Source organism: Miscanthus floridulus, chromosome 12 (genome assembly GCF_019320115.1).
Source record: "Miscanthus floridulus cultivar M001 chromosome 12, ASM1932011v1, whole genome shotgun sequence".
In the NCBI taxonomy this organism is placed as follows: domain Eukaryota; kingdom Viridiplantae; phylum Streptophyta; class Magnoliopsida; order Poales; family Poaceae; genus Miscanthus; species Miscanthus floridulus.
In genome coordinates this window covers 72,353,989-72,414,936 of record NC_089591.1, presented here as the reverse complement: position 1 = coordinate 72,414,936, position 60,948 = coordinate 72,353,989, and the positions used below count along the sequence as shown (strand labels likewise).

The 60,948-nt window shown below is 41.8% G+C and overlaps 3 protein-coding genes across 4 annotated transcripts; all 3 read left to right on the top strand.

Moving 5' to 3' along the window:
• The first annotated feature begins 749 nt into the window (after nt 1-749).
• On the top strand, nt 750-31,427 carry LOC136497466 (probable LRR receptor-like serine/threonine-protein kinase At1g56140). Its single transcript, XM_066493274.1, has 24 exons — nt 750-825; nt 1,130-1,316; nt 1,470-1,541; nt 1,817-1,888; nt 1,972-2,043; nt 2,400-2,471; nt 2,592-2,663; nt 2,743-2,814; nt 3,105-3,176; nt 3,263-3,334; nt 3,440-3,514; nt 3,650-3,721; nt 3,811-3,876; nt 3,961-4,023; nt 4,361-4,393; nt 4,504-4,568; nt 4,666-5,051; nt 5,144-5,336; nt 5,545-5,694; nt 5,778-5,902; nt 6,262-6,472; nt 6,551-6,782; nt 22,038-22,188; nt 30,415-31,427. Exons 1-24 carry the CDS (start codon nt 750-752, stop codon nt 30,730-30,732), a joined length of 2,979 nt encoding a protein of 992 aa, XP_066349371.1. The 3' UTR covers nt 30,733-31,427.
• LOC136498257 (probable LRR receptor-like serine/threonine-protein kinase At1g56130) lies at nt 8,806-12,242 on the top strand. Its single transcript, XM_066494200.1, has 8 exons — nt 8,806-8,851; nt 10,448-10,628; nt 10,838-10,909; nt 11,292-11,363; nt 11,444-11,515; nt 11,837-11,908; nt 12,017-12,088; nt 12,167-12,242. The coding sequence occupies exons 1-8, from the start codon at nt 8,806-8,808 to the stop codon at nt 12,240-12,242; spliced, it is 663 nt and encodes a 220-aa protein (XP_066350297.1).
• LOC136497467 (probable LRR receptor-like serine/threonine-protein kinase At1g56140) lies at nt 15,966-21,852 on the top strand. 2 transcript variants are annotated; one of them, XM_066493275.1, is made up of 12 exons: nt 15,966-18,198; nt 18,329-18,400; nt 18,508-18,582; nt 18,708-18,779; nt 19,435-19,479; nt 19,590-19,654; nt 19,810-20,189; nt 20,284-20,482; nt 20,700-20,831; nt 20,924-21,048; nt 21,419-21,629; nt 21,715-21,852. In XM_066493275.1, the coding sequence occupies exons 2-11, from the start codon at nt 18,381-18,383 to the stop codon at nt 21,518-21,520; spliced, it is 1,215 nt and encodes a 404-aa protein (XP_066349372.1). In that variant the 5' UTR covers nt 15,966-18,198; nt 18,329-18,380; the 3' UTR covers nt 21,521-21,629; nt 21,715-21,852. The 2 variants fall into 2 exon arrangements, with proteins under 2 accessions (XP_066349372.1, XP_066349373.1); XM_066493276.1 differs by lacking the exons at nt 20,700-20,831; nt 20,924-21,048; nt 21,715-21,852 and having other exon boundaries at nt 21,419-21,551.
• Nucleotides 31,428-60,948: the final 29,521 nt, after the last annotated feature.

The following is a 60,948-nucleotide window of genomic DNA, read 5'->3' as shown; positions in this document are numbered from 1 at the left end:
ACCTGAGTGAGCGTACTTTCTTGACCGGTGGCCCGGTGCTTTTCCAATTGCACGCAAGTACTATGCAACCACGCATGCATTGTGAAACTGAGAGGAAGTTGGGCCACTAGTGGGCGTTTTGGATCGGAACTAATATGATATGGTTCATGGTTGGTTACTGCTACTGGTTAGATGTCAGGATGTATATATACTACTCCTTGCAAGATGCAATAATTGACTTGGAACGTGCCCACGACCGATCGCTCCAGAGTCAATTGATTTTTTTTTTTACTAGACGAATTTTTTGATTCTGATCTCTAAATAAGTCATGCAATTAACCATCCCTTATTACAAGTGCAGTCTCTGACTAATAACAACAAGTTCTCAAAGAGCAAACAAAGTAACAAGAAAAAACATTCATGGACCAAACTAACCGCTTCATGTTTAGTGAAAGTCCCCATTTATGTAGTGAGACTACATACGACATGTCCACTTTAGAGTTGTCCCGTCGTTTTCAAAAGCGTGTTCAGTATGTGGCACTGAAAATAACATGCAAGTATGAATAAATCAAGGATGCTGATCATCACCGTTCATCTCCCACCTTCCAATATACAATCCCACTTGGAATAGAGATGTTGCATCGAGTATAAGACGGCACTCCACAACGCGGAGTGACGCCAGAACACAATCTCGTTGGAGGCGTCCTCAGAAGGGCGACGAGGGAGATGAGCTCAAAATGGGTCACTTGCCTCCGTTCCCCTGTGCTCTCCATGCTGCTGCTGGTTCTTCTAAACGCATCGACCGGAGCTCAGCAAACACCAACCACAAGGACAGATCCAATTGAAGGTACGTAAGTCTATTTCCACTTATACAAGGACAAACAACCTCATTGCCTCATCCTACATGGAGGAATAATTTCGGAGTATTTTTTTCTTTTTTCTCTGCGAAGAAATTTGGGTGTAAATAATTAAAGAAGAAAAAGCACCGAGCTAGGCACTTTCAGAATCTTGATTGATACATTACCCATTAGGACGGAGGTAGCGTATTGATACGGCCGGGGAATGATAAATATACTTTGCCTTTTGCTGGCAATGCAACGGTTTGTGACGTGATCGCATATCCATGTTTTCGGTGTGTCGTTTGCTTGCAGCGAGCGCGTTGAAGGCGGTCTTCGTCAAGCTCCGGCAGACGGCGTCGCCCGCATGGAACATCAGTGGCGACCCTTGCACCGGCGCTGCCACGAACGGCACTGACATGGACAGCATCCCAAACTTGAACCCGGGCATCAGGTGCGACTGCGCGGACCAGAACAACACTGTCTGCCACGTCACCAGCTTGTAAGTGTCTGACTCGATCTTCCTGTCGGTACGCGCGCCGCCACCGCGGCACTAGCTAGTCGCATGCTTGTTCAAGTGCGTGCTTATTCCTGCGAATTTTGCCTATTTCTCGTTGGTGGGAAATTGATGGGTGCTTCACTCTTGTTGCTGCAGGAAAATGTACGCATTAGATGTTGTTGGTCATATACCAGAAGAGCTGAGGAACCTGACGCACTTGACGTATTTGTATGAACTCTCGACTATCTAGCCATAATCTGAACCAAACAATAAGATTGTTTATTTAGTTGCAATAATTTATTGCTATCGTTTGTTCTTTTCTTTCCTGCCATTTCTCACTGTATATGCTGCTGCAAGAGGCAAGACCTCGCTCTCCATTCATATGCTCTCATACTTAATATATAGTCCAATGTTATATCTAATAAGGTTTAAATTTTCTTTGAACAACACCTACTGATGCCACAATCCATTTTCGCTGGTACATGATCTGATGTTTGTTTCAGGAATTTACAACAAAATTACTTAACAGGGCCGATACCATCGTTCCTAGGCGAATTGACTTCTTTGCGGTACATGTGAGATTTAGAACCTAACATTAGCCCATCGCATGTTTTGACTAACATTGAATCTTTTAAACTTTCTCCCTTCAATATACAAGGTCTCTTTGTGGCAATGCATTATCTGGACCTGTTCCAAAGGAGCTTGGGAACCTTGTGAATCTCACATTCCTGTAAGAAATGTCTTTCATAGTGGCATGACGCTTTTTCATGTTTTTAGTAAAGGTCTCTACTAAATTCCTAATTGCAAAATTTATAAATCTCAATTTAGCTTTTGTCCACATGCCTGAATTTATTCAAGTGTTTAATCATCAACTAATTATCTAAACAACAGTTTAGTTTGAGAATCCATGCGAGAAAGATCTCACGTTTATACTATTCAAGAGAAAAAATGCATCTTCATTCCTTCCAGTGAACCCACTATTAATTGGGAATAGTAGTTGTGCTGCTAGTACGTATAGCCTCATGCTTTAGGGAAATTCTAGTCACAAATTTTGTTCTATACTGACATTTTTTTGTGGGATTTCAGGTGTTTAGCCACGAACAGCTTAAATGGCTCCCTTCCTTCTGAATTAGGGAACCTGGTTAAACTTGAGGAACTGTGCGTATTTTGACTAGTTATGGACACCCTTTAATCTGTACCTTTTCTCTCTCTTTTTCTTGCATGATTATGCTGCATGTTTAATGTGTTCTCTAATTCTTTTATCTCTTAAAATTGCAGGTATATTGATAGTGCTGGCTTAAGTGGTCCTATACCATCATCATATTCTAAGCTTACAAGAATGAGGAAAATGTATGCCTATAAAGTTGATTGTGTCATTGATATTATTCTTTGCTACTCAATCTTATATTTTACCCCTCTTTGTGTTCAGGCGCGCATCGGACAATGACTTTACTGGACAAATACCAGATTACATTGGGAGCTGGAGTAATTTAGAAGAGATGCAAGAATTTTTTTCGTTAACCTTTACTATCTGTAGTTATTTCTTAACTAGAAATAGTAAACACATTTTGTACATGTTATTACAATTTTTTATAAATTAATAATGTTATTAGTAATCTATGAAGTGGTTATTTAAAAAAATATATCATAGCTACATAAATGTTTTTCACACTTTTTCATAGAAAATAAATGTAATCTTCATTGTTTCTATACTAGGTAGTAGTCGGCAAGTCAATCCACTTGCAAGCAAATGGTGCTTCAAAAATAGTAACGGGAGTTATAATTTTGTAGAGGGTTTCAAGGAAATTCTTTTCAAGGTCCAATTCCAACCTCTCTATCTAATCTTGTCCAACTGAGAAGCTTGTAAGTGATTTCTGATGACAACAGTAGCTAAATATTAAGGGTCGCAAGCTAGTGGGAAGACTGAATTATCTATTTCTATGGTGCAGGCAAATTGGTGAAATAGTAAATGGAAGTTCTTCGCTAGCATTCATCAATGACATGACATCTTTGACCACCTTGTATGCATAATTTGTCATTCATTTAATGACTCAAACTACATCTTGGTGTTTAATGTTGTGCGACCCAGATGGTAAACCCTAAAAGTATGAGATGTTCCATTGCAGAATTTTGAGGAATTGCAAGATATCTGATAGCCTGACATCAGTAAACTTTTCACAGCTTACAAAATTAAACATACTGTAAGGGTTTCTTTTGCTTCCAAACTCCAGTCAAGTGCATTTTTAGCGTGCAAGATACTTTAATGAACTACTATGGATTATGAATTGTATATGACTCCTTTCCCTTGCTCATGCTCATTTATGTCAATGTAACAGGGATTTGAGCTTCAACAACATCACAGGGGAAGTACCACAAGCACTGCTGAATCTAAATTCGCTCAACTCCTTGTATGGTTCTTATTGCCTTCCAATACTTATTTCTAGGCTCTAGACATTAATTAGTTATCTTTCTAATGCCAAAAATTTGTTCTTATCAGATTTCTTGGGAATAACAGCCTTTCGGGGAGCCTTCCAAGCTCTATAAGATCTTCTGTTACAAACATGTATGCCATTGTGGTTCAATTTCATTTGTGAAATAAAAGTGTGATGGTGTTTATTTATAACCTTGCCCCTATCTTTTCATCTAGAGACTTTTCTTACAACCAGCTCTCAGGAAGCTTTCCTTCTTGGGCTAGTCAGAACTTGCAAGTGTAAGTGCTAGGTTATGTAACTCTATTGATGACTCGACCAAAATAAGTCCAGTCCAATTATTGTTATGTTTGAATGAGAATCTAAGTTTAGCCTAGCTTATTAGGCTTAGCATTTTGATTTGTGATACATCTGAAAAAAGCTTCTTCTGGTGCATGTGACTTATATAAGGTGTCGCATTTCTAGGCCACCTATGTTTCAATATCATCGAAGAAGTAGAATTAATTGACATCAGTTTTTTTTTTCTAGTGCACCTTTATTTTTCTAAATGGAAAAAATAATTTTTGCTATAGAAGTATGAACAATGCCTTCATTTGTTTAATGTTTCATTCTACGCAGGAATTTGGTGGCAAACAATTTCATAACCAACAAATCTAATAATAGGTTAGTTCATTTTCCAATAGAACCTAGAACTCCTCAAACACATCTATTTTGTTCTTAGAGCTCACATTTTGGATTCGAACTGTCAATTGCTACAGTACCACCTTGCCTTTTGGGGTGGAGTGCCTTCAGAGAAACACAACTTGCTTTCTTGGCTCTCCACAACGTAAGTTTTCTTTGCAATTTGAAGCATGAACCTACATGAGTAACACTAGACAAATTTAATGAGTTAACACTAATACTAAATAATTTAACTTTTCTAGTTTCCTCCTTTGCGGTGGATTGTGGGAGTAGAAGATCTATATTGGGCTCAGATAACTCCATGTATCAGCCTGATGATGCTAGTCTTGGAGCAGCATCCTATTATGTTACAGGAGCACAAACATGGGGTGTTAGTAATGTTGGGACATTTGTGAATGGATCATCAAATAGTGGGTACATAATCAACAACAACGTATATCCATTCCATAATACTCAAGATTCAGAACTGTTCCAAACAGCAAGGATGTCCCCATCGTCTTTAAGATACTATGGTATTGGACTTGAGAATGGAAACTATACAATCACACTTCAATTTGCAGAATTTGACTTTGAAGACTCACCAACTTGGAAGAGTTTAGGTAGAAGGGTTTTTGATATCTATCTCCAGGTAGGTTCCAAAGCAATTATCATGCACATCATTAACAACTTTGGATTTTAGCCTATAAGTTAGTCGTGATTTTCCTCTTGGTATTGGTGTAGGGTGAGAGGAAGGAGCAGAACTTTGACATAAGGAAGGCAGCAGGCGGGAAATCTAACACTGTTGTTAAGAAGCAGTATATAGTTCCTATCACTAGAAACTTCCTTGAGATTCATCTCTTTTGGGCTGGCAAGGGCACTTGTTGCATCCCTAATCAAGGCTACTATGGGCCAGCAATATCAGCTTTGAGTGCAAGTATTTCCTTAAACTTAAATCATAATTTTAATGATATCTAGATAATTTCCTTTTGGATCAACAACTGCATATATGATTTCTTCTATGAGAACTAGTAATGATTCAAAAATTGAGTGAAAATTCATAAAACGCTTAACATAGAAGCCAAATATCAGTTATTTTGATTGGTTATTAGCAAATATTTTCAACAAATGGGCTTTTTTGACAGGTTTGTCTCCTGTAGCTACACCGAAGAAGGGTAGTGAAATAGTTCTAATTGTCGGAATTGTCGTTGGTGCAACAGTTTTAGCATCGGTATTTGCTGCACTCTATGTGTGGTGGCACAAAAGAAAAAAAGTACCATCAAAGCAGCAAGCAGGTAGATGATACACTAGGTTGTCATAATTACTAAACCCATAAAAGATTGAACTTACATTAACTTATTTTCTATGGTGTTTGCAGAGCTCCACAACATTGTTGGACGACCTAATGTATTCAATTACAGCTATTGTGAACTAAGGACCGCTGTTGAAAATTTTAGTTCTTGTAACCTTCTTGGTGAAGGAGGATACGGGACAGTTTATAAGGTTAGTTAAACTATAGTGCGCATGGATGTCAGTTTTTTGCAATTTTTTTTGACACGACAGATAAGTCCAACTTTGTTTTCATTATGTAAAAATGCTAGACTTGTTTTACCTCAACTATAGTTTGGGTAATATGTAAATTCCATTTTCTTCCTATTACATACTTCTCCAATTTTAGTTCTGATATCAACACATACAAATCACGAACATTTACTTCTATTTCCATTTTTTGTTTTCTATGTTTTACACATGGTCAATAAAATAAAAGTGGGTAGTCTAGTTCATTTTGTCCATTACATGATATTATTCTATAATGTGGATCCTAGAACTCGCCTTCTAAAAAAAATGCTACCTTCTGGTAGGGTCAGTTTACTGATGGCAGCATGGTGGCAGTGAAACAACTATCTGAAACATCTCGCCAAGGGAAGAGGCAATTTGTAGCTGAAGTAGAAACTATTTCCCAAGTGCAACACCGTAATCTTGTGAAGTTGTATGGTTGCTGCCTTGAGGGCAATAAACCACTATTGGTTTATGAGTACATGGAGAATGGAAGCCTTGATAAAGCATTGTTCGGTAAACCATTTCATTTAATTTGATGTGGCTATGGCTAGTCCATGCATGTTTGTTATATAAATAAACCTTCATTTACAGGAAGTGGAAGAATGACACTAGATTGGTCAACACGCTACAAAATATGCTTGGGCATTGCAAGAGGGCTAGCTTATCTGCACCAGGAGTCTAGCATCCGTGTTGTGCATAGGGACATAAAGGCAAGCAATGTCTTACTTGACACCAATCTCAACCCTAAGATCTCGGATTTCGGGCTCGCCAAACTTTATGATGACAAAAAAACACATGTTAGCACAAAAGTTGCTGGTACATTGTAAGCACCCATCTTGCCCATTTTGTGCTTTCATTACTTTTCACTAACCTGTGAGCAAATGATAGTCTTTTTTCTCTTCAATTCCATGAAGTGGCTATCTTGCCCCTGAGTACGCCATGAGGGGCCATATGACTGAGAAAGTTGATGTCTTTGCTTTTGGCGTGGTAATGTTGGAGATTATATCTGGAAGGCCAAACCATGATGACAGGCTTGATGAAGACATGGCTTATCTTTTAGAATGGGTAAGCGCACTATAACATATAGAGCTATGTTCTTATGTGCTATTGGGAAAATCTACATTAAATTTATGGCTTGGATTTAAATTATTAAAGTTTACGTGCACTCGAAAGATATTCAATCCAACACACACCATTTTGACACTCAATTAATTATGAAAAAAACATGCTCCCTAATGACAAGATCTCTATAAAGAATTCTAGTTGCAGCCAAGGGTGGATGCAACATGGGATTAGGTGGCCGAAGCCCCTACCAAGTTTGAGCCCCATGGAAAGAACAAAGTGGGAGGAGGGTGAGAAAAAATGGAGAGGGTCTGGGAAAGGAGATGTGAACCCAACTATAGTTGTTTCCTACAGTGCTCTTCCCTAGTGGTATACTTTCACATTCACATGTGCACATAATTATTGAGACCATTCATTTACACTAAGATTCGTGCTGATAGGTATTCCCTCCGTCCAAAAAAGAATGAAATTCTCACTTCTCGATGAGACAAATAATTTTAAGTTTGACCAAATTTGTACAAAAAATACTAACACTTATTATTCTGAATAAGTATCATTGCATTGCTTATGGAATATATTTTTTTAGTATACCTAATTAGAAACATAAATATTGATAATTTTTCTATAAACTTAGTAAAATTTACAAAAGTTTGTCTTTCCTAAAACCTAAAATTACATTTTTTCGGGGGCGGAGGGAGTAAGCGGAAAGAACGAAGGGACAGGTGGGGAAAACCACGAGGTGGATCAATGAATATCATGTGCGGAAGATGTTGGGTCATGTGTGCAAACATTCTAGAATCCATGTTGCTGAAATATATAAAAGATTTTTGTAACATAAAATGGATGCTATACATCCATCATCACGTAGAACACGTACGTTCATAATATGCATGTAGCATGAAACATTTTTTTCGTCAGCACCTTGATATTATCCAAAAAGGCTAACATAAAGCATTAAACTTTAGCATGAGGGCCTTTTGTTGATCTTATTCTTGCAAAATAAGTATCCTTACTTATTTTCATTGTATTCGGACCTTAATTATCCAAAGAAATAAGAGTTACTTTCGTAACTATAACTATTTGTACCTAACTACCAAAGAAATATAATTTTACAGATCAATTTCACATAATTATAGTTACTTATACACCCTCAGTTCGCATGCTTATGATTTTTTTTCCCTGTAACTTTTGTGCACTTTTCATCAGACGTGACTTCGTGCAAATAGGTCTAAAAAATTAAAGGGAGCCAACCCTTTTTTTATCAAAAGTTATGTAAAAGAATAGTTACTTGATTTTGTTACGCAGAGATCGTTGTAGCTTCGTGAAATTAAATTAAAATATGTGATTGTTTCTTTTTTTCTGCTATATAGCAGAACAAGTTATCCTTTGGACGACGTTTAGTGAAGTTAAATTAAAACATCAGTGAAGTTATTATAATCCCACTCGTCCACTTTCAGGTTTGGCAACATTACGAGGAAGATCATCCCTTGGACGTTGTGGACGCCAGGCTCATGGAATTCAACAGCGACGAGGTGCTCCGCGCCATCCGCGTTGGCCTCCTCTGCATCCAGAGCTCGCCCCGCCAGCGGCCGTCCATGTCGAGGGTGGTGTTGATGCTCACGGGAGACAGAGAGGTGGCGGAGGCAGTGACGAAACCCAGCTACATCACCGAGTGGCAGATGAACACCAGAGGGCAATCGAGCTCGGGCCCCGGGGTGGAGACCATGTCATCGGTCATCCACGCCGACGAGGTCGTTCCTGAGCTCTGTCATCGATGAAGGCCGATGACGGCCATGCAGCAGATTCTTGTTCAGATCAGTATCTGTGATTGTGAGTGAAGCCAAGCCACGGGTTGTTTACTTGAAATGCTCTTTGATTTGGAAACGGTGCAGTTTTTTTTTTATTCTGGATGTGTATGAGAGATTTTTCAAATTTATGCGATTGGATGGACAGACACGCACAGTGCCTCTTGGTTCTAGCTAACTTACAGTTCATTACTACTTTCTTTCTTGCTAGTCAATTCAAAGAAAGTTGAAAAGCCGTCGGGAAAGTTATGTTTCACGTGAGAATGCAGGTTACCAAGGGTCCATGGACCATGGAAGGGATTCTCAGTTCCTTCCTGCACATATTTTTAGGCTGTGCCGCGTCTGATGATTTTTCGAAGCCGTACGTGGATCTCAACGTATGCAGTGCGAGTTTCGCATGCGAATCAAATAATGGTTAGTTACGTAGGTCGATGTATGTGTAAGGTCTGCAACATGCGACTTGTTACTTGCAAGCTGGATCAGGGTCAAGGCCTGCATGGCCGCGTGCGTGCTTGGAGTTGGAGGCTTGGATCTCTGACAGCTTCTCCACTTCTCCAGTTCTCCTACTCCTACAGTACAAGTGAAGTCTCTGACTGACTGACTGAAAATCAGATCATTTGACGGCCGAGCTAAGTGAGAGGAGAGCAGATAGAGGGAGATGGTGATGAGTTCAAAATGGAGCTCTTGCTGCGTCCCTGGCCCTGTTCTCTCCATGCTGCTGCTGTTTCTTCTAGTCGCATCGGCCGGAGCTCAGCAAGTAGCAACCAAGAGGACAGATCCAACTGAAGGTAATCGATGAGTCCATTTCCTAGGAGTATTCGTTTTCTTTTTTGCAATAAAAAGGGATCTCCTATCTCGAGCCGATGGTTTGCCTTTCGCTTTTTTTTTTCTACTCTTTTTCTTTTTGCTGGGAAGCCTCTCAACTCGCTTCCTCGAAAAATCAGCTCGATGGAGTCTCTGTTATTCATAACGACATCAGCAGCTACCTTTGATTTGCTTTTGGAGTCTCATCTCTGTTTTAATCTGCTGTGTTTGGTTTCTCCTGCTCTCTGCCTGAGACTAGGGCAGGGGTGAGGGTGAGATGGCCAACCAAATAGGTGTCCCATCAAAATATTCAGAACCAAACACCAGCCTGTTCGGTTGGTTGGTTCGTATCGTTGCTGGTTCGTGAAGAAGTATTGCTGGCTGGTTTGTGTGAGAGAAAAATACTATTCCGGCTGAAAATTTACGATCGTTTACGACGAGCCACAGCCAAACGAACAGGCTGACAGTGGATTAAAAAAAACGTAGGAACTATAAACTAGAAAGTTTTCCGACGTTCCTAACAAGCCCTTGTAGTCGAAGTTGAAAGGATAACTCGAGATTAAACCAAAACGTCACTTATTTGTGACTGGAGCAGGTATATAGTTTTCTCGGCGCTATGTGGGAGTGGGACCAATAATAAGAGAGCACCAGGCTAGGCGGCACTCCTCTCAAAGTCCTGACACATTACCATTGAGCCACTAGTAGCAATCTAATTTTGCAAAAAAGATTACAAATAAACATGGTCTAGATCGAAAACTTGCTTACCATAATACATATAATATTCGTCGTTGTGTTTCTGGTGTACTGTCATTTGTAGCGAAGGCGCTGAACGTGGTGTTTTCCAAGCTCGGGCTGCAGGTGTGGCCGCCATGGTTCACCGGCGACCCGTGCGTCGGCGCGGCCACGGACGGCACATCCATCTACGCCGCCAACATGAACCCGGGCATCAAGTGCGACTGCTCCGACCAGAACAACACCATCTGCCACATCATCGAGCTGTAAGTGTCTCACTAGCTCTTTTCCGATCCTATCTATACAAGTTCCACGGAACTGAGTATTCGATGGTTTCCCCTCCTGAGGTTGGGTGTTCCTGCTGAGCAAAATTGTGGTGTCCATGCTGACCTCATGGTGTTTGTCTGACAAACAACATTAAAAGGCAAAATCGTGAGGGTACGAGCTAATGGTTGCTTCACTCTTGTTACTGCAGAAAAATGTTCAAATTGAATGTGGTTGGTCCTATACCTGAAGAGCTGAGGAACCTCACGCACTTGACAACTTTGTATGAACTCTCAACTTTATTTCTCCCCAAGGTCATGTTTGTTTGACATTAAGAAGTTTCTGCGTCCTATATTTGCCATTACGCTGTCATATTTCTCTAGCAGTGCTTTTAGGCTTTTATCGGATGGTACCAGTTTCAATTTGGCTATTATGGTTATCTACTTATCTGTTACAGTGGCGCGACTATCATTTCACGTATGCTTTGCAATTAACTGAAAAATGTGTCCTTAAGTATTTCCCACATGCTTTGCAATGCAAGTAACTGAAAAATGTGTTCTTAAGCTCATAATGGTCCATTGTCATACCCAACTTAAAATTAGCTTTATTTTTCTACTAAGCCAATCTATTTTATTATTATTTGATCGGTTTTGATGTTGTTTCAGGAATTTACAGCACAATTACTTAACAGGGCCTGTGCCGCCGTTCCTTGGGGAATTGACGGCTATGCAGCAGATGTGAGATAGATTTAGAACTTAAAATTACACCATGTTTTGAGTAACATCGAAATCTAAACTTTCTCCGTTCAACATACAAGGTCTCTTTCTAGCAATGCACTATGGGGAACTATTCCAAAGGAGCTGGGAAATCTTGTGAATCTCGTAATCCTGTAAGAATTGTACTATGTAGTGTCATGACCAATTTGATTAGAAATATGTTTCTACTAGATTCGAAAGTACAAAATTTACATGTCCTCAGTTTAACTTATGTTCATGTACATACCAGAACATATTCAAGTGTGTAATCATCAACAAATTAAATGCAGGACAATTTAACTTGGCCTCAAACTACCTCAAGTTTTATCTATTCAAGAGGAAACAAAATTACATCTTCATTTATTCTACTAGTTATCGTCATGCTTCCAAGATAAGAAAATTTGAACCACAAATTTAATGCTACTAACCTGGTGTTATTATTTGTGTGATTTCAGAAGTTTAAGCACGAACAACTTAACTGGTTCCCTACCTTCTGAATTGGGTAACCTGGTTAAACTGGAGCAACTGTGCGTATTATGACCATTACTTCTGGCGAACCATGTTTATGTTTTTTCATGGATGATTATGCTCCATGTTAATGTGTGACATTTAATTTGTTCCCCTCTTAATTGCAGGTATATTGACAGTGCTGGCTTAGGTGGTCCAATACCATCATCGTTTTCCAAACTTACAAGAATGAAAATATTGTATGACTATTATACACATTTTGCCAATAGTATTGTTCTATGCCACTCAATGTTATTTGTTATCCACATTGTGTTCAGGTGCGCATCGGATAATGATTTTACTGGACGAATACCAAATTATATTGGGAGATGGAGTAATTTAACAGATTTGTAAGATGTCTTATTAACCTTCATCATTTGAAATTATCTCCTAACTGAGACTAGTAAACATAATTTGGTTGTGTTGTTACAAGTTATAGTAGTTTTCATATAATTTTGATACTTCTCTAAAAGTAGCATCATCTACATGTATTACAATTAAATAACTCAAGCCATCCATTTAGCAAAACTTTGGTGTGGCTAAAGTATGGACTTTATTTTGAACCCCGTGGCTCAACGTGATCTCTAAAAGAGATGGCATGAAGTTTATTTTTCTATGATTGCAAATTCTATTTATATTTATTTAAGGTCATCTTTTAGGAAATAATACTTTTTTTTAGTATTCCTACCGATGTGGTGCTAATTCTTGATAAATTACTAGTATAATCAATTAATTGTCTTGTCGGTGCGAAAAGTGACCAAACGTAAATATTTGTAGTTTTATCGTACGTTGTGATCGGATGTGGCCTAGCACTCAATGACACAGGGTTTATACTGGTTCAGGCAACGTGCCCTACGTCCAGTTTGAATCGGTCGGTGACTTTATTCCTGAGCCCAGGTGCTCGAAGTTTGCTGTGGGGTTACAAATGAGAGGGAGTAAGATGGGGGTATCAGAGGTCCGGTCGGACTCCGGACCGAAGGGCAAAGAGTGACGGGAGCTCCGATGTGCGCTAAGTGTTCGAACGTATGCTTTGTTTGGCTTTGGAGTTCTAGAGCCAAGCAGAGAGAATCGGAGTGATCCGTCTATTGTTCGTTGGAATCGTCATCTTTTTAGAGAGAGCCCATCCCCTTTTATAGATGAAGGTGGCGGCTTTACAAGAGAGAGTGTGCGCTACCTAGTCTTGTTGCCCACGCCATTGGGTACGAGACGGTTCGTTGGTGCCTACAATATTGTTGATGCCCTGATGCATGTGGTTGGTTCCATCGTGTTCTTCTGGTATGGCCAATGTCGGCGCCTACCATACTGTAAGACAAATGTCGGCGCCCATAACACTGTTCGTGTTCTGACACATCTGGAAGGTTGCGGAGCACCCTTCTTACATGACCTGACAGTATTGTCCTGCAGGTGTGCAGGGTACGGTCCTTGGTATTACGGTTTGACTTCAGCGTCCTGCCTTACTTGCTCCGCCTGACTCTTTGGGTCCTTACCGAGCGGGCGTCCCCGTTCGGTTGTTTCCCAGTCGGCTCCGACTGCGACGGTCGGAGAAGAGCTGTAAGCAGAGGTTCGGTGTCCTTCCGGTCGGAGAGACGAGTCGAAGTCGGAAGCGAGCATCGTCCCTCCTTGGACAGGCCTTCCAGTCGGAGAGGCGGGCCGGAGTCCGAGGCGAGCGTCGTCCCTCCTTGGCCAGACCTTCCGGTCGGAGAGGCGGGCCAGAGTCGGAAGCTTGCGTCGTTCCTCCTTGGCCAGGCCTTCCGGTCGGAGAGGCAGGTCGGAGTCAGAAGCGAGCGTCGTTCCTCCTTAGCCAGGCCTTCCGGTCGGAGACTGGATCGCCCTTCCAGTCCTCCATCGCCTCTACTTGACTTGCCCATCCACCGTCTTGACTTGGTCAACACGGTCCACTTCTCATGTACTCTTGCACTTGTCGATGACCCTAGGTGTCAGCCACTCACGGTCAGTCCCTTGGCCTCTCCGGTCCCTCGGTCCAAGCCTCGGTATCTATCCTTCGCCGCTCCTGGTCCATTGGCACGAAACCGCTTGACCTTCACCTTCGTCGTCGACCACTGTCTCCGAGCTCCACACCACAAGTAAGAGACATCTTGCACAACCTAAACTCCACGCCTCGGTTAGTTCAACAACTCAACCCAAAGCGCTATTCACGTTGACAATCATTCATCACAAACGAAACCACATGGGTATATATCGACCATGCATTCGCAGTTTCTTTTGTTTCTTTTATTTTGTTCTTGTTGTTTTGTTGTTTGGCCCTTTCGGATTGTTGTATTTTTTGTGTGTCCATCTAGGTTTGATTCTTCTTTTTAATATATAACTGGCAAGTCTCGTGCCTGTTTCGTTTTAAAAAATGCATCTAGTTTTTTCTTCTAATTTTAATTCATTTATTACATATATATATATATGTATATATATATATGTATATATATATATATATGTATATATATATATATGTAATAAACGAATTAATGTGTGTGTGTGTATAGTTCTATATATAGGGAGAGTATATTTAGTAGCTAGCTACAAAATAAGTTATTCTGTAGCTATCTTCATTTACGATAATTTTATATACTAATTTATGATAGTGTCAATACATATTTACGATAGTTAGGTTACTATAACATATGACGATATTTATCGTAACCTTATAGTAAACCACTTAGCAAGGAGTTACTATAACCTCAGTAAATTAACATAGTAATTATCGTAACTCAAAAAGTGGCTACAGAATAAGTTATTTCGTAGCCAACTACAGGGTAGTAGTTCTCTCTCTCTCTCTCTCTCTCTATATATATATATATATATATATATATATATATATATATATATATATATATATATATACACACACACACACACACACACACACACACACACACACACACACACACACACACACACCTTGAATCACAAGCATGAGGACAAATGTTAAAAATGCAAAATCTTAACCGAGGCGGGCACCCTAAGTCACCCGCCTCGGTTAATATTAACCGTGGCGGTCATCCTAAGTTGATCGCCTCGGTTAATGATTAACCGTGGCAGGCACCCTAAAGCGACCACCTCGGTAACTATTAACCATGGCGGGCAAATCGACCCCGAAGGGCTGCCCGATTTTTCTAAGTCCTTCACCGGTTTCAAATCGTTGTCTATATATACCCCCTCCTCTCCCCCGAATTTTTCTAAGTCCTTCGCCGGTTTCAAATCGACCCCGAAGGGCTGCCTAATTTTTCCGCCGCCGCCGCCATCGCCGTCGCCGAGCTCCTCCACCCCCGCCCCCGCCCCCGACCTCGTGCGCTCCGGCAACCGCCCCCGCCATCAAGAGCCCGGAGCTCTGCCGCAGCCCCAGCCTCGAGAGCTCCATCTCACCATCCGCCAGGGTGCCACGAACCCTAGATCCGTTGCGCCGTCTTCCTCTCCGGCCAGCCGCCCAACGCCCCCCGTCGTCATCCCGCGTCGAGGAGATTCGCCCCGCGCCCCCGTCATCGTCCCGCGTGCTGAGGAGATCCGCCCTGCACCGAGGAGATCAGCCCGAGTCTCCACCGAACCATAGCACCGCCGCCGTCCAGTGCCGACGTGTGCTCCCTCCTCTGCGCCGAGAATCTCCGCTGGCTCCGTCTTCCTCGGCTTCTCCCTCGACTCCATCTTCCGTGGCTACACCTTCCCTGGTACACTGCCTGTGATGTTCTTGTCCCCGTGCCTATGATGCCTGTGATGCGTTTTTTGTTTCAATTTGCCAGTTTTGATTAAATGCTGCCTGTGATGCTTTTTTTGTCACAATGCAAATGCCATTGCCTATGATGCCTAATGTATTGGTTAACTGAGCATTTAAATTCAAATTCAAATTCAAATCTAAAAAAAAGCATTTTTTAATCTGGAAATTATTAACGGAGGCGGGCACTTAATAACAGCCGCCTCGGTTAATGTTTTAACCGAGGCGGGAGGCTTTAGCCAATCGCCTCGGTTAAAATCTTAACTGAGGCGGACAAAGTAAGACAACCGCCTTGGTTGCGTAAAGCTGCCTGCCTCAGATTAACCGTGACCTTTGCACCGAGACGGTTGGCTTTGCCCGCTTCGGTTAACCTCTTTTACCCGCCACGGTTAAGATTCCTGTAGTAGTGTTCTCTGCATGTGTTGTGTACATGTAGCATATATTCCGTTGCTACCACTTAGGGTACCGTCAGAACAATCCAATGTCAGTCCAAACAGCCCGCCAAACTTGATTTTTCAAAGCCTTTTCAAATATGCTCAACTTCACCAAGTGTTCCAACATTTCATGTGTGTGAGTTAGCATTTTCCAAGCATTTTGAAAGACTTTTCACTTGCACCTCACCACATCACTAAGTGTTATGCATATTCAGTTGAATAACACCTAGTGGCACTAGATAACCATATCAACTTGAGAGCTCCCCTCTTAATAGTATAGTTATCTATCCTAAACCGATCATATACTCTATTGCGTCTTGACCGGCAAAACAAACACCCTATCTTATATCTTCACCTTCAATCCATAGGGTTTTGTTTCTCTTTCTTCTTTTCCAAATGTTGAGCACTTGATCAACTTGTGGCCTCCTTCATCACCTCCATGTATGCCTTGCTCAACCCTTGGTGTGGACATCACCTAGCTCAATCATTACTCATGACAAAGGTTAGTCCACTAGTTGCCACTCAATTACCAAAACCAAACATAGGGCATTCAAATAGTTGAAGGGAACTTATGTCCGAAGAAAGGGAGGGTCAACTGGACCCCTTAAAACTAACCTTGGGTCCAGTAAAAGCTTTGCTCAAGGTAAACCTAAATAATTTTATCTAGGTATGCATTTGTAGCTTATCTAATGATTTTAACCACCACAAAAAAGTATGTAACATAGAGCCAATCCTATCAACTAGCTTGTCAAGCTACTCAAGGAATGTAAAGGCACACCACATGCTTCGGCGCTTGTGTATTTATATCTTCAATGGACTACCCAATTCTCCTGCTTTATTTTTCCCTCCTCATTGTCCTCCTCCTTCTCTTCCTCCTTAGGACCTATAAACCATGTGAATGATAAGAATGTATTAGTCCTAATAATCACCAAAATTACAAAGCACGTAGCTTAAGGTCCATGTTCGCTATAATAGTTAATAAATGAACAAAAAGTTCTACTGAGACCCATTGGATAGGCATAATCATGGAGGGAGGGAGGAAGAAACAAGAGAGGTAATGTAGGAGCACCAAATTATGGACCCGCAAACCAGTATCCATGATGGCCGCACACATGGTCAGTATTGCCAGATAAAGGGATTAGATTTTGGTCGCTAATGAAACACTTCATAAGTTTAGGGACATAAACAAAAAGTCCTCCTAAATATTTGTTATAGTCTTGTGTGTCCATGCATGTGACCAGGTTCATTGTGTCTAGGTGCAGTCTTTATAGTACTAGCAGATTTCCAGGTAGTAGTAAAGGAGAATAATAGGCAATCATAGGATTTATGACTGCAGTGATTAGGAGGATATCATGAGCTCGTATATCAGCTATATATATGAGAAAATGATGAGGGCTGAAAGATTTGCATCAACCAAAAAAGAGAGAGACAACGGGAGTGATTTCCTAGTGTGTGTTTGTGATAAACACTGAAAAGAGACGGAGTGATTTCCTAGTGTGTATTTGTGACAAACATTGAAGAAAGAGAGGGAGTGATTTCCAACACTAAACAAGTAAAGGGGATGTCCATGTACTTTACCCAAATTTATTTTAAGGTCAGATATGAGGTTGTCTATCATTTAATAAAACATTGCAACTTATTCCTTTCACTATTCATGATATTATGATGATATTCCTAGATAAATTACAAGTACTATTAGTTATCTTTGAAATAGTATTTTCTAATATTATCATTTCTTTATGCCACAAATCATATTTCTAGCTACATACTCCCTCCATCCCAAAAAGAATGCAATTCTCAGTTCCCGAGTAAAACAATTTTAAGTTGACCAAGTCTATACAAAAAAATACTAATATTTACGATACCAAGTAAGTATCATTAGATTAATTATGGAATATATTTTCATAGTAAACCTAATTGGAGACATAAATTTTGATGTTTTTTCCTATGAACTTGGTCAAACTTAGGAAAGTTTCACTTGTCTGAAATCTAGAATTGCATTATTGTTGGGATGGATGGAGTAAATCTTTTTTCTAATGACGTGTCCCTTCTTTATTTACTAGTCATGACAATTATAGTTTTGCAGACGGTTTCAAGGCAATTCATTTCAAGGTCCACTTCCATCCACTCTTTCTAATCTTGTCCAACTGACAAATTTGTAAGTGACTACTGATGGTTTTACTAGCTTTCATCGATAACATGATTGCAGAAGGAAAAAACTATATAAGTATCCTTCTTAAATATGAAGGTTGTAAAACAGAAAATAATTATTTATTTATGTACTGCAGGAGAATCGGTGACATCATAAATGGGAGTTCTGCATTGGCTTTCATCAATAACATGACATCTTTGAATACCTTGTATAAATAATTTGCCAATTCGTTTAATAACTCAAACTACAAATCGAAATCTGATGTAGTGCATAAGTTGTTGACTCTTAAGATTGTCACATGTTTTATTATTGTAGAGTTTTGAGGAATTGCAGGATATCTGATAGTCTAGCATCAGTAAATTTTTCACGGTTTGAAGCACTACAATTACTGTAAGGCTTATGTTTCTTCCTAGCTCCAGTCAAGTGTGATTTATCAAGATGGTTTAATAACTTGTTGTAGATCATGCATTGTTTAATGAAATGTTTTCCTCATGTTGTTTTCTTTACTACTTCAGAGATTTGAGTTTCAATGATATGACAGGCCAGGTACCACAGGCTCTGCTGAATCTGAATTTTCTGAACATCATGTATGGTTTTTCTTGCCTTTCCGGTGACTATTTCTAGGAATTGAAATCATCCATAAGTTATCTAGCTAATGTTGGCAAATTTGTTCTGACCAGATTTCTTGGAAATAATAGCCTTTCAGGAAGCCTTCCAAGCTCTATAGGACCTTCTCTTAGAATCTTGTATGTCAATAATGTGGCCCAATTTCATTGTGAAACAAATCAGGAGGACCTGTATCTATAATGTTTCCCTATTTTTGCATAGGGACTTCTCTACAACCAGCTCTCAGGAGACTTACCTTCTTGGGCTAGTCCAAGTTTGCAATTGTAAGTGTTTAGTTCTGAGACGACTGAACCAAATCCAAACCCAACATAGATCAATAGGCTTATATATCATATAAATACATTAACAAACTGACATTTTGAATTCCTATACATATGAAAATCTACTTTGGTGCATTTAGTTTATATTATCTAAGCAAGATTTGATTCAGGAATCAGGATCTTTGAAGAAACAAGTTTTTTACCTAGCAGCTTAAGTTTTTTTCTCGAAAAACCTAGCAGCTTAAGTTACAAACTTGAATCAAATTACGCATTCCATAACTTAGTTCATGCTTAACTTCAAAAAAACATTTTGCTATTACAAATGGCGCCTTTTACTTTTTGTTCATCTTCATAGGAATTTGGTGGCAAACAATTTCTCGAGCAGCAACTCCAATAACAGGTCAGCTTATATATCCAGATAGCTCATCAAAGTACTCATGTGCTGTATTAGGTTCTCCCAACTCAAATTTTGGATTCAAAATGTCAATGTTTGACTGCTGCACTATCCAGTGTCTTGCCTTCAGGGCTAGAGTGCCTCCAGCGAAACACACCCTGCTTTCTCCACTCTCCACAATGTGAGCTTACACCTCTTTTTTTTCCTAAATACGTTAAGAAGAGAAGATTTAGAAATAATGAAACACGCCAACACCCAGTCACAACTTTGCTCTCAGATATGCGTGCCTACTTCTCTAAATAGAAACTGGTTTTAAGCAATTTAACTTGCTTGCAGCTTCCTCCTTTGCTGTGGACTGCGGGAACAATATATCTGGCTCTACAGGAAATATTATGTATCAACCTGATAGTGGCAATCTTGGAGCTGCATCCTATTATGTTACAGGAGCACCAGGATGGGGTGTGAGCAATGTCGGGAAATTCATGGATGCAGGACCATGTGGAAGTTACATAATCAGTAGCTCAGGGCAGTTTCAGAATACCTCAGATTCAGAATTGTTCAAGACAGCAAGGATGTCACCATCATCTTTAAGATACTATGGTATTGGACTTCGGAATGGAAATTATACAGTCACGCTTCAGTTTGCAGAGTTTGGCTATGAAGATTCACGTACTTGGAAGAGTTTAGGCAAAAGGGTTTTTGATATCTTTGTGCAGGTAGGTTTGAGTTGTGCTGATAACTTGCACTTGCGTTTTTACCTTATGAGATGATCAAGACATTTTTTTCTTTTTTTTTTTCCTTTTGGTATAGGGCGAGCGTAAAGAGCAGAACTTTGACATAAGGAAGGCAGCAAGCGGGAGATCTTACACTAGTGTTAAGAAGGAATACATTGTTCCGGTCACTAGAAACTTCCTTGAGATTCACCTCTTTTGGGCTGGCAAAGGCACTTGTTGCATCCCTAGTCAAGGCTACTACGGGCCTACAATATCAGCTTTGAGTGCAACTCTGGGTATTTCCTTTAGCCACAAATCATGGTTTTAATAATTCTTGATAATTTGCAAGGGGTCAAGAAATGCATATAAAATTACTAATACATGAGTATAGATGATTAAAACTAAAAATGAATGAAAGTTCATAAACACGTAAGTAGAAGCCAAATACCATTATATTGATTTGATGTAAGATAATATTTTCTAAAAATGCGCTTTTTGATGATTCTCCTACAGTTGCACCGAAGAAGAGTAGTAAAACAGGTGTAATTATTGGAGTCATGGTTGGTGCAGCAGTTTTAGGACTAGTACTTGTTGGACTCTATATGTGGAGGCACAAAAGGAGACAAAAATCATTGTATCAGCAAGGTAGATGATACGCTAGACTGACCTGAATTTTTTTGACCCACCAAAAGATTTTTCTTACCTACATATATACTTACAATATGTGGTGCCTGCAGAGCTCTGCAGCATTGTTGGAAGACCCAACGTATTTAGCTACAGTTATGGTGAACTAAGGACTGCTGTTGAAAATTTTAGTTCCAGTAACCTTCTTGGCGAAGGGGGGTATGGGTCAGTTTATAAGGTTAGTTCATCTATAGTACATATGCACTTGAATTTGCTATGAATTTTTTTTTTATTAATGAAGACAAGTAGTGAACAACAAAATCATTATGCAAAATTGACTAGACTTTTTTTAGTTCAATTCTACATAGGGTAATGTAAAATCTATTTTTAATTGAACATATATTCTTCTCCAATTATTTTATTAATATATCAACAAATACAAATCTAGGACATCCCCCATTCTTTTCCATTTTTTGTTGGTTCCTAATTTATGCACATGGTCAATAGAATGAGAGTCAGGACTATAGTTCATTTTATCCATTACATGATGTTGTTTGCAATGCTTTGCCAAAAACTCACCTTTCAAAAATAATGCCACCTTTTGGCAGGGTAAATTGACCGATAACAGTGCGGTGGCGGTGAAACAACTATCTAAAACATCTAGCCAAGGGAAGAAGCAATTCATAGCCGAAATAGAGACTATTTCATGAGTGCAACACCGTAATCTCGTGAAGTTGTATGGTTGCTGCCTTGAGGGCAATAAACCATTGTTGGTTTATGAGTACATGGAGAATGGAAGCCTTGATAAAGCATTGTTCGGTACCAACATTTCATTCAATTTGATGTCACAATGACTAGTCCAGAATTCTAATTTAAATCAGATATCATAATCCTTCATTGGCAGGAAGTGGAAGATTGAACCTGGATTGGCGAACGCGTTATGAAGTATGCTTGGGCATTGCAAGAGGACTTGCTTATCTCCATGAAGAGTCTAGCATTCGTGTTGTGCATAGAGACATAAAGGCCAGCAATGTCTTACTTGACGCCAATTTCAACCCTAAGATCTCAGATTTTGGCCTTGCCAAACTTTATGATGACAAGAAGACACATGTCAGCACAATAGTTGCCGGTACATTGTAAGTACATATCCTTCTTGTCTCCATTTGTGTTTAGTCATTACTTCCATTAGTTTGTGAGATAATGGAATGTTCTTTGTCTTCTGTGAAGTGGCTATCTTGCACCTGAGTACGCCATGAGAGGTCATATGACTGAGAAAGTTGATGTTTTCGCTTTTGGTGTGGTCATGTTGGAGATTGTAGCTGGAAGGCCAAACTATGATAACAGGCTTGACGAAGACATGGCTTATCTTTTAGAATGGGTAAGCTTTCTATGAGATTTAGACCCATATCATCCACTCTTTCTTCTATGCTATTGGGATATGTTAGTTATTTTGGATCATCTAGTTGCGGATCCAGTGGTGATTTCTTTATCAGTTGAATCAAATACACCTAGAGCTTCATTCGGGAGTAGGAGACAGAGAGAGAGTAGAAGCCTCTGACCGTGGGAGGAGCTCCCTGCCTTCGCTGGTTCATCGATGAAGATCTGCGCATGGCAGCGACGGTCGGAGTAGCGGTGGAGACCGGCGGTGGTGGAGGCAGTGGCGTGGCGGCGGCGGTGCTTCCCGTCAATGGCTGCGCCCCTCTGTTAGATCGGAGTAGGGTTTCTAGGTGGGCGTACGGCTCAGGCGAACCTCGTACTGAGAGCCGCCGACCCCACCTCTATTTAATGCGCAGTGTGACGGGGGCCCGCCAGCCATAGATGGACTGGGCGCCCCCAATCAGGGCGCGAGGTCAAGGCCCAAGTGGCCGTTGGGCCACTGTGGTTGGGAGATCAAACCAACATTCTCCCCCTTGATCTCAACTCATACTTTAACTTTAAACTTTGACTTTAATCATTTTCACTTTTATTTGTTCCATCACAGATTAGTGCATAGAGCATGCTTCATCGTCACGGTCAATCGCCGATAGACTTAACAGCTACAATACACATCTCTGTTCTGAAACAGATTCTTTAACTTTGGGCCCTTTGTTGTCCGGAAATCATAGGCTATACCATAAACCCATGTCGACTGTGTGTTCTCCAAACACACTGTGTGGTAAGCCTTTTGTACGTGGATCCGCAAGCACTTGCTTGTTACTTATATTTTCAATACTTTTAGTATGATTCCGGACTTTCTCCTTCACAACGTACAACTTTAACGTCAATGTGTTTGGCAGCACACTTGACCCGTTGTTATAGGAGCGAACTACTTAAATGGTTATTGCTGTTGTATACCATTATCAATTCCGGGTGTAAGTTCTTTTAACCACTTCGCCTGTCCTTAAGCCTCATAACAAGCTATACCATGGGTATGCATCTTTGATGACACCACAACTGTTTCTTTGGAGCTTTTCCACAATAAAACTCTAACTGCGAGTGTTAGCTACTATCTAGGTTTCACTAAACATCTCGCCAAAATTTAACTTTTGTACCCACAACTATTTGAGAGTACTTATTCTTTCTCACTTACCATGAGGCCTACAAATCTTTGCACAATTACAAAATATTCTCAACTCCATTCCAGTGATCTATATCTGGATTGGACTTCTGCCAAAAAACATCCCGGATACATAAACTGTGTCAGGGTAAGTTCTTGCTTATAAGCATTCAGTAAGCTTCCAACAGCTGAAGCATATAGGACGTCCATTTGATCGATCTCACATTTATTCTTGGAACACTGAAAGTTCTGAAAACTATTACCCTTGACTATAGGAACAGGCGCAGGTTTATTCACATATATACTTTATTTCTTTAGAATCTTCTCTAAGTATACACTTGAGATAGTTCTAATACCCCTTTTCCTTTTATCTCGGTAAGTTCCAATTCCTGGAACGAATGATGCTTTACCAAGACCATTCTCATTGAAACTTGAGGACAAGAACTGCTTCTTCTCCAACAGTAGATTAACACCACTACTAGCGAGTAAGGTGCTACCCACATGCAGGATTAGGAAAATAAATTTCCCATGTTTAAACTTTGCATAAATACAATTGTCCTCTACATTCCCTTTAAATCCAAACTTTCTTATTGTACTGTCAAACTTCAAGAACCACTATCTTGAAGCTTACTTTAATCCATAAATGGATTTCTTTAGGCAACATCCCTTTACGTTCTTTTCCTTCCACGTCAAAACCTGTTGAGTTATGCCATGTAAACTTTTCCATACAAATTACATCCTTCTGATGTAACTGTAAATCGTAATGTGCCACTAATACCATTATGATTCTAAAAGAATCCTTGCATGCTCATTATAATCTATTCCTTCTCTTTATGTAAATCATTTCACCACAAGTGGCGCTTTATAGCTTTCCATATTCCCTTTCGATATCTTTCTATATTCCCTTTGGAGTCACCTTTGTCTTGTAGACCCATTATAGCCTACTGTTTTGGCTCCATTAGGAATTTCTTCTAAGTCCCAAACATCGTTGGTATTTATCGATTTCATTTCATGTTCCTTTGCTTCTTGCCATTTAGATGAGTGAACGCCTATCATGGCTTCTTCAAATGAGGTGGAATCACTCTCTATTTGAATTTCTTTCTTAACTTTTACTTCTTAGTCACCATAAATATACGATTTTCTTATTCTTTGAGACCTTCTAGGGCCTCGTGGCACTTCTTTCATATGGGGCTATTGTTACTCTTCATTGCCAAAAAGCAATTGTTCTATAGCCTCCTGTATCACAAGATCTTTGTTTACTTATTCATCCTCTTTAAGAGCTAACATCTGGTGTTGTATATGTCATACAACATCAGCATGTATAAAGCAATTTGTTGCTCTAAAAACACTGTAGTGGATATGTAATCCCACTTCTATTCAAGCCTTAGGTATCTACATACCATGCTCCCCCAGATTACTCCATCTTCTGTAAAGATGGTGTATCTTTAAATTTCTTATTTTGGGTTTAATCTGTCAAAAAACTCATACGACGCGTTTAGCATCGCCTTGATAACTCTGAACTCGTCCAGTATGAATACTAGCCGACTATGCTATCTTTCCATCGGAACTATAAAAAGGTCTAGGAATTTAGCTATTTCTTTACTTTAGGGGTATCGTTATTATGACCGTTTTACTCCCTCAACGATCACAATCATCTTTTATAGATCACTTTTACCTTCAATGCATAGTATGCATTGCATTATCTGAAGTATGGGGAAGTATCTTTCTTAATTGTCTTTCTTAATTAATCCTACATTTCTCCCTCTCGAAATATGGTATGAACTTTTCTACCACAATTTCGAAAACATTCAGAACTCTTGTGAATGAGGAAACTTTGATTACTTACTTCATCCACATGATTACATCATGCAAACAAAATTCATATGGGAGTACATTTTTCTCATTACACTTCAAAACTCAACATAGTCTATTATTATCAATACTTCTGCAAGTCACACTTGCATATCATTCTTATCTTTTGGTTCACATGCAACTTTCTTTTGTTCTTAAACTCATTGAGTACTTAATGACCATGACACAATCAAAGTGTACGGTCAATACTAGGATAGCATAAAAGCTACCTCAAACTTCTCTCCATATGCGGGATACACTTAGAGCACATGAGTCATCACATCCTTCTCTCGCCATGCGGGATAAGTACTATGCCAAACTCTCCCGTCATGCAGGATTGGTTAACATATGTACTATGCCAACTTTACCCCGCCATACGGGTATTTCCTCAAACTTTTCCCACCATGCGGGTACTATCATAAACTTTTTCCCGCCATGCGAGATATTCCTTTGAACGGACATAACTGCCAGGATTGGCTCGTGTTCAATCATCAAATTCAGAAATAAATCCGAATATTCTTTTAACACACATGTTTAATCCAATGTTAGTCAAATTAAATATGTATATGACTTTTACAACTCTCATAAGTGAAACTGAAAATAAATTCTTCTCCACAGAGAGTACATAAAAGACATTTCTCAATGAAGACTCTCATTGATCTATCTCTTTTCTTGGATCAATATCCTAGAATTCTTTTCTTTTAAAGCCATTCTTTAAAGAGAACACAGTCCCTTAACTAATGGCATTCTTTCATACAAAACTTGCCCTTAGGCATTTCATCATCTGAGTCACAAGTACCCAGCTCATTTCTCTTTCTGCCTTCAAGGATGAAAGCATGGAGGTCTTTTGTCTAAAAAATATTCAACAATATTGCTCATTAAACTTTGAAAACTTTATGTTCTATTCTATATCACCGTTGGACAGAAATAGAATAAAACATCATTCTTCTACATTAATTCCACATCACCGTTGGGCAGAAATGGAATTAACGTATAGAAATTCAATAATCTTGAAAACATAGAATTGCTCCTCAAAATTAAATTCTCACATTGGTTCGAATTTAATTAGAAGACAATCAACTTCATTGCAGCGGAAACATGAAAATACATTTCTCTAGTTTAAGAGCTTTCCTTGATCTTTATCTTTTCTCTGAAAATTGATCACTTTGACGCAAAATTCATCAGAGATTTAAACTTTAAACATAAAACTTATAGAATTATAATATTGTTATCATCAACGTTGGTCAGAAAATAACAATACCATAATTTAACTTTAAACTTAAACTCATAAATAAACTTATAATATTGTTATCATCAACGTTGGTCAGAAAATAACAATATTATAATTTATCTTAACTATCAACCGAATATTCCTCCAATTAAAATTTTGTTGGTTCCAATTTTAACTGGAGGATAAACTTTTCATCATCTACTGAATAACTATAACTGCTCTTCAAATTAGAAGACAATAAACCTTTAACTTTGCAGCGGAAACTTGACAAAATTTCTTTATATACTTTTTAGAAGCATTTTTGCTTTACTCATCTGTTCTCTAAACAAATTATCACGTTGGATCAAATTTGAGTAGAGATAAAACATTTAAACTTAACTTTATTCATTCAAAATAGCTTCTAAAAAAAAGAAAAAAAAGAAAACATCTCCTTGTTCATTTGGCCCGAAGGCCTGCTTGGCCCGAAGGCCTGATCGCTTGTTCGGCCCAGCAGCCGCTCGCACAGCGCGCACCCGCGCCCAGGCCGCAACCTGGGCCTGGGCCGGGAAAGTGGCATCCCGCCTGGGCCGCTGAGTGGCCCAGTCATTCCACGCCGTCGGATCAAATCCGACGGCCGTCCGGCCGTTTCGCCTGATTAAAACCCCGCCGCGGCCTGCCTCCCTCTGAACCCTAGCCTCATTTCTTTCCCTCCCTTTCTCTCTCATCCGCGTAGCCAGCAGCCGCTCACGGCGTCCAGAGGAGGAAGTGGAGGTGGCGGCGCCGCCACGGCCCCTCTCGCCGGCGCGCGCGTGCGGCTAGAGCCGCGCGCGGCACCGTCGAGGAGAGCCACGGTGGTGCCCTTTGCAGACCGAGCCCGCGCGGTGGCGTAGCTCGGCCGTCTTCCCGCACGCCGACGAGAAGTCTTTTTCCCGCATGGTGGCGATGCCGGCGGTGGGATAAAGGCCCAGGTAGGACCCTGTGTTCGTTCTCATCTTTGCTGGGATTTGGGGATTCTAGGGTTAGGGTTTGGTGAAATTTCAAATCGATTTTAATCACTTTCTTCTCTCTTTTCTTTCTATTTCTTTCCCCGAGATCTAGTCACGGGTTTAGGGTTCGAATACTTTTCGAAATCAAAAACTCCTTCTTTCCCCGTTTCTTCACCCGATTAGGGTTTAGGGTTCGATGAACCCTTTGTATTTCTTTTCTTTCGATCCGAATCGGATCTAGCTCCGTTCTTTTCTTTGCTGTTCTCTTGATTCTCTTCCCGCGCGTCAGCAAGCCGACAGTGGGTACTCCATCCCGCGTGAGGCGGTAGTGACGACGGTGGGGAGGCCCTGGTAAGACTTCCCCCGGACCGCCGTCCATTTCTTTTCCCTTCTGTTAGGGTTAGGGTTATGGGTACCCCTCCCCTTTCTCTCTATTCTTTGCTAGGATTAGAGTTTCTACTTCTTCCGATTTAAAAACTGTTCATCTTCCCCCCACGCGGTTCTTCATTCTCTTTCTAGATCCGAACGGATCTAGTCTATCTTTTCTTTTCTAATCGGTTTCTAGCCCCTGACAAGATCCACATACTAGATCGATGGCTCTGATACCATTGTTAGTTATTTTGGATCATCTAGTTGCGGATCTAGTGGGTGATTTCTTTATCAGTTGAATCAAATACACCTAGAGCTTCATTCGGGAGTAGGAGAGAGAGAGAGAGAGAGAGAGAGTAGAAGCCTCTGACCGTGGGAGGAGCTCCCTGCCTTCGCTGGTTCATCGATGAAGATCTGCGCATGGCAGCGACGGTCGGAGTAGCGGTGGAGACCGGCGGTGGTGGAGGCAGTGGCGTGGCGACGGCGGTGCTTCCCGTCACTGGCTGCGCCCCTCTGTTAGATCGGAGTAGGGTTTCTAGGTGGGCGTACGGCTCAGGCGAACCTCGTACTGAGAGCCGCCGACCCCACCTCTATTTAATGCGCAGTGTGACGGGGGCCCGCCAGCCATAGATGGACTGGGCGCCCCCGATCAGGGCGCGAGGTCAAGGCCCAAGTGGCCGTTGGGCCACTGTGGTTGGGAGATCAAACCAACAGGATAATCTAAACTAAGTATGCACTAAGCTACTGGGAACACATAACCGAAGTTTTGATTGCACTAGATTATGAAAATAATATGCTATGATATGACAATTTATATAGAGTGCTATCGACAATGTGGTAAGGTTTGTGTAGTGTTCTTCCCAATGGTGATTTTTTTATAGATGTGTACTTATAATTATCAAGACCATTCATTTCCATCAAGATCCACACTCAGATATGTAGGTGGCCGGAAACTATGGAGGTGTAGGTAGAGGTAATCAAGTGGTGAATGAATATCATGTGGGAGAGATGGATGGAGTAGGGAAAGCACTGCTTCATTCGCGCGAGTCTCCAATTGTGCAACGAGGATGGGAGTGTAGGGAAAGCGCCGTTTTTTTCTGGAAAGGAGGGGATCGGCGGTTAGATCCTGGGCCCTCCTCTCTCCCCCATTCCTACTACCATGCACCTCCTCATAGCCTCGGTCGCTGCCCCAGATTTGGCATTGAAGCTCGGCCGTTGAATCAAAACTTGGTAGTGACGGATGACACAGGCGGTACGCGGTAGTGCACTACGTGAGGCAGTGGGTGGTGGGTTTATAGGAGCGCAGGGCCACAACTTTGCATTGTGTTGGCGTCAAGGAGACAGCCCAATGTAAAGTACATTGACTCGATTGTGGCGACGACGACTGCTGTAGAGTGGGCAGGTGAACTGGCATCGCCAATTGCGTATTCTACGTCTGTTTAATTTGCAAATGGGTGCACCAGTAGAGTAGTAGACGACCACACATGCCGGGGACGATATGAAGGACAACGGCTTATTTGTTACAGGCTCTTTGAATTAATCTTTGTTGTTAGATGATCATAACTCCAGTGGTGTTTGCAAGTCCTAGCCGGCAATGGAGAGGCGCAAGAGCGGCTCTAGCCCACCTATAGTTGGGTGGAAGGGACGACGGAAGGACAAAAGAAAAAAAAATGACTTGTTTGTGTATATTATGTGCTCTTTGCATTAACCTAGACCATTAGGTGATCACAAAATCTAATATGTTGGCCGAGTCCTGGCCGGTTATGGAAGAGGCCGGGGTAAGACAAGGCATGGAAAGGAAGGACATATATGATCACTATTTCTTTTAATATTGGATATGAATATAATTATCAATCGCACATGGAAAATTAACTCAGCTTAAGTGGTTGGCTATTGTGTGCATATGTATAGAGATTTAAAAAGATGGAAGATGAGCCACACATCTACACGCATCTTTGCCATGTCGACGTGCACGGGCTCGGGCTCGGACAGCAAGGCCACAACATGAGTAATGTAGTGCCGGTGAAGGTTTTGCAACTCAAAACTATAAATGACACCATGTTAGAGTAAGATCGATGCAGTCTACCACTGCTTGGCCTCGCACTCCTGCAGTTGAGTCTACATTTTTCATATGTGAAAGTAGTGGCGGATCCAGGGGGGGCTAGGGGGCAGCAGCCCTCCCCTGTGAGAGTGATTTTCCTTTGTGTTTACTGTAGAAAAAACGTGATTTCACCGTTAATCTTCCACATTTGTTCTAAATCTCTATTGATTAGCCCCCCCCCCCCCCCGAAGTGCTCATCTCGGCTCCGCTAATGTGTGAAAGCATGAAGGGTGGCCAGTGAAGGGTAGAAAAAGAGGGTGGGAATGAGGGATGGTAAGACGGGGAACGAAGTGGGTGGCGGACTGAAGAAATTACCGTACTTTAATAAAAATATTAGCATTTTTTTGTTTAAATATTATCAGTACAAGATATACGTCCACATTTTATATTTTTCGTGAACCAACTTCAGCAAGTTGTAGTTACTTGGTTTAATTATTTATTATTTATGCACAAATATTGCAAAACGAACTGAAAAATAATTTATTATATTATTTTCTTCTGTTGCGACAATCATTAGTGATGTTGTCCCTGTGACTCGTCCAATTTATTAGGTATGGCAACTTTACGAGGAAGAACATCCCTTGGACGTTGTGGACCCCAGGCTCACCGAATTCAACAGCGACGAGGTGCTCCGTGCCATCCGCATTGGCCTCCTCTGCATCCAGAGCTCGCCCCGTCAGCGGCCATCCATGTCGAGGGTGGTGTCGATGCTCGCTGGAGACAGCGAGGTGGCCGAGGCGGTGACCAAGCCCAGCTACGTGGCCGAGTGGCAAGTGAACACCAGAGGGCAGCAGTCGAGCTCGGAGCCGGGGGCGGAGGCCATGTCCGCGTCGCCGTTCCTGAGCTCCGTCATCGATGAAGGCCGGTAATCGTTGATGGTCATGCATGGACACGTACAATGAGCTTCTGTCAACCCACGCACGGCCGGATTACAGTATTGTTTATTGGAGATTCACTTCAATTTGAAAATGTCAGCAAGACATCGGGACCGGAGTGGACCAAATGAGCCCAAGTCCAGCTGTGCTGGTGTATCGCTGTCGAGTGCAGCTGTAACAGAATATAGGAGAGGGGAGGAACTCAATTTGCAATTGTCTTGGTTGTTATCGGAGACGTTGGCGGCCAGCTGCGGCTCGAGGATGGCCGGCGGCAACCTTGCCCACCGGAGCTTGTAAACTCCAGTTACCCAGTTCTAAATAGATTCATCGTAGTAGTATCCAGTTCCACCGTAACAGAAAATAGCAGGTCTGTGGATGTTGTGTATGAGATTAATTTGGAGACTTCGGAGATTTGTACGGTTGACTGCAGTAGACGTGGTGCAGCTCTGCCGCCTACCTCAAACTCAAAGCACGACCACTTTGATCGAGGTTCATTAACTCAAATCATCGCGGTTCATAAATAAAGATTTCTTCGCTCCATTTTAGTTTACCACGAAGGCATGTAGTCATGGTGACTGCAGGCTGGTGAGAGTTCGAGGCTGGAACTCGATCCATCAGCACTTACGTGTGCATCTGTGATGAAAGTAACTGACTTTTCCCAATTGTAGAACTATTGTCGCTACTGGGTTGGGGCATGTCCGACGCCAACTCCGGCCGGCATTGCTACAACACCCCTTTCTCCGATTTTCCTAGGCACCAAGAACGGATCCAACCGATCATAAGTCTATCTATGTCCAGTTCACTCCTGAATTACAGCGTCCTTGGCTGCTATTCTATACGTTCCTCGGCAGCTCCAATCGAGTTCATCCCCACAGAAGAGAGTATTGTACCTCTGCTCTCTGCACTTCATCTCTACTTCGCTGTTTGCCCGAGGCACTGGCCTTCCTGGTTCCTTTGCCAGGGGGCAGGCTAGGATTGCCTCGCCGTGCCTTGAGGGGAAAATCTAGGCAAGAGCAAGACTGTACTGTATGGCGCCGAGTGATTTAGTTCCAATTGTTGTCGCCAACTTAAAGATATATTCTGTTTTCTTTTCTTAAAAAGGACATAATAAATATCATAAGCTTCTCAACAAATGTTTAGTCAATAGCTACTGAGAGTTTCTTAGCTTTGCTATCTCTGATATAGATAATCTATAACCTTTATCCATTTACCATAGACTTTTGTTATTAGTAACTCTTTCTATTTTTTAATCTCATTCATAGTTTTTTCCCGTTGCGCCTTAGTGTGTATTTCAGATATACTGTATCTGGTAGCTCAATTTTTTAAAACTTGGAACACATACAAATATGTACTTCACATATAAAAGTTGACATGCAAATTGCGAACATAAGGTTGATATGTGCCCTTGTGTGTCGAGTTGTGATGAGTAATTGTTAGGAGATGATCGGCTTTGGTTAATTTTGGACTTCGGAGACTAACCATTATGTGAGTGTATGTGCAACATGTCACTTGGCTATGTTGGTGTGCAAGTGTGGAGCATAGAGGCGGTCACGGATATGGAGAAGGTCAAGTAGAGATGTGCTACGCCGATGGACTGAGAGCGGTGAAGGACGAACGTGAGGCTTGGACCGAGGGATCAAGATGTCCGGAAAGGCTGACCATGGGTGGCTGACACTTGGGGATATCAACAAGCAAGAGTACATGTGAAGAAGTAGACCGTGTTGACCTAGTCAAGATAGCGGTTGACTAAGTCAATCAGACGTGCTGGAGGACTTGGTGATCGAGCGGTTGAGGATGATGATGACACATGTCGAGATCGTGGAGGCAGCGCAGCGGATATGCTTCTCCTAGGGGTTCGGTGGTTTGGGCCTCAAAACCACCGGTGGACGGTTTCTTGAGTTTGGGCCTCAAAACCCGGTTGGATTTCCGATAAGAGGCACGTGGTGTCATCGTGAAGCTTGAGTCGAGGCGAAGCAAAGTCGTGAAGAGCCCGTGGCCATCGAATGCTTGGATCTCAAGTTGGACGACCATTTTGCCCCTGGGTTAAGTGGTTCAGCCAAAATATCTAAGAGCATTGTTGGGAGCGTGTAATAGCTCTATAAATAAGAGGATGGCTACTCCTAACCAGTCCATCTCTCCAGTTGTTCATCTCTAGGCGTTCCCAATCTTTAGTTTTCTAGTTTCTACTGTTGTTGAGAACATGGTGCGAGAGATTCATACTCTGTCTATGTTTAAGTTTGTGCAAGTTGTCTTTGTAAAAATTAGATCTAGTAGATCTTGGAATTTTAAGCAGAAAGTGAAAAGTTGACATATTATTTGCCTAATTCAGATGTTTTTTGAAGCTTTGATTTGAATATGTTACCCTATAATGCATTCTTTTTTAATCTCTACATGATCCAACTATAACTCGACCTTACATGCAATTGAATTGACACAATACTGCTGTGATGACATGAAAGTTCATAGTTTTTGTTGCTGTAGAAGTGTGTTGATGACCATCGATGACCAAGACAAAGATTATTTGTGTCGTGTCGCAGCGATAGGAGATATGGTGGTTCTGATATCTTAGATGTGCAGGTGATGTGGGACCTCTACAAAAGATGCGGTGGACGACGATAGGCTATACCAAAATATAGGGACAATTGTGCCCACACATCGTCACCATCATCACCGCCACCGCTGCTGCCACTGCCGCCGTCCCCGCCATAGCTAGCTCCACCGCCGCCTGTACCAAAGACGGGCCATCTACCTCCTAGTGGGAAGTCATAGTCACGGTGAGCGTTGGTGAGTGTTGTGTGGTGGTGGTGTCCGCCCTCATTGTAGTTGGAAGACTGATATGGAAGAAGATCAAATTGACAAAAGGCTTCATATTATCCTTCATTTCTTAGTTTCCCTAATAGTAGTAGCGAAGCTAGCATAGCTGATAATCTTCTATTACATGTCTTCTTTCTACGGCCAAAGAACATGACCTTTCACTCCATCGTGATCCACAAGAAATTAAATGTGAGTTCTGTTGTTACCTTTCATTATTTCTTGGTTTTCCTAATAGTAGTAGTGAAGCTAGCATAGCAACTAATCATCTGCCACATGTCTTCTTTCTATGGCCAAAGAACATGAGCCTTCCCTCAGTAACCGTGGTCAACAACAAATTAAATGTGAGCCCCATTGTTATCTTTCATTTCTCGATTTCGTAGAGAGGCATAACAACTAATCTTCTGCCATATGTCTTTTTTCTGCAGCTGAAGAACATGAGCCTTCCCTCAGTAATCGTGATCAACAAGAAATTAAAGGTGAGTCCTATTGTTATCTTTCATTTCTTGGTTTCCTTAAGTAGTAGAGAGGCATAGCAACTAATCTTCTGCCATATATATATGTCTTTTTTCTACAGCTGGAGAACTTGAGTCAGAAGAAGATGAGTCTGTCCTCGAGAATTCTGAAGCACTACAAGCATGTCAACATGCATGTCATCTAGCACAGGGATTAGATCAAGAACGGGAATTAGATCAAGATGTAGGAATGATACCCAAGAGGGCACCACCACAGTCGCAACCAGAGAAGCAGCGGGTTCTTGTACGTGTTCACTATAGCCCAGACACTAGCTTTGACTGCGAAGCTAAGTTTAACCAGTGACTGGTGTCGTAGGTCTTGCTAGGGGTCAGATGCCTAGCTGAGCTACATATGGATGTAAGGCCATATGTTTTGTTGGTTAAGTTCGGTACACTTTGTTTTTAGGTTCGCTGTAGATTAAAACTAGTTGGCTCGTATACATTAGTTGGACTATCAAATTGGTTTAGTACCAGCCAAATTAGTAGGTATAAATAAGGGTGGGCAAAATACCGGATACCCAATCCCCGAACCCAAAATACCCTATCATATTTCTGGATAGTAACTGTAGAAACCCGAATTTAGTTTGGTAGTTCGGGTAATGTTCCTGGGTACCCAAACTACCCGAATTACCTGAAATATTTCAAATATTCTTATATTCCTAATATGAAGACATGAAGCGGTTCAGTGCACTATAAATCTATTGTTTGGTATGAATTAATATAGATTTATGCTAACTTGATAAGTTTTGTTGTTAATTGATATGAAGACATGACGTGATTTGGAGGACCATTGTTTATTGCTTTAATATGCTACTAGAATTCTTCCAAAATGGCTGGTTTTGTCAATTTCAGGTATCTCGGGTAAAACTCGAACCCAAATTATTGGGTACCCGAAATTTTAGGTAATGCTTTTTCGGGGCCAAATTCGGGTAACAATCAATATACGAATCATGTTAATCCATGATGGAAAATTTCCGTCATGGATGACCAAAAAACCGTCAGAATGTAGTATCCGTGAATGCCCAGCCCTAGGTATAAATATTTTTGAAAAATTTGTCGTTGTTTTTCGATATCAAAATTTAAGCAATTAAATTCACTTTATTATTATTCTCCACTTTGTTTGATGGATTGTCTAATCTATTCTAGGGTTGTTGCACCTGAGGTTACATCCTTGTCACTGCTCCTGAGGTTGCATCGATCCTCGTCACTAATGTCGTTGCGCCCGTCGTTTTAGACCATGCCAACATATCAGAGATGCACACATGGGCATCTTCTTCCATGTAACCGCTACGTCCAATGCTAGGGAACGTGCGTAGTTCCCCTGGACGGGACATAGCTGTTCAGTTTTATGGTTGAACTCAACAGACACCATGCATCAAAGAATAACAATAGCTCTGTACAATAAAGCGTACTAGACGAATTCCCCATGTGTTGCTGCGGGACTTCCATATTACATTGAGAAATAAGAATGTGAGTTGTTGCAGGGTTTTTATATTACATTGGAAATGTAAGAATGTGATTCAATGAAGTAAATATTAATGCATATAATTTGTGTGTATGTTAGGTTTATTGAACGTGTGTAAGCAAAACGTGGAAATGTCTCAATCGTAAGTAAGTGAACTAAACATCCAGAATTCCAGATCTAGTTTTTGTTTATGTGCATTCAATATATGACATTGATCCAAACGTGCATCTATATCTGAGCTTTCAGAGTAGGGATTTTAGTTCACCTTATAGCAAAAGTAATTCATGATATGAAGCCGGGGGACATGTGCTTTCTGTGCACATGATGGTCATGTCTTGGGAGACTTGAATTAGACCATGAATATGTGTCGGATCCTATACATGATGAGCATACAACTTTTAATGTGACCGTACCTCATTCCCAGTTTCCTGCTGCTTTGATCTTGGGCCTCGTTTAGATGCAAAAAAATTTTGCAAAATGATTACTGTAGCATTTTCGTTGCTATTTAGCAATTAGTGTCCAATCATAGTCTAATTAGGCTTAAAAGATTCGTCTCGTGGATTTCGTCTAAACTGTGTAATTAGTTTTATTTTTTATTTATATTTAATGCTTCATGCATGCGTCCAAAGATTCGATGTGACGGGGAATGTGAAAAATTTTGCAAAATTTTTGGGGAACTAAACTGGGCCTTGAGCAACCCTTTTCTACTATTCTTTTTGTACTAGGAATAATAGATAAAACGGTAAAAGCATTAACCGTAGCAGTTATATATTTATGCTCAAATCTCCACAGAATAATGTCCGCATATACGAGGGATAAAACAGTATCAGCAACTCATGGAAAGGAAAAGAAGAATTGAAGGATAGACATAAGCCCTGACGAAGACGCTTTTATCCTTCAAAATTATACAGGAGACACATACACCTTGATAGGAAAATCTAGTGGAACATTTAAGAGCACAGAATTATAAAAGAAAGGAAAATTGCGCTGGTACTGGAGTAGAAAGCCAGACCCTAGAGGCCTAGACTGTTATCAAACAAAAAAATTAATAAAAGCATAGTACGAATTAAGGGCCTCTTTGGCACGGCTTATGTCGGCTTCGGCTTCATCTATTTTGCGCAAATCGAGGCACTGTAGCGTGAAGCCGTTTTGTAAGCCGGGGTTAAAATGAACTAGAAGCCAGGAAAAAACAGTTTTTCTGGCTTCACCGGCTTTGGCTTCACCGGTGAAGCCGTTTTGGATGAGCCGTGCCAAAGGGGACTTAAATCTGTCTTTGTCCATTCAATTTTAAAAAATCAATCTTAAAATTTTACAACATATAAATTATATATTATGAAAGTAGTTATGTTAGTTGGTAGTTGGGCTCAACCGAGACACTGAAACAGCAAACATGGTACTTTGCAACTGATAAACCTGGTTGCAGATGCTCTGGCCCAGCTGGTCCTGACGACCACCATGGTTCAGGCAACCAAACAAGGTTCAGGCAACCAAACAAAGCCTGAAGGTTCTTCCTCCCGTCTTGAATAGTTTAGTATTGAAATGATTCCTTCAAAAAAAGGATTGAAATGATTGGATTTCAACACCTTGTGGGCATGTGTTTAATTTCCAACTAGTCCCTAGTCAATCCACAAACTCTAAATTAAAATAAAATTATCCACATTGTTGCGGTCATCCAATATGTCCACAATCTACTTTTTTTTCAGAGAGTGACATTATTATTGTCCACAATGTTACGGTCATCCAATATGTCCACAATGTATAAGAAGAGACTTCCCTTATTGAGGTTGGGGCAAATGGTAAGAGGTTTGGCGAGAGCATATCAGAGCATGTAAACGAGGATGCTAAGAAAACACAACTATATAAGGAGCCTTCGTACGCCGTGTTGAGACGAATGGTTGGGTAGGACGTCGGCATCAGCATGATAAAGCTAATCGAATTAGTATTTATCTGCATTTTGGTACCGTTAGTTACTACTTACTAGTATTAGTTATTAGCAACTAGTATACTCCATAATCATTGATCCAGTTGGGGTGACTGGGAGTGAGGTGATAATAATAAATTAAACTATCAAATCCACTTATTATTTTGTACTAGTAGTATTAGCTTGCTAGATCTATTTTAATCTCTGGAAGATACGTGGAAAGCAAAAATTATATATACATAATCTCCCATTGATGTGGCAGATTCTTTTTTGTTGATAGTTGTGGCAAACGGAGTTGAGTTTCTAACACTACTAGAAACAAAATTCCCCTATCGGTTATCTTCCACGGACATGAAAACTGTGAACTTTTCTATCAGGTCCCTAAAACCGATATAAAAAAAAGCGTTTGGTAAACTAATTTTTTTTCAGATTTTACTATTCACAGAAAAATACCTAATAATTTATCAATATATGGATTGATTGTTTTTTATAATGGGAGACGGAAATGGTGTGGTGCGAGCATCTGTCCGTCTGGCGCGCGCTTCCTGGGCCTGCGCGCTACCTATCAGCCCAACGGGCTGCTCCCTCTACCTTCCTTCACGGTTTTCTCAAAAAAAAAAAAGACAACGTTATTTTCTAACTCGCACGGCCGTCGCGGCGTTCCCTGCCGCTCTCCCGCCGCTCGCCTTCTCCAGCACAGTTGCTGCTCACCGCGGCCTTCTTCAGCACGAGGGAGTCTCGCCGTGGGCATAGCACCCGCTCGTCGCGACCTTCTCCAGCGCAGGGGACCCGCTTGACCGACGCTGCCACCTCCACCGCGGGTGACACTGCTTGCCGGGGGCACTGCACGTGCCCTATTGTCGGGGACAACACAGCCGCTCACCGAGACCCGCGCACCCTCCCGCCCGCTGCCATCCTCCTTCTCCACTACGACCTAGCGCTGGTCTCGCTATATAGGGCTCCGCCTACCTATCAGGTTTTGCTGAAAGCGCTTATTGCAAGCTAATGTTTCAAGTGTTTCAGAGAGATACTGTAAATGTTTCATATGGCTATTGCAAAAGTAGATCGGGATGTTGCATATGTTGCAATGGCTATACACGTATGTTGCCAGCGTCTATTCCAAATGTTTCATCTGTATTTTCATACGTATGTTGCAAGTGTGTTTATCTGAATGTTGCATATGTTTCACACATATGTTGCAAATATTTTATTTGGATATTGCGTATGCAATGGTTATGCAGAATGTTTTTAGGTGTGTTTTGGAGGTGTTTAAGCTTTTTTTAATATTTGTTGCAAGTGTTGTACTAAATCTAATGATACCCATGTTATAATGGGACCAACTACAGCCGCCGACCGGGCGCGGACGAGGGAAGCAAAGGGGGCGCGAGCAGTTCCCCCACGGGGTCAAGCAGCGCCAGCGACATTCGGGCAGGTGCAGGCCCCCACGTGGGACACGCGTGCTGACGCGGCGGACGCTAGAATCGGAGATCACCCACGATGCGAAAATAATGCAGTCCGCCGGTCTATCCCGTCCTGTCAGAGAGACCTTTAGTCCAAAAATTTCCATGACAAAAAGTGTACGTCCCATGCTCGAAATTCGTGACCTAGTCTGAATATGATTGGATTTCGACACCTGATGGCATGTGTTTCCATGTCGCTGGTCAATCCACAGCTTATATGAAAAAAAAAGTCGATCATGTGCAGAATTCTGTACATTATACGATTTTCGCACAACAGCAAATGTACGACGGGCGCATCTTGATTGCGTGGTGACATAAAAAATCCTTATATAGTCAATGAGAGTAGTTTCCACAACATGTAAAACAATGCTAAACTTGCTACTATCGTGCATCGTGCACTACAATAATAAGCCGAATGGTTGGGTTGGGTAGGATGTCTACATCGGCGTTATAAAGCTAATCAAAAAAAATTTATCTCTACTTTAGTGCTGTTAAGTGTTAACTCATATAAGTGATGACGTCCACTGGTAGTACCCATTAATAGGTTGCATAATTCTATATATCTTCCTTATATATATATATATATATATATATATATATATATATATATATATATATATATATATATATATACAGTGATGACGTCCACTGGTAGTACCCATTAATAGGTTGCATAATTCTATATATGTTCCTTTTTTCAATTAGATTCTACGTGAAAAAATTGCCTCGCCGCAACGCGCGGTGTGGCCCGGTTTGCTTGAATTACTTCAGCGGTACTTTTCAACAAACGAACAGTGTTTTTTCTCACAATAAATCAGCATAAGCCAAATTTCAGCGAAACAAACGGTACTAGTGATTTGTTGTGAGAGAAAAATACTATTCGTTCGTTGAAAGTACTTCACTGTTGTACGGAGTGCATCTATATATGCCGCTGAGAGGAAAATACTATTAGGGATGAAGACGGTACGGAAATATTCCGTACCGAACCGCATCGTTTTCTACATTTAATCTGATCAAATTCATATTTTCGGACAAATTCAAATTCAGTCCGAAATCTAGAACATCAAATTCGAAATCGGAACAAAAACGGTTTTGACATTTTTCAACTGTTTTCTACTTTAAATTCTGAATATCCCAAATTCGAAATTCGGTTTAAATCAAATTTGGCCCACTAGAAGTCCAGCCTTAGAAAAATTATATCTTTTTTATACTATCTTGGATGAAGATGATTTTTATATGAAATTATAGCTCTCGACGAGATCTACAACTTTCTAATTTTAAGTTTTTTCATTTGAGGTCTTTAAGATGTTCAAAAAAAATTAAACAAAATTTCAGCGGTATATTAACGACATACCAGCACTGGTTGCATTTTCACTGTTCACCGAGTCTTGTAGCATTTACTTCTTGCCCGTATATTTTTTACCAAGTCCTTATGTGTTTTGTTCCTGTCGGTGCGGGGCCCATAGGATACCCCATAAGGAAAGGAGAAGATCTAGTCTAACTAGAATTCTTTCCCTGTAATCTTAGTAGAAGTATTATTCTGTAATTCTACTAGGAACTCTTATTGTAAAACCGACTAGGATTCTGACCTCCTGACTATATAAAGGAGGGCAGTGTTCTTAGGGACAGGGACTTGGACAACAACAAACACTTTACAATTAATCCAACGCAAAGGCTAACGTCGACTGGACGTAGGGCTATTACTCGATCAAAGATCGAGGGTTCGAACCAGGATAAATCGACTGTCTCTTGCGTTCACCGTCGAGTTCTGCATACGCTGAAGCCCGAACAAACTGCCCCGGGGACCCCCGTGGCAGGCTATCGGTGGTGAAATATCGATAGCTGGCGCGCCAGGTAGGGGCTTTCGGCGACTTTGCATCCGAGAGCTCGATGGACCTCGACAACATGATCTTCTCGACAGGGTCAACCTTCATCTTCGGTTCATGGATCTGCGAGGCAGGTGACAATGGCAAGCTCTAGGGCCATCTCCTCGAAGATTTGGATCATCATCAAGACCTTTCCATTTTGGCGATAGCGATAGATCAACTTGTTGGAAGATTCGTGCAGCTCGCGATGTCCGATCCTACTCAGATTTCGCAGCTTCACGCATCCGATTCAAACTCAGGTTCCGCTTCCAAGACGGAGTCTTATCCGAGTTCTTTCGAAAAACCGAGTTCTTTTCCAACAAGGCTCTGGAGCACGACATCAACCTATCAAGAATACAACTCGGAGTACACTCAGAACACTCTAAAGAAGACGGGTCATTTTCCGTTCGGTCTCGACAACATGGCAACGTCTTATCGGGCACAGCTTGAAAGTTCTCTTAATCCAATGCTTGGAATACCACTGACAGGAGCTCAGAAAGGTCTCGTACTATCCGTAACATCTCAAGACTGCATCATCCACTGGCTAGGTTCTGTTCCAGAGGATAGCAGTACCCACCTAGTTGACACAACAATGACAACAGCTCTACCCTACCAAGAAGGAGACTCGATCTGCGACCTTGAAGCCTCTACTGAAGTTATCAACCACTCTGACAGTACAAAAACCAACGCTGATGACAGAACAACTCACGCTAGAGAAGTACTCATGATTGTTAGTGTGGGACTTACGGGATACCCCACAAGGAAGGAAGAAGACCTAGTCTAATTAGGATTCTTCCCCTATAATCTTAGTAGCAGTGTTACTCCGTAATCCTACTAGGAATTCTCATTGTAAACCGACTAGGACTCTAACCTCCTGACTATATAAAGGAGGGCAGGGCTCCTTAGATCGGGAGTTCAAGACAATAATTGTACAACACAACACTTTATAATCAACCCAACACAAAGGCTAACGCTAACTAGACGTAAGGCTATTACTCGATCAACGATCGAGGGCCCAAACCAGGATAAATCGACTGTCTCTTGCGTTAACCGTCGAGTTCTGCATACGCTGAAGCCCAAACATACTGCCTCGGGTACCCCCGTGGTAGGCTATCGGTGGTCGAACATCGATAGCTGGCGCGCCAGGTAGGGGCTTTCGGTGACTTTGCATCCGAGAGCTCGATGGACCTCGACAACATGATCTTCTCAAAGGGATCAACCTTCATCTTCGGTTCATGGATCTATGAGGCAAGCGACGATGGCAAGCTCCAAGGCCGTCTCCTCGAAGATTCAGATCATCATCAGGACTTTTCCATTTCGGCGACAATGACAGATCAGCTTGCCAGAAGATTCGCGCAGCTTGTGATGTCCAATCCAACTCAGATTTCACGACTTCACGTATCCAATTCAAACTCAAGTTTTGCTTCCGAAACGAAGTCTTATCCGAGTTCTTTCGGAAAACCGAGTTCTTTTCTAACAAAGCTCCGGGACATGACGTCAACCTGTCAAGAATACTACTCGGAGTACACCCAGAATACCTCAAAGAAGTCAGGTCTTTTTCCGTTCGGACTCCACAACATGGCAACATCTTATCAGACATGGCACGAAGGATCCACTTATCCCATGCTTAGAATGCCGCTAAAGGGAGCCCAGGAAGGTCTCGTTTTAACCATAACATCTCAAGACTGCATCATTCACTGGCCAGGTACCATTCCTGAGGATGATGACACCCAACTAGTCGACGACACGACAACATCAATTCTACCCTACCAAGAAGGAGATTCCATCTATGACTTTGAGACCTCTACTAAAGTTATCAATAGCTCTGGCAGTACGGAAATCAATGACGATGACAGAACAACTCACGCTAGAGAAGTACTCATAATTCGCCGTCCTCAATCACCATTGATCCCCCTAGAAGCACCTGACGTAAGGTCTTCAAATGAATCCGAGTCCAACATATCACCTTTTATCCAGGGGCACGATGGCAAGACTGAGAGTCAGAGGCAAGCAAGAGAAAGAAAGAATAAATTGAAACAAGGACGACAACGCCGTGCGAAACAGCGGAAAGACACTTTGATCAAATATGAATCAGACCTAGCCGAGTACAATAGAAGAAAATCAGAACAAGAGATTGAAGAAGGACGAGCAGCGAATACACCCTACGATAAGATCCGAGAAGCACTAGAAGAACTCAGGGCGACCTCACATCCCAATGAGAAACAAGAACAACTCCAAGATTTCCTCCGATCAACAATCTTTAAAACAAACGACAGAAAGGCAACATCTTATGAACAGGAAGATCAAAATCAATGGAAGTCTGCTTTCGAAAGATTAGGACCAAGTGGAAGTCACAACGGAGGGAGCCAAAGAAATCACAGTCAAAATAATCAAGTCGAGCAACCAAGAAAGGACAGAAGCAGAGCACCTACTCGGACAGCCACACAAAACTACTCTCACCAAGACGACAGTTGGCAAGAAGGGGGCGCAGAATCAGAATATACAGAAGCCATAACGCACGATAGATTTCCCTGTTTTGCAAATAGACTTGCTTCGATTCGACTACCTCACAAGTTCAAACTGTCCAACCACTCCAAGTACGACGGCAAGACCGAACCAAAGCAATGGCTTAGGATTTACTCACAATCGATTGAATTAGCCGGAGGAGACGATGACATCAAAACCTTGTTCTTTCCCATGGCCCTAGAAACCATGCCGCTTCAATGGTTTGACAAATTAAATCCCGGATCAATCAGAAATTGGGAAGACTTGCAAAGAGCTTTCTGTGAAAATTTTGCGGGAATTATTACACATCCAATCACCCACGCAGAATTAAAAGGACTCAAATAGAAAGGAGGTGAAAGTCTCAAAAATTACCACGGGAAGTAATCGAAGCTTTCTCTCATGGAATCGTGGCTAGGTGGCAATTTCAAGACTTCTGCAAAGAAAACCCAAGAAATAACAAAGAATTCAGAAGAACAGTAGAAAAGATGATTACTGCAGAAGAAAAAATAAGACAAAGATTCCCAGAAAGGAACAATAGAGACAACACAGACAGGCAAAATCCTCGAAACAACAGACATCAGGAAAGAAAGCGAGGTCCAGACAACACAGTAGCGATGGCTGACAAATCAAAGAAATTTACCAAGCCCGGAAGATATGACGACATTGAGAACATGTGTTGCCCTTTGCACCCCAACGGGAAGCACACCATCGGAAATTGCTACACCTTCAACGAAAGATACACTAGAAAAGATAGCAAGGGAAACAATAAAGAAGACAATCAGAAAAAAGAAGGAGACAACCATGATGACAAGGGATTCCAAAAATCTAGAGGGACAGTAGCAGTAATCTTTGCTAGGATTCCAGACTCCAGAAGTAAACATCAAAAAAACTAGCACTACGAACAATCATGGCCACAGAACCCGCTACACCAAGATATCTCAACTAGTCAGTGTACCCAATCCAATTCTCAAGAGAAGACCAGTGGACCAGCGTAGGAAATGCAGGCCATTACCCATTGGTTCTAGATCTAACCATTGCCGGCATGACTGTTACAAAAGTACTAATCGACGGAGGAGCTGGACTCAACATCATCTTTTCAGAAACTCTGAGGAAGATAGGACTACAACTCGCCGGGATGATCACACCAACAAGCACACCTTTTTATGGCATAGTGCCCGGCAAGGCAGCAATGCCACTTGGACAAATCACTCTACCGGTTACCTTTGGGATTCCCTCGAACTACCGCACAAAGTTCATCAAATTTGAAGTCGCAGATTTCGATTCATCATATCATGCAATTCTTGGGTGACCGGCACTAGCAAAATTCATGGCAATACCGCATTATCCATACCTGTTGCTTAAGATGCCAGGGCCGAACGGAGTTCTTTCTCTTCGGAGTGATTTAAAGTGCGCATTTGATTGCGACGTACAGGCAATCCAAATTGCAGCAAAGGCACAGGTAAATGATGGAAGAAAAGAAATAGCCACTATCGCCGTAGAAACAAGCCAAGAAGAACTAGAGATACCGGCTAAGAGACCAAGCATCCTAGCACCACCAAAAGAAGCCAACATGAAGCAAATCGACCTAGGCACCGGTGATCCCACAAAAACAGCAACCATCAGTGCCCATCTATCGGCAAAATAGGAACTCGCGCTCACCAACTTTCTTCGGGACAACTAGGACATCTTCGCTTGGAAGCCAGCTGACATGGCAGGGGTCCCAAGAGAGTTGGCTGAGCACGGAATTGATATCAATGAAGGCTCCAAGCCTATGAAGCAACGACTACGACGATTCTCTCCCGACAAGAAGGCAGCAATTAAAAGGAAATTGCAAAACTAATGGCAACTAGATTCATCAAGGAAATTCTCCATCCGGATTGGCTAGCAAATCCAGTTCTGGTACAGAAAAAGAACACAGACGAGTGGCGTATGTGTGTTGACTACACAGATCTCAACAAACACTGCCCAAAAGATCTCTATCAGCTCCACGCCTAATCAACTTAGCAAGCGTGAGTTCCTCTTTAGCATGAGTAATTACCTCCTCAGCCTTGTTATGACTTGTACGAACAAGAGTCTTCATTTCTTCAACGCCCTCCGAGAGCTTCTGCTTTTCAACCCAGAGAGCTGGACGAAACAACAGACAATAAGTCAGTAGAAAGGACAGTTTGAATACAGAAAGAAACAAAAAGAACCCTCAATATTGTTGCACTCCTTCACGGCCTCCAAGTCCTTCACGGCCTCCGAGTTCTTGCAAGCCTCCTGAAGAGCGGCATCCCTCTGCTTCTCGATCTCAATAGCCCGGGCACGAAGAGATTTTTCTTCATCCTGATGCATTTGACGCTCAGCCTCCATCTCGGCCCGGAGGAGATCAAGATTAGCTTTTAGAGTGCTCACTTCTGAAGACAACTTTTTCTCATTTTTAGATGAGAAAAAGAAGCCGGTATGATCATGAGAGAAGGACTGAGCAAAAAGATACAAAGAAAAACAAAGAATAAGGACCAAAGAAAAGCAAACATCCAAAGAAGGAATGATGAAAAAGCTTACCTAGAGCTTTTCTCCAAAAGAAGTCGCAAGGGACGACAAGTTTCCCCAGGCAGCAGTTAATTCCGATAGCCGATGAGTGGCATCGAACGCCTTGATAACTCTGAACTCGTCCAGTATGAATACTAGCCGACTATGCTATCTTTCCATCGGAACTATAAAAAGGTCTAGGAATTTAGCTATTTCTTTACTTTAGGGGTATCGTTATTATGACCGTTTTACTCCCTCAACGATCACAATCATCTTTTATAGATCACTTTTACCTTCAATGCATAGTATGCATTGCATTATCTGAAGTATGGGGAAGTATCTTTCTTAATTGTCTTTCTTAATTAATCCTACATTTCTCCCTCTCGAAATATGGTATGAACTTTTCTACCACAATTTCGAAAACATTCAGAACTCTTGTGAATGAGGAAACTTTGATTACTTACTTCATCCACATGATTACATCATGCAAACAAAATTCATATGGGAGTACATTTTTCTCATTACACTTCAAAACTCAACATAGTCTATTATTATCAATACTTCTGCAAGTCACACTTGCATATCATTCTTATCTTTTGGTTCACATGCAACTTTCTTTTGTTCTTAAACTCATTGAGTACTTAATGACCATGACACAATCAAAGTGTACGGTCAATACTAGGATAGCATAAAAGCTACCTCAAACTTCTCTCCATATGCGGGATACACTTAGAGCACATGAGTCATCACATCCTTCTCTCGCCATGCGGGATAAGTACTATGCCAAACTCTCCCGTCATGCAGGATTGGTTAACATATGTACTATGCCAACTTTACCCCGCCATACGGGTATTTCCTCAAACTTTTCCCACCATGCGGGTACTATCATAAACTTTTTCCCGCCATGCGAGATATTCCTTTGAACGGACATAACTGCCAGGATTGGCTCGTGTTCAATCATCAAATTCAGAAATAAATCCGAATATTCTTTTAACACACATGTTTAATCCAATGTTAGTCAAATTAAATATGTATATGACTTTTACAACTCTCATAAGTGAAACTGAAAATAAATTCTTCTCCACAGAGAGTACATAAAAGACATTTCTCAATGAAGACTCTCATTGATCTATCTCTTTTCTTGGATCAATATCCTAGAATTCTTTTCTTTTAAAGCCATTCTTTAAAGAGAACACAGTCCCTTAACTAATGGCATTCTTTCATACAAAACTTGCCCTTAGGCATTTCATCATCTGAGTCACAAGTACCCAGCTCATTTCTCTTTCTGCCTTCAAGGATGAAAGCATGGAGGTCTTTTGTCTAAAAAATATTCAACAATATTGCTCATTAAACTTTGAAAACTTTATGTTCTATTCTATATCACCGTTGGACAGAAATAGAATAAAACATCATTCTTCTACATTAATTCCACATCACCGTTGGGCAGAAATGGAATTAACGTATAGAAATTCAATAATCTTGAAAACATAGAATTGCTCCTCAAAATTAAATTCTCACATTGGTTCGAATTTAATTAGAAGACAATCAACTTCATTGCAGCGGAAACATGAAAATACATTTCTCTAGTTTAAGAGCTTTCCTTGATCTTTATCTTTTCTCTGAAAATTGATCACTTTGACGCAAAATTCATCAGAGATTTAAACTTTAAACATAAAACTTATAGAATTATAATATTGTTATCATCAACGTTGGTCAGAAAATAACAATACCATAATTTAACTTTAAACTTAAACTCATAAATAAACTTATAATATTGTTATCATCAACGTTGGTCAGAAAATAACAATATTATAATTTATCTTAACTATCAACCGAATATTCCTCCAATTAAAATTTTGTTGGTTCCAATTTTAACTGGAGGATAAACTTTTCATCATCTACTGAATAACTATAACTGCTCTTCAAATTAGAAGACAATAAACCTTTAACTTTGCAGCGGAAACTTGACAAAATTTCTTTATATACTTTTTAGAAGCATTTTTGCTTTACTCATCTGTTCTCTAAACAAATTATCACGTTGGATCAAATTTGAGTAGAGATAAAACATTTAAACTTAACTTTATTCATTCAAAATAGCTTCTAAAAAAAAGAAAAAAAAGAAAACATCTCCTTGTTCATTTGGCCCGAAGGCCTGCTTGGCCCGAAGGCCTGATCGCTTGTTCGGCCCAGCAGCCGCTCGCACAGCGCGCACCCGCGCCCAGGCCGCAACCTGGGCCTGGGCCGGGAAAGTGGCATCCCGCCTGGGCCGCTGAGTGGCCCAGTCATTCCACGCCGTCGGATCAAATCCGACGGCCGTCCGGCCGTTTCGCCTGATTAAAACCCCGCCGCGGCCTGCCTCCCTCTGAACCCTAGCCTCATTTCTTTCCCTCCCTTTCTCTCTCATCCGCGTAGCCAGCAGCCGCTCACGGCGTCCAGAGGAGGAAGTGGAGGTGGCGGCGCCGCCACGGCCCCTCTCGCCGGCGCGCGCGTGCGGCTAGAGCCGCGCGCGGCACCGTCGAGGAGAGCCACGGTGGTGCCCTTTGCAGACCGAGCCCGCGCGGTGGCGTAGCTCGGCCGTCTTCCCGCACGCCGACGAGAAGTCTTTTTCCCGCATGGTGGCGATGCCGGCGGTGGGATAAAGGCCCAGGTAGGACCCTGTGTTCGTTCTCATCTTTGCTGGGATTTGGGGATTCTAGGGTTAGGGTTTGGTGAAATTTCAAATCGATTTTAATCACTTTCTTCTCTCTTTTCTTTCTATTTCTTTCCCCGAGATCTAGTCACGGGTTTAGGGTTCGAATACTTTTCGAAATCAAAAACTCCTTCTTTCCCCGTTTCTTCACCCGATTAGGGTTTAGGGTTCGATGAACCCTTTGTATTTCTTTTCTTTCGATCCGAATCGGATCTAGCTCCGTTCTTTTCTTTGCTGTTCTCTTGATTCTCTTCCCGCGCGTCAGCAAGCCGACAGTGGGTACTCCATCCCGCGTGAGGCGGTAGTGACGACGGTGGGGAGGCCCTGGTAAGACTTCCCCCGGACCGCCGTCCATTTCTTTTCCCTTCTGTTAGGGTTAGGGTTATGGGTACCCCTCCCCTTTCTCTCTATTCTTTGCTAGGATTAGAGTTTCTACTTCTTCCGATTTAAAAACTGTTCATCTTCCCCCCACGCGGTTCTTCATTCTCTTTCTAGATCCGAACGGATCTAGTCTATCTTTTCTTTTCTAATCGGTTTCTAGCCCCTGACAAGATCCACATACTAGATCGATGGCTCTGATACCATTGTTAGTTATTTTGGATCATCTAGTTGCGGATCTAGTGGGTGATTTCTTTATCAGTTGAATCAAATACACCTAGAGCTTCATTCGGGAGTAGGAGAGAGAGAGAGAGAGAGAGAGAGTAGAAGCCTCTGACCGTGGGAGGAGCTCCCTGCCTTCGCTGGTTCATCGATGAAGATCTGCGCATGGCAGCGACGGTCGGAGTAGCGGTGGAGACCGGCGGTGGTGGAGGCAGTGGCGTGGCGACGGCGGTGCTTCCCGTCACTGGCTGCGCCCCTCTGTTAGATCGGAGTAGGGTTTCTAGGTGGGCGTACGGCTCAGGCGAACCTCGTACTGAGAGCCGCCGACCCCACCTCTATTTAATGCGCAGTGTGACGGGGGCCCGCCAGCCATAGATGGACTGGGCGCCCCCGATCAGGGCGCGAGGTCAAGGCCCAAGTGGCCGTTGGGCCACTGTGGTTGGGAGATCAAACCAACAGGATAATCTAAACTAAGTATGCACTAAGCTACTGGGAACACATAACCGAAGTTTTGATTGCACTAGATTATGAAAATAATATGCTATGATATGACAATTTATATAGAGTGCTATCGACAATGTGGTAAGGTTTGTGTAGTGTTCTTCCCAATGGTGATTTTTTTATAGATGTGTACTTATAATTATCAAGACCATTCATTTCCATCAAGATCCACACTCAGATATGTAGGTGGCCGGAAACTATGGAGGTGTAGGTAGAGGTAATCAAGTGGTGAATGAATATCATGTGGGAGAGATGGATGGAGTAGGGAAAGCACTGCTTCATTCGCGCGAGTCTCCAATTGTGCAACGAGGATGGGAGTGTAGGGAAAGCGCCGTTTTTTTCTGGAAAGGAGGGGATCGGCGGTTAGATCCTGGGCCCTCCTCTCTCCCCCATTCCTACTACCATGCACCTCCTCATAGCCTCGGTCGCTGCCCCAGATTTGGCATTGAAGCTCGGCCGTTGAATCAAAACTTGGTAGTGACGGATGACACAGGCGGTACGCGGTAGTGCACTACGTGAGGCAGTGGGTGGTGGGTTTATAGGAGCGCAGGGCCACAACTTTGCATTGTGTTGGCGTCAAGGAGACAGCCCAATGTAAAGTACATTGACTCGATTGTGGCGACGACGACTGCTGTAGAGTGGGCAGGTGAACTGGCATCGCCAATTGCGTATTCTACGTCTGTTTAATTTGCAAATGGGTGCACCAGTAGAGTAGTAGACGACCACACATGCCGGGGACGATATGAAGGACAACGGCTTATTTGTTACAGGCTCTTTGAATTAATCTTTGTTGTTAGATGATCATAACTCCAGTGGTGTTTGCAAGTCCTAGCCGGCAATGGAGAGGCGCAAGAGCGGCTCTAGCCCACCTATAGTTGGGTGGAAGGGACGACGGAAGGACAAAAGAAAAAAAAATGACTTGTTTGTGTATATTATGTGCTCTTTGCATTAACCTAGACCATTAGGTGATCACAAAATCTAATATGTTGGCCGAGTCCTGGCCGGTTATGGAAGAGGCCGGGGTAAGACAAGGCATGGAAAGGAAGGACATATATGATCACTATTTCTTTTAATATTGGATATGAATATAATTATCAATCGCACATGGAAAATTAACTCAGCTTAAGTGGTTGGCTATTGTGTGCATATGTATAGAGATTTAAAAAGATGGAAGATGAGCCACACATCTACACGCATCTTTGCCATGTCGACGTGCACGGGCTCGGGCTCGGACAGCAAGGCCACAACATGAGTAATGTAGTGCCGGTGAAGGTTTTGCAACTCAAAACTATAAATGACACCATGTTAGAGTAAGATCGATGCAGTCTACCACTGCTTGGCCTCGCACTCCTGCAGTTGAGTCTACATTTTTCATATGTGAAAGTAGTGGCGGATCCAGGGGGGGCTAGGGGGCAGCAGCCCTCCCCTGTGAGAGTGATTTTCCTTTGTGTTTACTGTAGAAAAAACGTGATTTCACCGTTAATCTTCCACATTTGTTCTAAATCTCTATTGATTAGCCCCCCCCCCCCCCCGAAGTGCTCATCTCGGCTCCGCTAATGTGTGAAAGCATGAAGGGTGGCCAGTGAAGGGTAGAAAAAGAGGGTGGGAATGAGGGATGGTAAGACGGGGAACGAAGTGGGTGGCGGACTGAAGAAATTACCGTACTTTAATAAAAATATTAGCATTTTTTTGTTTAAATATTATCAGTACAAGATATACGTCCACATTTTATATTTTTCGTGAACCAACTTCAGCAAGTTGTAGTTACTTGGTTTAATTATTTATTATTTATGCACAAATATTGCAAAACGAACTGAAAAATAATTTATTATATTATTTTCTTCTGTTGCGACAATCATTAGTGATGTTGTCCCTGTGACTCGTCCAATTTATTAGGTATGGCAACTTTACGAGGAAGAACATCCCTTGGACGTTGTGGACCCCAGGCTCACCGAATTCAACAGCGACGAGGTGCTCCGTGCCATCCGCATTGGCCTCCTCTGCATCCAGAGCTCGCCCCGTCAGCGGCCATCCATGTCGAGGGTGGTGTCGATGCTCGCTGGAGACAGCGAGGTGGCCGAGGCGGTGACCAAGCCCAGCTACGTGGCCGAGTGGCAAGTGAACACCAGAGGGCAGCAGTCGAGCTCGGAGCCGGGGGCGGAGGCCATGTCCGCGTCGCCGTTCCTGAGCTCCGTCATCGATGAAGGCCGGTAATCGTTGATGGTCATGCATGGACACGTACAATGAGCTTCTGTCAACCCACGCACGGCCGGATTACAGTATTGTTTATTGGAGATTCACTTCAATTTGAAAATGTCAGCAAGACATCGGGACCGGAGTGGACCAAATGAGCCCAAGTCCAGCTGTGCTGGTGTATCGCTGTCGAGTGCAGCTGTAACAGAATATAGGAGAGGGGAGGAACTCAATTTGCAATTGTCTTGGTTGTTATCGGAGACGTTGGCGGCCAGCTGCGGCTCGAGGATGGCCGGCGGCAACCTTGCCCACCGGAGCTTGTAAACTCCAGTTACCCAGTTCTAAATAGATTCATCGTAGTAGTATCCAGTTCCACCGTAACAGAAAATAGCAGGTCTGTGGATGTTGTGTATGAGATTAATTTGGAGACTTCGGAGATTTGTACGGTTGACTGCAGTAGACGTGGTGCAGCTCTGCCGCCTACCTCAAACTCAAAGCACGACCACTTTGATCGAGGTTCATTAACTCAAATCATCGCGGTTCATAAATAAAGATTTCTTCGCTCCATTTTAGTTTACCACGAAGGCATGTAGTCATGGTGACTGCAGGCTGGTGAGAGTTCGAGGCTGGAACTCGATCCATCAGCACTTACGTGTGCATCTGTGATGAAAGTAACTGACTTTTCCCAATTGTAGAACTATTGTCGCTACTGGGTTGGGGCATGTCCGACGCCAACTCCGGCCGGCATTGCTACAACACCCCTTTCTCCGATTTTCCTAGGCACCAAGAACGGATCCAACCGATCATAAGTCTATCTATGTCCAGTTCACTCCTGAATTACAGCGTCCTTGGCTGCTATTCTATACGTTCCTCGGCAGCTCCAATCGAGTTCATCCCCACAGAAGAGAGTATTGTACCTCTGCTCTCTGCACTTCATCTCTACTTCGCTGTTTGCCCGAGGCACTGGCCTTCCTGGTTCCTTTGCCAGGGGGCAGGCTAGGATTGCCTCGCCGTGCCTTGAGGGGAAAATCTAGGCAAGAGCAAGACTGTACTGTATGGCGCCGAGTGATTTAGTTCCAATTGTTGTCGCCAACTTAAAGATATATTCTGTTTTCTTTTCTTAAAAAGGACATAATAAATATCATAAGCTTCTCAACAAATGTTTAGTCAATAGCTACTGAGAGTTTCTTAGCTTTGCTATCTCTGATATAGATAATCTATAACCTTTATCCATTTACCATAGACTTTTGTTATTAGTAACTCTTTCTATTTTTTAATCTCATTCATAGTTTTTTCCCGTTGCGCCTTAGTGTGTATTTCAGATATACTGTATCTGGTAGCTCAATTTTTTAAAACTTGGAACACATACAAATATGTACTTCACATATAAAAGTTGACATGCAAATTGCGAACATAAGGTTGATATGTGCCCTTGTGTGTCGAGTTGTGATGAGTAATTGTTAGGAGATGATCGGCTTTGGTTAATTTTGGACTTCGGAGACTAACCATTATGTGAGTGTATGTGCAACATGTCACTTGGCTATGTTGGTGTGCAAGTGTGGAGCATAGAGGCGGTCACGGATATGGAGAAGGTCAAGTAGAGATGTGCTACGCCGATGGACTGAGAGCGGTGAAGGACGAACGTGAGGCTTGGACCGAGGGATCAAGATGTCCGGAAAGGCTGACCATGGGTGGCTGACACTTGGGGATATCAACAAGCAAGAGTACATGTGAAGAAGTAGACCGTGTTGACCTAGTCAAGATAGCGGTTGACTAAGTCAATCAGACGTGCTGGAGGACTTGGTGATCGAGCGGTTGAGGATGATGATGACACATGTCGAGATCGTGGAGGCAGCGCAGCGGATATGCTTCTCCTAGGGGTTCGGTGGTTTGGGCCTCAAAACCACCGGTGGACGGTTTCTTGAGTTTGGGCCTCAAAACCCGGTTGGATTTCCGATAAGAGGCACGTGGTGTCATCGTGAAGCTTGAGTCGAGGCGAAGCAAAGTCGTGAAGAGCCCGTGGCCATCGAATGCTTGGATCTCAAGTTGGACGACCATTTTGCCCCTGGGTTAAGTGGTTCAGCCAAAATATCTAAGAGCATTGTTGGGAGCGTGTAATAGCTCTATAAATAAGAGGATGGCTACTCCTAACCAGTCCATCTCTCCAGTTGTTCATCTCTAGGCGTTCCCAATCTTTAGTTTTCTAGTTTCTACTGTTGTTGAGAACATGGTGCGAGAGATTCATACTCTGTCTATGTTTAAGTTTGTGCAAGTTGTCTTTGTAAAAATTAGATCTAGTAGATCTTGGAATTTTAAGCAGAAAGTGAAAAGTTGACATATTATTTGCCTAATTCAGATGTTTTTTGAAGCTTTGATTTGAATATGTTACCCTATAATGCATTCTTTTTTAATCTCTACATGATCCAACTATAACTCGACCTTACATGCAATTGAATTGACACAATACTGCTGTGATGACATGAAAGTTCATAGTTTTTGTTGCTGTAGAAGTGTGTTGATGACCATCGATGACCAAGACAAAGATTATTTGTGTCGTGTCGCAGCGATAGGAGATATGGTGGTTCTGATATCTTAGATGTGCAGGTGATGTGGGACCTCTACAAAAGATGCGGTGGACGACGATAGGCTATACCAAAATATAGGGACAATTGTGCCCACACATCGTCACCATCATCACCGCCACCGCTGCTGCCACTGCCGCCGTCCCCGCCATAGCTAGCTCCACCGCCGCCTGTACCAAAGACGGGCCATCTACCTCCTAGTGGGAAGTCATAGTCACGGTGAGCGTTGGTGAGTGTTGTGTGGTGGTGGTGTCCGCCCTCATTGTAGTTGGAAGACTGATATGGAAGAAGATCAAATTGACAAAAGGCTTCATATTATCCTTCATTTCTTAGTTTCCCTAATAGTAGTAGCGAAGCTAGCATAGCTGATAATCTTCTATTACATGTCTTCTTTCTACGGCCAAAGAACATGACCTTTCACTCCATCGTGATCCACAAGAAATTAAATGTGAGTTCTGTTGTTACCTTTCATTATTTCTTGGTTTTCCTAATAGTAGTAGTGAAGCTAGCATAGCAACTAATCATCTGCCACATGTCTTCTTTCTATGGCCAAAGAACATGAGCCTTCCCTCAGTAACCGTGGTCAACAACAAATTAAATGTGAGCCCCATTGTTATCTTTCATTTCTCGATTTCGTAGAGAGGCATAACAACTAATCTTCTGCCATATGTCTTTTTTCTGCAGCTGAAGAACATGAGCCTTCCCTCAGTAATCGTGATCAACAAGAAATTAAAGGTGAGTCCTATTGTTATCTTTCATTTCTTGGTTTCCTTAAGTAGTAGAGAGGCATAGCAACTAATCTTCTGCCATATATATATGTCTTTTTTCTACAGCTGGAGAACTTGAGTCAGAAGAAGATGAGTCTGTCCTCGAGAATTCTGAAGCACTACAAGCATGTCAACATGCATGTCATCTAGCACAGGGATTAGATCAAGAACGGGAATTAGATCAAGATGTAGGAATGATACCCAAGAGGGCACCACCACAGTCGCAACCAGAGAAGCAGCGGGTTCTTGTACGTGTTCACTATAGCCCAGACACTAGCTTTGACTGCGAAGCTAAGTTTAACCAGTGACTGGTGTCGTAGGTCTTGCTAGGGGTCAGATGCCTAGCTGAGCTACATATGGATGTAAGGCCATATGTTTTGTTGGTTAAGTTCGGTACACTTTGTTTTTAGGTTCGCTGTAGATTAAAACTAGTTGGCTCGTATACATTAGTTGGACTATCAAATTGGTTTAGTACCAGCCAAATTAGTAGGTATAAATAAGGGTGGGCAAAATACCGGATACCCAATCCCCGAACCCAAAATACCCTATCATATTTCTGGATAGTAACTGTAGAAACCCGAATTTAGTTTGGTAGTTCGGGTAATGTTCCTGGGTACCCAAACTACCCGAATTACCTGAAATATTTCAAATATTCTTATATTCCTAATATGAAGACATGAAGCGGTTCAGTGCACTATAAATCTATTGTTTGGTATGAATTAATATAGATTTATGCTAACTTGATAAGTTTTGTTGTTAATTGATATGAAGACATGACGTGATTTGGAGGACCATTGTTTATTGCTTTAATATGCTACTAGAATTCTTCCAAAATGGCTGGTTTTGTCAATTTCAGGTATCTCGGGTAAAACTCGAACCCAAATTATTGGGTACCCGAAATTTTAGGTAATGCTTTTTCGGGGCCAAATTCGGGTAACAATCAATATACGAATCATGTTAATCCATGATGGAAAATTTCCGTCATGGATGACCAAAAAACCGTCAGAATGTAGTATCCGTGAATGCCCAGCCCTAGGTATAAATATTTTTGAAAAATTTGTCGTTGTTTTTCGATATCAAAATTTAAGCAATTAAATTCACTTTATTATTATTCTCCACTTTGTTTGATGGATTGTCTAATCTATTCTAGGGTTGTTGCACCTGAGGTTACATCCTTGTCACTGCTCCTGAGGTTGCATCGATCCTCGTCACTAATGTCGTTGCGCCCGTCGTTTTAGACCATGCCAACATATCAGAGATGCACACATGGGCATCTTCTTCCATGTAACCGCTACGTCCAATGCTAGGGAACGTGCGTAGTTCCCCTGGACGGGACATAGCTGTTCAGTTTTATGGTTGAACTCAACAGACACCATGCATCAAAGAATAACAATAGCTCTGTACAATAAAGCGTACTAGACGAATTCCCCATGTGTTGCTGCGGGACTTCCATATTACATTGAGAAATAAGAATGTGAGTTGTTGCAGGGTTTTTATATTACATTGGAAATGTAAGAATGTGATTCAATGAAGTAAATATTAATGCATATAATTTGTGTGTATGTTAGGTTTATTGAACGTGTGTAAGCAAAACGTGGAAATGTCTCAATCGTAAGTAAGTGAACTAAACATCCAGAATTCCAGATCTAGTTTTTGTTTATGTGCATTCAATATATGACATTGATCCAAACGTGCATCTATATCTGAGCTTTCAGAGTAGGGATTTTAGTTCACCTTATAGCAAAAGTAATTCATGATATGAAGCCGGGGGACATGTGCTTTCTGTGCACATGATGGTCATGTCTTGGGAGACTTGAATTAGACCATGAATATGTGTCGGATCCTATACATGATGAGCATACAACTTTTAATGTGACCGTACCTCATTCCCAGTTTCCTGCTGCTTTGATCTTGGGCCTCGTTTAGATGCAAAAAAATTTTGCAAAATGATTACTGTAGCATTTTCGTTGCTATTTAGCAATTAGTGTCCAATCATAGTCTAATTAGGCTTAAAAGATTCGTCTCGTGGATTTCGTCTAAACTGTGTAATTAGTTTTATTTTTTATTTATATTTAATGCTTCATGCATGCGTCCAAAGATTCGATGTGACGGGGAATGTGAAAAATTTTGCAAAATTTTTGGGGAACTAAACTGGGCCTTGAGCAACCCTTTTCTACTATTCTTTTTGTACTAGGAATAATAGATAAAACGGTAAAAGCATTAACCGTAGCAGTTATATATTTATGCTCAAATCTCCACAGAATAATGTCCGCATATACGAGGGATAAAACAGTATCAGCAACTCATGGAAAGGAAAAGAAGAATTGAAGGATAGACATAAGCCCTGACGAAGACGCTTTTATCCTTCAAAATTATACAGGAGACACATACACCTTGATAGGAAAATCTAGTGGAACATTTAAGAGCACAGAATTATAAAAGAAAGGAAAATTGCGCTGGTACTGGAGTAGAAAGCCAGACCCTAGAGGCCTAGACTGTTATCAAACAAAAAAATTAATAAAAGCATAGTACGAATTAAGGGCCTCTTTGGCACGGCTTATGTCGGCTTCGGCTTCATCTATTTTGCGCAAATCGAGGCACTGTAGCGTGAAGCCGTTTTGTAAGCCGGGGTTAAAATGAACTAGAAGCCAGGAAAAAACAGTTTTTCTGGCTTCACCGGCTTTGGCTTCACCGGTGAAGCCGTTTTGGATGAGCCGTGCCAAAGGGGACTTAAATCTGTCTTTGTCCATTCAATTTTAAAAAATCAATCTTAAAATTTTACAACATATAAATTATATATTATGAAAGTAGTTATGTTAGTTGGTAGTTGGGCTCAACCGAGACACTGAAACAGCAAACATGGTACTTTGCAACTGATAAACCTGGTTGCAGATGCTCTGGCCCAGCTGGTCCTGACGACCACCATGGTTCAGGCAACCAAACAAGGTTCAGGCAACCAAACAAAGCCTGAAGGTTCTTCCTCCCGTCTTGAATAGTTTAGTATTGAAATGATTCCTTCAAAAAAAGGATTGAAATGATTGGATTTCAACACCTTGTGGGCATGTGTTTAATTTCCAACTAGTCCCTAGTCAATCCACAAACTCTAAATTAAAATAAAATTATCCACATTGTTGCGGTCATCCAATATGTCCACAATCTACTTTTTTTTCAGAGAGTGACATTATTATTGTCCACAATGTTACGGTCATCCAATATGTCCACAATGTATAAGAAGAGACTTCCCTTATTGAGGTTGGGGCAAATGGTAAGAGGTTTGGCGAGAGCATATCAGAGCATGTAAACGAGGATGCTAAGAAAACACAACTATATAAGGAGCCTTCGTACGCCGTGTTGAGACGAATGGTTGGGTAGGACGTCGGCATCAGCATGATAAAGCTAATCGAATTAGTATTTATCTGCATTTTGGTACCGTTAGTTACTACTTACTAGTATTAGTTATTAGCAACTAGTATACTCCATAATCATTGATCCAGTTGGGGTGACTGGGAGTGAGGTGATAATAATAAATTAAACTATCAAATCCACTTATTATTTTGTACTAGTAGTATTAGCTTGCTAGATCTATTTTAATCTCTGGAAGATACGTGGAAAGCAAAAATTATATATACATAATCTCCCATTGATGTGGCAGATTCTTTTTTGTTGATAGTTGTGGCAAACGGAGTTGAGTTTCTAACACTACTAGAAACAAAATTCCCCTATCGGTTATCTTCCACGGACATGAAAACTGTGAACTTTTCTATCAGGTCCCTAAAACCGATATAAAAAAAAGCGTTTGGTAAACTAATTTTTTTTCAGATTTTACTATTCACAGAAAAATACCTAATAATTTATCAATATATGGATTGATTGTTTTTTATAATGGGAGACGGAAATGGTGTGGTGCGAGCATCTGTCCGTCTGGCGCGCGCTTCCTGGGCCTGCGCGCTACCTATCAGCCCAACGGGCTGCTCCCTCTACCTTCCTTCACGGTTTTCTCAAAAAAAAAAAAGACAACGTTATTTTCTAACTCGCACGGCCGTCGCGGCGTTCCCTGCCGCTCTCCCGCCGCTCGCCTTCTCCAGCACAGTTGCTGCTCACCGCGGCCTTCTTCAGCACGAGGGAGTCTCGCCGTGGGCATAGCACCCGCTCGTCGCGACCTTCTCCAGCGCAGGGGACCCGCTTGACCGACGCTGCCACCTCCACCGCGGGTGACACTGCTTGCCGGGGGCACTGCACGTGCCCTATTGTCGGGGACAACACAGCCGCTCACCGAGACCCGCGCACCCTCCCGCCCGCTGCCATCCTCCTTCTCCACTACGACCTAGCGCTGGTCTCGCTATATAGGGCTCCGCCTACCTATCAGGTTTTGCTGAAAGCGCTTATTGCAAGCTAATGTTTCAAGTGTTTCAGAGAGATACTGTAAATGTTTCATATGGCTATTGCAAAAGTAGATCGGGATGTTGCATATGTTGCAATGGCTATACACGTATGTTGCCAGCGTCTATTCCAAATGTTTCATCTGTATTTTCATACGTATGTTGCAAGTGTGTTTATCTGAATGTTGCATATGTTTCACACATATGTTGCAAATATTTTATTTGGATATTGCGTATGCAATGGTTATGCAGAATGTTTTTAGGTGTGTTTTGGAGGTGTTTAAGCTTTTTTTAATATTTGTTGCAAGTGTTGTACTAAATCTAATGATACCCATGTTATAATGGGACCAACTACAGCCGCCGACCGGGCGCGGACGAGGGAAGCAAAGGGGGCGCGAGCAGTTCCCCCACGGGGTCAAGCAGCGCCAGCGACATTCGGGCAGGTGCAGGCCCCCACGTGGGACACGCGTGCTGACGCGGCGGACGCTAGAATCGGAGATCACCCACGATGCGAAAATAATGCAGTCCGCCGGTCTATCCCGTCCTGTCAGAGAGACCTTTAGTCCAAAAATTTCCATGACAAAAAGTGTACGTCCCATGCTCGAAATTCGTGACCTAGTCTGAATATGATTGGATTTCGACACCTGATGGCATGTGTTTCCATGTCGCTGGTCAATCCACAGCTTATATGAAAAAAAAAGTCGATCATGTGCAGAATTCTGTACATTATACGATTTTCGCACAACAGCAAATGTACGACGGGCGCATCTTGATTGCGTGGTGACATAAAAAATCCTTATATAGTCAATGAGAGTAGTTTCCACAACATGTAAAACAATGCTAAACTTGCTACTATCGTGCATCGTGCACTACAATAATAAGCCGAATGGTTGGGTTGGGTAGGATGTCTACATCGGCGTTATAAAGCTAATCAAAAAAAATTTATCTCTACTTTAGTGCTGTTAAGTGTTAACTCATATAAGTGATGACGTCCACTGGTAGTACCCATTAATAGGTTGCATAATTCTATATATCTTCCTTATATATATATATATATATATATATATATATATATATATATATATATATATATATATATATATACAGTGATGACGTCCACTGGTAGTACCCATTAATAGGTTGCATAATTCTATATATGTTCCTTTTTTCAATTAGATTCTACGTGAAAAAATTGCCTCGCCGCAACGCGCGGTGTGGCCCGGTTTGCTTGAATTACTTCAGCGGTACTTTTCAACAAACGAACAGTGTTTTTTCTCACAATAAATCAGCATAAGCCAAATTTCAGCGAAACAAACGGTACTAGTGATTTGTTGTGAGAGAAAAATACTATTCGTTCGTTGAAAGTACTTCACTGTTGTACGGAGTGCATCTATATATGCCGCTGAGAGGAAAATACTATTAGGGATGAAGACGGTACGGAAATAT

Coding starts and splice junctions, on each gene's coding strand:
- LOC136497466 (XM_066493274.1), top strand. CDS start 750: ATGCTGCTGCTGGTTCTTCTAAACGCATCGACCGGAGCTCAGCAAACA. Junction 3,515..3,649: donor CTTACAAAATTAAACATACT/GTAAGGGTTTCT, acceptor TCAATGTAACAG/GGATTTGAGCTTCAACAACA. Junction 6,783..22,037: donor ACAAAAGTTGCTGGTACATT/GTAAGCACCCAT, acceptor TCTTCTGTGAAG/TGGCTATCTTGCACCTGAGT.
- LOC136498257 (XM_066494200.1), top strand. CDS start 8,806: ATGACGGCCATGCAGCAGATTCTTGTTCAGATCAGTATCTGTGATT. Junction 10,910..11,291: donor CTCACGCACTTGACAACTTT/GTATGAACTCTC, acceptor ATGTTGTTTCAG/GAATTTACAGCACAATTACT. Junction 11,516..11,836: donor CTTGTGAATCTCGTAATCCT/GTAAGAATTGTA, acceptor GTGTGATTTCAG/AAGTTTAAGCACGAACAACT.
- LOC136497467 (XM_066493275.1), top strand. CDS start 18,381: ATGACATCTTTGAATACCTT. Junction 18,583..18,707: donor TTTGAAGCACTACAATTACT/GTAAGGCTTATG, acceptor TTACTACTTCAG/AGATTTGAGTTTCAATGATA. Junction 21,049..21,418: donor GGTATGGGTCAGTTTATAAG/GTTAGTTCATCT, acceptor ACCTTTTGGCAG/GGTAAATTGACCGATAACAG.